The 72,089-nt window shown below is 44.5% G+C and overlaps 1 pseudogene; it reads right to left on the bottom strand.

Annotated features, from left to right (window-relative positions):
• Positions 1 to 23,865: 23,865 nt before the first annotated feature.
• On the bottom strand, positions 23,866 to 38,981 carry LOC140454344 (beta-1,3-galactosyl-O-glycosyl-glycoprotein beta-1,6-N-acetylglucosaminyltransferase 3-like; annotated as a pseudogene).
• Positions 38,982 to 72,089: the final 33,108 nt, after the last annotated feature.

The following is a 72,089-nucleotide window of genomic DNA, read 5'->3' as shown; positions in this document are numbered from 1 at the left end:
AACACCAGGTTTATTTGGAAGCACTAGCTTTTGGAGTGCTGCTCCTTCATCAGGTGGTTGTGGAGTATAAGATTATAAGACACAGGTCTTTTTTAATATATCATTTCAGTTACATTGCACTGTAAACTTTTGCTATAAATTCTGTGTCTTACGATCTTATATTCTATGACCATCGAAAGCACTGCGAAGGCTAGTGCTTCTAAGTAAACCTGTTGGACTATAACCTGGTGTTGTGTGATTTTTAACTTCAAACCGAATGCAATATTCTAAGTATGCTTAACCAACATAATATAAAGCTGCAACATGACTTCCTGACTCTTGGACTCAATGTCCTGACCAATACTGGAAGTACGACACACACCTTCTTAACACGCTATCTACATGCGTGGCCACTTTCAGGGAGCTACAAACTTGAACCCTAATATCCCGCTATATATTGATATGTTCAGGGTTCTGCCCTTAACTATATACTTTTCCATAACATTTGATGTCCTAAAGAGTAGCACCTCACACTTCGACAGATTAAACGCCATCTGCCATTTCTCCGCCCATATCTGCAACTGATCTATATGCCGCTGCATCCTCTCACAACCTTCTACAATATCCACAACTCTACTGATCTTTGCATCATCTACAAACTCACTAACCCACCCATCTACAACTTCATCCAAGTCATTTATATCTGTTACAAAAGCAGAGGTCCCAGTATGATTCCCTGCGGAACACCAGTAGTCACCATTCTCCAGCCAGAAAAACACCCTTCCACAACTACTCTCTGCCTTCTATGGGCAAACCAATTCTGAATCCATGTGGCCACGTTACTGTGGATCCCATGCATTATACTCTTCTGGATGAGCCGACCATAAGGGACCTTGTCAAAAACCTTATTAAAATCCATGGAGACAATATCCACCTGCTCTACCCTCATCGATCACCTCCTCAAACAATTCAACCAAGTTAGTACGACATGACCTGCCCTACACAAAGCCATGCTCACTGCCCCTAATTAGGCAGTGCTTTTCCAAATGTGCTTAAATCCGATCCTGGAGAATTCTGTCAATAGCTTCCCAACAACTGATGAAAGACTCACCAGTTTATTACTTCCTGGATTATCCCTAATTGCAGTCTTGAACAGAGGAACAACATTAGGTTCTTGCCAGTCCTCCAGTACCTCTCCAGTGGCTAGTGAAGATACAAATGTCTTGCTCTACTAATTCCCTGCTTGAATTCTTTCTTGCTTTCTTTATATTCTTTACAGTCCTTGTCCAATTTTAGCTTCCTAAACCCTCCATTTGCTTTTTTTCTTTTTGAGTAAATTCACAACCTTCCTCTTTATCCAAGGTTCCCTTACCTTGCTATCCTTATCCTTTCTCCTTACTGGAACATGCCGGTCCCAATATTGACCCATTGGGAACTCCACTCCAAATCTTCCTCCAGCCAGAAAAATATCCACTGACCATTCCCTCTCTCTTTCCTATCACTCAGTTAATGTTGTATCCATGTTGCCCGTGCCTATTGTACCAGGACTTATAATCTTCCGCACAATTTCTTGTATGCTATCTTCTGGAAATCCATGTTAATCACATCAGTAACATTGCCCTCATCGATTCTTTCTGTTAAGTCATCAGAAAACTTCAGCAAGATAGTTCTACACAATTTCCCCTTGACATTTTTTAACCAACTCTCCTTTTTTGATGTGTGAGAAACAGAGCTCACAATATAATAAATTTCAGTCGGAGTCAAATTCTGAAGCAGTGAATTTTATTGAAACATTCTTGCAAGAAGGGGTGACTAGCAGATAGCCACCCCGATCCAGAAATTACTCCACAATTTATACAGTTTAATTCTCGGTCCTTCCCCGTTTACCTCATTGGCCTTCAAACCTATCAATATTCCTTACTGTGTTCTGCCCCTGCCCAGCTGCGTTCTGCCCTTGTTTACTTCTCCCCCTACTCCAAGCCAGGCGACCCTCCACCCTATAAGTGACTTGGCTCGCCTCAGTGCTGGCATGAGGGAAATTTGCTATGCTTAGAATATCTTGATGTTCTTTTTCAACTTATCTACTTGTCTGTAACCTCTTCCAGTGTTTGCATGCATGTTCCATTCTTGTATGCACATTTTAGCTCACTCAGCTCTTTGCTGAAAACATTATACACTGGTGTAGGTTAGTTCATTCACATTGTATAAGCAATTATGCTTGCAGAAGTAACACTACTTTACCTATATCCCACACATGTGATTATCAGTTTTATCACAATAGTTGTTTCCAGAAGCTCTCCCAACAGCAGTGTTAAACTGACAAGGCTGTTAATTCCAGGATTAATTTACAAATCTTCACAGAACAAGGTCATAATGTTGATAACCCTCCAGTCTCCTGACACCTCCTCTCAGTCCAGAGGAGACTGTAATGTTGTGTCCAGTGCCCCTCTCACTTCAATCAGGATCCTTGGATGGATCTCATCCTGATCTGGTGTCCTGTTAACCCCGAGTGCCAACATCATTTGGACAGGTAATTGGATAGAAAAACTTTCCTCCTCAGTGTATCCGCACATTAACAGTTTACTGATTAGTATCATAGATGTTTTCTCACCTTCACTGGAAAGACTTAAAAATAAACTCTTATTTCTCTCCAGCGCGAGGCCCCAGTCCGCGAGCTCGCGCAGAGTCGGTTAAACGGCAGCGCCTCGAGACCCCGCGTGAGCCCTCAGGGCGGGCCTTTACTCTCATCCAGCTCTGATTGATCAGAACATCTGTCAATCTCGTGCTTATAGCCAATAGAAGTGCGGTCCCGCGTTGGGAACGTCATCTGGAAGTGAATGTGGATGAAAAGAGAAATCGCTGGAGAAACTCGGCAGGTTTGGCAGCTTCTGTGGAGTTAAAACAAAGGTAACGTTTCAGATTCAGTGACCCTTCATCAGTACTGAAAGTAGCTCAGAAAAGAAGTGCAGTTATTGGCTCTCACTCCTGTAATAGGTGGAGATGGAGCCCAGAAAGAGAGAGAAGAGACGCAGATAAAGGGGATGGATAATTGTGAGGCAGGGAGAAATAAAAGCTGATACTGGGGAAAATGTAGGAGCAGATTACTGCAGATACTGGAATCTATTGAAAACAAGTCACATTCCTGATGAAGGGCTTATTTCCGAAATGTGGACGGCACAGCATTTCTGCGTTTTTGAGGTTTCGCTTGAGGGAAGGATAGGATTGATAAATCAATGGCTGAAAAGGTGGTGCAATGTGCAGGGATTCAGTTTCTTGGATCATCGGGATCTCTTCTGGGACATAAAAGATCTGTTCAAAAAGGATGGGTTTAACCTGAACTGGAAAGGGACCAATATCCGACTGGGGAGATTTGCTCGTTCTAGTTTCGGATCCTGTCAACATTTTTAGAGTGATGAGTTGGGAGCTTCTAAGTAACAGTGCATAGACAGAAATCTGAGGATGGTTCTGAATCAGAAAAGAGCAAGTTAATTCGAAAAGACAGACATGAGCGGTCAGAGAATGATTTAACTCTCAGGTAAGGCTGATGAGCTCAGCGCATGTATGGGAATGTGGGTTTGGGATGTCAAAGCTACTACAGGAGCTTGGCTGAGGAATTGACAAGAAAGGCAGCTCAACATTTCAGGCTTTAGGTGTTATAGGAGGGATAGTAAGAGAGTAATTAATTCCTTAATTAAATGGCATATTTAATTAAGGAATACATTACCACTGCAATTAGAATAGATATTTCTGAGGCACTGTCGTAGTGTTAAAGTTTTGGTTGGTGAAGAATTTGTTAAATGTGTTCAAGAAAATTTTCTTTATCAATATATAAATGTTCCTGTAGAGAACGAGCAAAACTTGAATATTTTTTGCAAAATAAGGCAGAGCAAGTGACTGAAACTAGTGATTGTAATGCTGTTAGTTTTAAAATAGCTATGGAAAAGGATAAATCTTCCAAAAAAGTTAAAGCTCTTAATTGGAATAAGGCAAAATTTAAGGGAATGATGCAATAACTTTCAAAATTTGATTAGAGCAGACCGTTTACAGGTAAAAGTATGACTGATAAGTGGGAGTCTTTAAAAGTGTGATAATGAGAGTTCAGAAGCATTGGTCCTGTTGGTTGAAGGGTATAAAGAGGGTATGAACATGCTTAAAAAGGAAATCAGAAAGGCAAACATGGAAAATTAGATAGCCTGGCAAGTAAGATTTAAGATAACCCAAAAAAGATTCTATAAACACTTCAAGAGCAGGAGAGCAATGGGAGAGAGAGAGAGAGAGAGAGAGAGTAGGACCCTTTAAAGATCAACAATGTTGTCGTTGTGTTGAACCTCAGGAGGTGGGAGAGATGGTAACTGAATATTTCACATCAATTTTTACTGTTGAAAAAGAAATGGGGGCTCGATAACTCCGGGAAATAAATATTGATTTTTAAAAAACAGTTTATGAGGAAGAACTGGAGGTCATAGAAAATGTAAAGATAGGTAACCCTCCAGTGCCTGATTATATGTGTTCCAGGATGTTGTGGGAAGTTGGGTAGGAAATTGTGGGGAACCTAGTAGAAATATTTGTATATCTATGAACATGGGTGAAGAACGAAAGGACTGGAGTTTGGCTAATGTTGTGCTATTGTTTAAGAAAGAATGTGAGGAGAATCTTGGGAACTATAGACCTGTGGGTCTAACTTTAGTGGTGGGTAAGTTGTTGGCGATGATTCTGAAAGATAGGCTTTATATGCTTTTAGAGAGGCAAGGATTGAGTAGAGATAGCATGGATTATTTGCAAGGAAAATTGAACCTCACAAACTTGCTTGAGTTTTTTGAGGAAGTAATCAGTAAGATTAAGGGCAGAGCAGAAGTTGTTGACTTGGATTTTAGTGCAGCCTTTAACAAGGTTCTGCATGGTTGACTGGCTAGTAAAGTTAGATCACACGGGATTCAGGGTGGGTTTGCCAATTCGTTACAAAATTGGCTTTGGAAGAGGAGACAGAGGATGGTGGTGGAGGGTTGTTTAGCAGACTGGAGGCCTCTGACCAGCAGTGCTCCACAGAATTTGGTGCTAGGTCCACTACTTTTTATCATTTTACATAAATGATTTGGATGTAAATATAGGAGGTATGGTTAGTAAGATTGCAACAAGTTTGCTTCGTCCTAAGATGGCAGCACCATATGGCAGAACGGCTCTTGTGCCAGAACTCATTTGCTCCGACCGCTTTTCTCTTTCTTTCTTTTGCTTCTCTGTTTGATATTTCTCTTCTTGACCTTGTCCTGAGCTTGGACAGTATCATGGCAGCAAGCGTCCAACACAGGGAAGAGTGGGCCCAGGACACACCTCGAGTGTGCCGCTACTTACTTTTCCAGAGCATGCACAGGACCTAAAATCAGTGTCTGTCATATTGGAGACGACATCAGCGAGATCAACCCAGAGGCAAAAGATCGTGCCTGAGGTTTGGCGACTTTATTGTAGGTTGGGTCCAGCACTAGCACCAGTGCAGTGGTGGAAAGGCACGATGGCAACATCGACGAGGTGGGTCTACCGGTGAGTTATACAGCTCTGACGTTGGTAGGTTTGGCACAGCCATTGGCTCGCAATGGTCGAGCAGTACATGTCTAAGGATCAGCAACTTCAATGTTGGTTGGGTCCACTGCAGATGATGGTGAAGTGGTGGTGGAAAAAGGATGATGGCGTAGGCATTGATTACCGTGTTTAGCTGGCTCATCTTCAGCCATATCTTTCCATTTTTTCTTATTCTTAAATTATTCAAAATAGTGCTATGTCATGGTGACAAATGAAATGTTTTCACTGTATTTTATTGTATTTTTATGTAAAATGCACATGACAATAAAATAATAATCAAAATCAAATCACACCAAAATTGGTGGTGTAGTGGACAGTACAGATGGTTATGTCAGAGTACAATGGAATCGTCATCATATGGGCCAATGTGCCAAGGAGTGGCAGATGGAGTTTAATTTAGATAAGTGTGTGGTGTTGCATTTTGGTATGGCAAATCAGGAAAGGACCAATACACTTAATGGGAAGTGTTGTCAAATAAAGAGACCTTGGGGTGCAGGTTCATTGTTCCTTGAAAGTGAAGTCGCAGGTAGACAGGGTAGTGAAGTAGGCTTTTGGTGTGCTTGCCTTTATTGTTCAGTGTGTTGAGTATGAGAGTTAGAAAGTCATGTTGCGGCTATACAGGACATTGGTTAGACCTTTTGGAATGCTGTGCGCAATCTGGTCTCCCTATTGTAGGAAAGATGTTGTTAAACTTGAAAAGTTTCAGGAAAGATTTACGAGGATGTTGCCAGGGTTGGAAGGCTTGAGCTGTAGGGGGAAGTTGAATAGGATGAGACTATTTTTCCTGGAGTATGGGAGGCTGAGGGGTGACCTTATAGAGGTTAATAAAATCATGAGGGGCATGGATTGGGTGAATCACCAAGGTCTTTTTCCCAGGGGAGAGGAGTGCAAAACTAGAGGGTATAGGTTTAGGAGACGGAGTTGGATAATCAGAAGGACTGAGAGAGGAATCGAGAAGTTTGGGCAGCGCAGTGACACAGGATTGTTCCCAATTGTCAAACTTAGTGTTGTTTCTGGCATTCTTACCTGCATTTCATTTCACTTAATTCTATGAAATCGGTCATTTCTTTCACGATCACAGCAGCTGGTAACATTTACATCACAACAGAACAGCTAACACTTTCATAGAGATTTTACAAAACGTGATTCACACCTGTCTAAGAAAGCAAATAAATTAATGATGAACATGGAAGATTTTGAATACAGGTAAACAGGTGAGAATTGGGTGGCACGGTGGCACAGTGGTTAGCACTGCTGCCTCATAGCGCTGGAGACCTGGGTTCAATTCCCTCCTCAGGCGACTGACTGTGTGGAATTTGCACATTCTCCCTGTGTCTGCGTGGGTTTCCTCCGGATGCTCTGGTTTCCTCCCACAGTCCAAAGATGTGCAGGTCAGGTGAATTGGCCATGCCAAATTGCCTGTAGTGTTAGGTAAGGGGTAAATGTAGGGGTATGGGTGGGTTGCGCTTTGGCGGGTTGGTGTGGACTTGTTGGGCCAAAGGGCCTGTTTCCACACTGTAATGTAATCTGACTTTGAGAATTTAGAGGACAACATGCTCCATTATAAAGATTAAATCACATACTTTTTAAAAATCTGTGTCTTTTGATCGCAAATGTATTTTCAGCAATACTTTACTTGGTCTGTTTCCATTCAGTTCATCCTGGCCTGATGCCGATGTCACCCACTTTTATCATGACAAATTAAATGAAGTTAATTTTGACCCATCAAGCATGCAGGTACAGCAGGCAGTGAAGGAAGCTAATATCTTGCTGGCCTTCATAACAAGAGGAATTGAGTATAGAAGCAAAGAGGTTCTTCTGCAGCTGTGCAGGGCCCTGGTGAGACTGCAAATGGAATATTGTGTGCAGTTTTGGTCTCCAAATTTGAGGAAGGACATTCTGGCTATTGCGGGGGTGCAGCTTGGATTCACGCGGTCAATTCCCGGAATGGCAGGACTATCTTACTTGAAAGATTGGAGCGACTGGGCTTGTATACCCTTGAGTTTAGAAGGCTGAGAGGGGATCTGATTGAGCCGCATAAGATTATTAAAGGATTGGACACTCTGGAGGCAGGAAGCATGTTTCCGCTGATGGGTGAGTCCCAAACCAGAGGACACAGTTTAAAAATAAGGGGTAGGACATTTAGAAAAGAGTTGAGGAGAAACGTCTTCACCCAGAGAGTGGTGGGTGTGTGGAATGCTCTGCCCCAGAAGGCTGTGGAGGCCAAGTCTCTGGATACTTTCAAGAAAGAGTTGGATAGAGCTCTTAAGGATAGTGGAATCAAGGGTTTTGGGGATAAGGCAGGAACAGGATACTGATTGAGGATAATCAGCCATGATCATAATGAATGGTGGCGCTGGCTCGAAGGGCAGAATGGCGTACTCCTGCACCTATTGTCTATATTATGTCAGATGACAATAACTCATTCAAGGACATGAATTTTAAGGGGTATCTTAAACAGGGGAAGGACCTGTTTACTCGGAATTATGAGGCTGGCCGAAGGAAAGTGCAGCCTCTCAACCTGCACCAGCCGTTACCTCATGGCTGTGGTGACAGCAGATCTATTTATTATAATCACAGAGGTTATTCTGTGGCAGATTAAATGTATTAATTTCCCCTGTCTTTCCTGGATCTCACCACTGTGTAGTGTTCACAATGTTCTGATTCATTCAGCCAAAAATTGTTTTGTCTGGTTGACAGTTACCTCCTCCTTTGATCGATTTAATTGTCATCTGTTTCCAGAACGTGGATACACAGTAATGCACCAAGAAAAATGCAGTTGTCGTCCTCTGAATAACATGCATTCTGGTCTATTTTTAAAAACATCCCCTTCTACTATAGATATGAACCGACAGAGGTAATTGCCAATTGTTTCTGTTATCCAAAGCAGAATTATTTTTCTGTGCCGGTTGGGTGGGATTTGACTGTTTTGGTTGGGTTTTAATGCCCTTGGTTCCATACACTTTAATTCTGTCACTCAGTACTGACAGCGAGACATATTTCTGTGACAAGTCGGGCCCATCAGAGACTGAAGGGCCAGAGCAAGGAGAGAATCCCAGTGACCCAGAGATGGAAAGCAGAAGAAAGTCTGTGATTTTACTTTTGTCGTTATCCGACACTTTCATCATTCTGTGGTCGGTGCAAGAATTATAGAATTCTTTTATTATAACATTCAGGGAACATACCTGAGATATTACAACATTTCAGAATTTATATTTGCAATGGTTGGCGTTTCACTGGTGAATTTAAATTGCTGCATAAACACTCAGTTCAAGTTCAGACTGCAAGTCAAAGAAATGATGAAGTATCCTGTCATATTAATTATCCAATTAATAAATAAACAACATATCTGAGAGTAGTCTCGAGAACCCAGTATATACATCGCATGAATGAAAAAAAAACTCACGAAGGCTATTGCGAATAACTGGAACCCAAGCATTGATCTTTATCCTACCCAGTGTCATTACTTTCCACTCCAAACAATACATATTCTGTTTGCTATGAATTCTCAATTCAAGTCAGTATATTATCCTGATCCCATTTGCTTTGATGTTGCAAACTAACTTTTTATGTGGGACTTTGTCAAAAGATTTCTGAAAATCCAAATACCCACGTCCACTAGATCTCCCTTATCTGTTCTCTGAGATAATACCAACTTAATAGAATTATTTGAGGAAGTGACAAAATTGATTGATGAGAGAAGGGCTGTAGATGTCATTTACGTGGACTTCAATAAGGCGTTTGATAAGATTCCCCAAGGCAGGCTGATGGAGAAAGTGAAGTTGCATGGGATCCAGGCTGGACGAGCTAGATGACTAGAGAATTGGCTGGACAGCAGGAGACTGTGAGTAATAGTGGAACGGAGTTTCTCAAAATGAAGAACTGTGACCAGTGGTGGAGTTGCAGTTAGTGAAGTGGACTGTCCGAGAATGCAGCAGAATATGGATAGATTGGAGAGTTGGGCAGAGAAATGGCAGATGGAGTTCAGTCTAGGCAAATGCGAGGTGATGCATTTTGGAAGACCCAGTTCTCAAGCAAACTATACAGTAAATTAGAATCCCAACAGTGTAGAAACAGGCCATTTGGCCCAACATGTCCACACCAACCCAGTCCCCTACACCAATTAGTCTAGACTTCCCCTATCTAATGCACCTTGCTTACATATTCCCGAACGCAATGGATAATTTAGAAAGGTAAATTCACCTAATCTGTATATCTTTGGACTTAAGCCCTGGGGAAATTGACATACGGAGAGATCTGCGTGTTCAGGCTCATATTTCCCTGAAGGTGGCAATGCAGGTCAATAGAGTGGTCAAGAAGGCATATAACATGCTTTCCTACGTCGGACGGGGGATTGAGTACACGATTTGTCAGGTCATGTTACAGTTGTATAGGACTTTGGTTTGGCCACATTTGGAATACAGCAGACAGTTTTGGTTGCTACATTACCAGAAGGATGTAGATGCTTTGGAGAGGGTGCAGAGGAGATTCACCAGGATGTTGCCTGGTATGGAGGGTGCTAACCATTAAGAGAGGTTGAGTAGAATAAGATTATTTTCATTAAAAAGGTGGAGTTTGAGCGGGGTTTCCTGACTGAGGTCAAAACCATGCGAGGTATAGACAGGGTGGATAGCAAGAAGCTTTTTTTTTTACCAGGGTGGGGGACTTAATTACTAGGCGTCACAAGTTCAAGGTGAGATGGGAAAGGGTTAAGTGAAATATGCGTGGAAAGTTCTTTACACAGGGAGGAGGTAGAGATGGATATGATAGCGTTGCTTAAGATGTATCTAGACAGCTACATGAATGGCCAGGGGACAGAGGGATACAGATCATTGGAAAATAGGCAACGGGTTTTAATTGAGGATCCGGATCAGCAGAGGCATGGAGGGCTGAAAGGCCTGTTCCTGTGCTGTAATTTTCTTTGTTCTTTTTTGTTAGCGTGGTTTTGTCAGAGGGACAAAATGCATCACAAGTGTGGTGAAATTTTTCGAGGAAGTGACCAGGTCTTTGAATGAGAGTAGGGCAATTGTTGTAGTTTATATGGATTTTAGCAAAGCCTTTGACAAGATGATATTCAATTCCCTACAGTATAGAAACAGGCCATGCAGGCCAACAAATCCACACTCACCCTCCAAAGGTTAATCCATCCGAACCCATTCCCCCACCTTAACCCCTGCCTAATGCACCTATCTCTATGGGCAATTTAGCACGGCCAATTCACCTAACCTGCACACCTTCGGACTGTGGGAGTAAAACAAGCACCCAGAGGAAACCTGCACAGACACAGGGAGAATGTGTAAACTCCACACAGACAGTCACCCAAGTCTGGAATCAAACCCAGGGCCCTGGTGCTGTGAGGCAGCAGTGCTAAGCACTGAGTCACTGAACTGTCCCAAAGCCACATTGAGGAGATTAACAACAAATGTAAAAACACATGGAATTCTGAATAAATTAGCAAATTGACTCAGTCAGAGGAAGCAGAGGCAAAGCTGAAAGAAGGCTGTTAGTGTAATTGGAGACTGGTATCCAGTGGGATCAATTTTGGAGCGTTTATTGTTTGTGATATTCGTAAATGATAATAAAGAGTGTATATGTGTGTGTGTGTGGTGTATGTGAGTGAGTGTGTGTATGTCTGCATATGTGTGTTCATGTATGTGGGTGAATGTGTGTGTCGTTGGGGGGTGGGAGTGGGGGTGGTTGGGGATACTAAGTAAGTTAGTGATGACACAAATATTGACTGGGTGGTTGGCAAGTGCTGGAAAGTGGGACTGTTGTAGATTTAGTGTCATTTTGGTGGGATAAACATGATGGTCCAAAGGGTCTCTTCTGTTCGATGTGATTCTGTCATTTGAGAATTCTGAGGATAAGGATCTGAATTTGTTCCTGTTTTTCTTTGTATTTGTTTTCAGAAAGTATTACCTAATGTGAGTTCTAGCAGTTGTTGTGGTCCGCATCAGCTTTTGGTTCTAAACCAGAGTGCTCATTCACAGATAGAATTTCCTAAATGGGTTGCAAAACTGAATTTAAAAATGTGTTGCTGGAAAAGCACAGTAGGTCAGGCAGCATCAAAGGAGAAGAAGATTCGACGTTTCGGGCATAAGCACTTCTTCAGGAATGAGGAGGGTGTGCCAAGCAGGCTAAGATAAAAGGTAGGGAGGAGGGAATTGGGGGAGGGAGCGTTTGGGAATGCGATAGGTGGAAGGAGGTTAAGGTGAGGGTGATAGGCTGGAGAGGGGGTGTGGGCGAAGAGGTTGGGAAGAAGATTGCAGGTCAAGAAGGCGGTGCTGAGTCTGAGGGTTGGGACTGAGAAAAGGTGGGGGGGAGGGGAAATGAGGAAGCTGGAGAAATCTGCATTCATCCCTGGTGGTTGGAGGGTTTCTCCAGCTTCCTCATTTCCCCTCCCCCTTTTCTCACCGTGGGGCGGCATGGTGGCACAGTGGTTAGCACTGCTGCCTCACAGCGCCAGAGACCCGGGTTCAATTCCAGCCTCGGGCGACTGACTGTGTGGAGATTGCACGTTCTCCCTGTGTCTGCGTGGGTTTCCTCCGGGTGCTCTGGTTTCCTCCCACAGTCCAAAGATGTGCAGGTCAGGTGAATTGGCTATGCTAAATTGCCCGTAGTGTTACGTAAGGGGCAAATGTATGGGTGGGTTGTGCTTCGGCGGGTCGGTGTGGACATGTTGGGCCGAAGGGCCTGTTTCCACACTGTAATCTAATCTTATGCCCGAAACGTCGATTCTCCTTCTCCTTTTGATGCTGCCTGACCTGCTGCGCTTTTCCAGCAACACGTTTTTAAGCTCTGATCTCCAGCACCTGCAGTCCTCACTTTCTCCTCGTGCAAAATTGAATTAACAAGAAAAGCAGTGGGATAACAGTACTTAGTAAAACAGCTTTCAGGATGTTCTACAACATGAGGTATTGATTGCCTGACTAGCCTCAGCAAAATGAAGGTTATTGCTGAAAAGAATATTGAAAGATATTTCAATATTGATGGGACTGAGAGTGCGTGACATCTGCAAGTCTTATTGTTTGAATACAAGTTGGAATTAGCATTTGAGACCTAATAGGATCAGATTAATCCAGTCTTTGGAGTATTGAAGTACAAACAAAAATCTCAATGATATCACATCATTGTGGGTTTCTCTATCCTGTTCAGAATGTGTATACACTGAGGCTACATTGATGGAATTTGGCTGAGCACTGACCCGATCTGGTTCAGAAAGTGTTCAGCAAGACAGTCTTTCCTGTAGTAGTTTAAAGCCTGCTATTTCTCAGATGGGTTTTGTAATGACCCACTTCTCAGTGACACCTGGTGTTCCCCATTCCTTGATGGAAAGAGCTGTTGTTAGTGGATCTTGCTCAGGCAGCTTGCTCCAAATGGGAGCCCAGCTACAATATTAGCAAAAGGTGAGTTGAGCAAGTCATTATGGAGTGATAATTGATGGTGAGCATGGATGGCATTGACTATCTGCGTGTTTTCATCAATCAGTGGATGTGTGGGGACATGATATTTGTGAGGACAGCTCACTGGGAGCGGTGTTAAGCACAGGTTTCTATTTATGATGTGTATTGTTGAATTATTTGTTTGTCAAAAGACATGTGAGTTATGCTATTTGTAGAAAGAGGCATAATGCTGTGGTGCACGGTTTAACAGGACAAACACTGAGATCTGGAGTGTTATGGTAGAAGCTGTCCCACAGAGGATCAAACAACTTTGTCAAACAGGACGTTTCCCATCTTGCCCTTTGTTGCTGTTATCCTTTGATGTTCCCCAAACGATAATGGTCTATGTGAAGATACTCCCCATGTACATTTGCTTGGGATTGTTATTTCATTTTAGGCTATTAATTTGCATAAGTATTTATTATTGCTTTTATTATTTTGTTGGTACTGACATTTTAGAGATAAATGCCCGGATATATTTTTAGACCAATTCATTGTGAGGCCATAGTGTTCCACCTTGATGCAGTACTCCATCAACTTTGTGAAATCTCAGTTATTGGACCTGGTCCAGAGGCCTCACCACTGTGGAAATTGGTTGGCCCAAAAGGATTTTTCACAGATGAAAGCCAAGTTGGTTTGTGGTGACTGACGTGTGATTTAGGATATTTGATATTTTTGTGCTGCTCCAAGGCTCCAATTAGGATCAAGAACATTTGGCCAGACAGAGTGAAAGTAGGTGCTGCTATTGTGTATTCCTGATGAAGAGCTTATGCTCAAAATGTCGATTCTCCTGCTCCTCGGATGCTGCCTGATTTGCTGTGCTTTTCCAGCACCACACTCTTTCATTTTAATCTCCAGCATCTGCAGTGCTTTCTGTCTGTTGTGCCCTCCAGTTGAACTGAAATTCAACATTGAGAGACTCGTGGGTTGGAAACTGTAAATGAATCACCAGTTGATTCATAGTCCATCAGCAGCACACTGCTAAAAGAATATGAATCATCTGTCAACTGTGATTTACAAGATGCTCTTTGCATTATGGTGTGGGACATCATTGCACCGATTGTCACATGGGATGTCTGTCCAAGCAGTGATGGTGATTCACACCACAGAGGCAGATTTATATAGACATATAAATTCCAACCGTTATAATTGCCGTATTACAAGTCAGTTCAAGATCTTGCTGGGCAATTTTAGCCAATCTGCTTCTTAGAATTTTTATTGCATCTTTCTTGCATTCTGGATGATTGGAAAGGAGGTGAGTGGGAATGACTACTCGCCTGTGTTCACTTTATGGGTAGTTGTTCGTGAGGAGAACTTTTGCTGGTTGGGGATGGCTATTCAGGGAACTGACCTCACATAGGGCAGTTTAGTATGTTCAGCTCCTGTTTGGATGACAGTTCTGAGGTAGGGCCACGTAAATTGAAATATTACCTCTGATTTCTCTCCGCCAATGCTGCCAGACCTGCTGAGCTTCTCCAGCAACTTTTGTTTTTGTTTTTGATTTACAACATCCGCAGTTCTTCCAGTTTTTATTTGTCATTTTTTCATGTTGTTTGAATCATTGTGTGAAAGTGAGGTGATTTATTGAAGATCACATTTAGGTGCTGAATAATCCCAGACTGCTTTGTGGTTATTGATGGTTGGAAAGTATATCAGGGTGGGAGTAAGGTAATATTGAAGGGACTTGTTATTGCCAGCTAACAATTGAAAGTTTATAAATGTTTGCAGTAACAACAACACTGAGCTGAACATTCCCCCAGTACATTGTATATGTCAGGGTAGCTGCTGGCACAGCATGTTTTACATCAAGGGAGTAATGCAGTGGATCAGACTTTTTGATGGAATAACAACCTGTTACTTCAATTCCAAAAAGGTTCACTTGAAGGAAATGCTGTTGATGCTTGTGCAGTGGCACGGGGTGTTCAGCAGAGGGGATCATTTTAAACACAAGAGAGAGAGGGAATTAACCCCCAAAACAAAAGATACTCCATTGGACAGAGACACAGACACCGAGATTACTCACAAATATACAACACACTGATACATTCCCAGGCTGAAGCAAACCCCATGGGAGAGAGGGAATATGAGACACCACCAAGAGAGCTGGGACTAACTGGAATATGAGTATCACCACTTCAGTCTGTCCATGTCTTAACTTCTGTTTGTCCCTGTCTGATCTTTTCTCTTCTCTCTCTGTCTGTCCTTTTGTCTGCCTCCCTCTTTCTATCTCCCTCTCACTGTCCTTCTCTTTCTCTCTGTCTCCATCTTTCTCTTTCTCTCTCTCTTCCCTATCTCTCCCTCTGCCCTTCTCTCTCTCCCTCTCTGAGATTCTCTAGCTCTCTCTGTCTCTGTTCTTCGCTTGCTTTCCTCCTCCTCGATCTCTCTGTTCTCTCTCTGTTCCTGTTTCTTCATCCCCACTCTTCCTCTCTTCTCTCTGTCACTTACTCCCTCTGTCTCTTTCTCTCATTTTCTCTTTCACCCTGTCTTTTTCTCTTCGATCTGAAAGTGCCCACACAATATTGCATCCCCCTATTCTGTTCCCATTTTACTCCCCTCCCAAATGTTTGCCCTTCCCCAATTATTTTGCCCTCACAAATATATTTCTAACCAAATGTGTACCCTCACAAATATTTTGCTGTCCCCCATATCATGCTGAGCCCCACTCCCTGGCGCAGAGATTAATGAGTTTGCCTGGACTAACTGGCCTGTAGCTGACTGCTTTCGTGCACAGCAAGATCCCAGTTCCAGAATTATGGGAGCTTCACATCACACAGATAATCCTTTCAGCCCATTATGCCTCCCTACCAACACAACCACCAACAACCCCCCATTCTCCTCCCACACCCCCCATTAAATGATCCTGGTGCTGTCCAGCTACTCAGGCATTGCCCCGAATGGCATTGTTACTCCCCTACGTGGGGAGACCACTCTTCCACCCTGTCTCATAATCTGCCTCTTTGTCCTCTCACCCCTCCATCTCTCTTTCTCCTAAAACAGCACCCCCCCCCCCCCCTCAAGCCCCATCAAACACTCCCCCTCTCCCTGGCTCTCTCCCACCACCTCCTTGCTTCCCATTCCTCCGCTAAAGAACTCAGGGGCATGGCTACTCCGCCTCCCCTCACAGACTCACAACCCCTGGGCTGAAGGACATGGTGAGTATGTTCAGAGACTAACTGGTCTTTTGACTGACTGCTGTAATGCACAGCAAGATTCCAGTCTGCAGCCAACCGATCACACACTCAATGAGAAAGGTACTTTATGCCCCTTCCTCTCATCCTTCCACCCCCTGGCCCAGTTTGGACAGCTGTGAGGGTAAAACCAGGGAGAGACAGGGGAAATGTGTATCCTACTGCATTAACTGTACAGCAACTTTTGGCACTAAGTCCAAACCTTCCCAATCCCCCTTCCCCGCCGCTGGGACAGAGCAGAGGGCCCAGGGAGAAAGAGGGAGAGAAAATGCATTGAGAGAAAAAGAGAAGAACCAACAGACAGAGAATGAGATAGTGACAGTCAGAGGGAGGGAATGAGAGAAAGAGAGTTCAAGAGAGGAAGAGATCGCAAGTGAAAATCCCAAGGACAGAAACAAGATGTCAGGCTAATAAAAGCAAGTATATTATCTCCATTCTTTATCTACCTTCAGAGACTGGTGTACATTCCCCCAAATCTCTCTAATTGTCAATGCTTCCCAGGGTCCTATTGTTCATCGTGTATTTCCTTGTCTTGTTTGTCCTCCACATGTGCATTACATCACCTCACCTCATTACTGCTCTTTCCTCGACATGAAGGATTACTTTCTGGAAAGAGACTTATTGTTAAGTTTCACCATTTTATCATGAAATTCAGTGGCATTGCTATTACTGAGTCCCCTTTATCCATATTCTCTGGGGGTGGGGTGGGGGGAGGGTATATGGGCCAAACACAGCCAAATGGGACTATTTAACAGTGAAAACTGAGTGGCATCGTCAAATTGGGCTGAAAAGCCTGTTTCCATGCTGTAGACCTCTAGGATTCTATAAAACCTTCACAATCACAGCTCCATGTCCCTCTGCTTGAGGCTGTCACCCACACCCCAACGCTTACCAGCTGCTACTGAAATTTTCCATTGAGTCTTGTTGAAACAAGGAAGACTCAACATCGCTCCCATTTTATTTCAGAATTCCAGGAGTTGCTTTTCTTGAGTCAATGTAATGTCTCATGTGTTTTGCTTTATCCTTTATAGAGGTGAGAGAAATGCACCAGACTGTAATATAGAGTCCAAATAGTTGGCAACTTCTTGATCCTTTGATCACACAAATACTCAGATGCCAGCCCTGCATTATCTCAGTGATCAGAGCTACCTCTTTCCATCTGAAATGAACTGATTAATCCATAATCTAAGAATGAAATAAATGATTAATAACCAACCAATTAATAAAGTTAAAATTACAGAATCATTTGTATTTTTCCAACTGAAATGCACACATTTTGAAATCAAACTGTAGTAGCTACACAGTAATAAATGGGTGTAAGTGGTGGGGAAGAAGAATCAAATGAGCTGCTGCACAGACAGTGCTGTAGGAAACTAAGGTGTTGCTATTTGGGGAATAATGTAAATTGTGATGTAGTTGGACTGGGGGAACCTCATTGGACTTGTGCTGCAGTGACCCAGGATATAAATACCAGCAATTGGCAGAATTTAATCTCAAATAATTAATCCATCTGGAATTGAAAGTTAGTTTCATAGTCCCATTGCAGAACCAAACACCAATTGCTGTAAATACACATCTGCTTCACTCATGTCCTTCACCAAAGGGAATCTGGGAATCTTATCTGGTCTGGCCCAGAAGTGTTTTCAGAAGACATTAAATAGTTCTGACTGATATATAATGTAGGGTTAAAGATGTATGTTTCAGACATGAGTGAGGAATGAAAACAGGAATACTATTCGGTTTCAGTTTCGACATTGAAATTGGCAACACAGTAAAGTACTTCTTCCTAACAACTGGTAGCAAGACAGACATGGTCTAGGTTGTTTTTGCTGATTATTACATCACTTCACTCCTAAATGTTGATTGCCCTTTAAACACCACCTCAAAGACGTGCTTCAAATGGCAAGGATGGAGAACAGATTCTGACTGGGGAGCATCAGATTTGCAGTAGCAGCACTGGGGACCAAATTCGTCACTTCGTGAAGGACATTGTCAACCAGATTAGACCTGAAACTCGCATGAAGGGAACCAGTAAGAGAGAACAACTTACTTGTGTCCAGTCCTCCAATAGATGGAGCCCAGAAAGAGAGAGAGAAGAGCAATCTGGCAGACAAAGGGATGAATAATTGTGAGGGAGGGAGAAAGACAAGCTGAAAATGGAGTTGGCTGTGCCTGAAGCAGCCCGTGTCATGACCAGGGCCTGGGTTGTGGAGGGTTGATGCAAACTCAATGGGCCAAATGGTCTCTTTCTGCAGTGTCGGGATTCTATGATCTTCGACAAGTTGAGTGACGATCACAGATAAGTACCTAATGCAATTAATCATTAAAGCAAACATTAAAATTAGAGCTACACAAACCCTGTTAGTTGAGCTAAACGTTGAACTGGGAACTGAACTGAACTGAACTGAACTGCATTGCCAAAGAATTCATCAATTTTGGAGAGTTGGCACAGGAGGGTACCAGAGCTGGAGAACTTTATTTAAATTTGTTCACAAATGGGAACATAATTGGTTGGGCCGGCATTATTTTCCATCCCCAATTGCCTAGAAGGTAGTTAAAGGTCAAGCACATTGCTGTGGGTCTGGAGTCACATATACGCCAGACCAGGTCAAATGGCAAATTTCCTTACATAAAGCACATTCATGTATCAGACGGGTTTTCACAACAATGTTTTAATGGGGAAGACTCCTTCCTTTTCCCCTGAAATTGAATTCAATTCCCACCATCTGCCACGATAGGATTCAAACTCATGTCCCCAGAACATTGACTCGATTTTTTCTGCCCTTGCCCAGTCCCTTCCCACTTCCATCTGTGATTCCTCTGATGCCTTACTTTGGTTCTGGATGCTGCCAGGTTTATAGTGTTGTCAATCACAGGGACCCTGTTTCCAAAACTCATTCACCTTCCACGACAGAATAATCATCTCAATCCTTGTGTTCCTCATGTTGTGGCTCAGACTGGGAACACTTCACAGTTCCCATCTTCATATCCCGCAGTTTGACCTACACTGCTGTCCCACAGGGACAAATCACCTTTGGGTGTAGAAGGATGGACTGGGCAAGGAATGGGAATTTTAATCAGTCACTAAGTTAGCTTGGAAATATCTGCTGCACATTATATTCCATCTGCTAATTCCTTCCTCACTCAATGAAGTTGCCCATATCTTTGGTCGTCCCCACAGCTTTCTCTCCCACCCACTGTAGGTCTTTTCAGTGAACCTGGAAACATTGTTCCCTTCAGCTACTCATTGCTGTCAATTGAAAGTGTCTGTGTCTTTAGCAGTGACCCTTCAGGCAGCCCCACTGGGTACTAACTCGGAGAAAGTGAGGACTGCAGATGCTGGAGAGCAGAGTTGAAAAGTGTGGTGTTGGAAAAGCGCAGCAGGCCAGGCAGCATCTGAGGAGCAGAAGAATCGACGTTTCGGTCATAAGCCCTTCTTCAGGAATGAGGCTAGTGTGCCAAGCGGGCTGAGATAAAAGGTGGGGGGGAATTTGGTGGAAGGGAGCTGGGATACGATAGGTGGAAGGAGGTGAGGGTGAGGGTGATAGGCCAGAGAGGGGGTGGGGGCGGAGAGGTCGGGAAGAAGATTGCAGGTCAAGAGGGCGGTGCTGAATCCGGGGGTTGGGACTGAGATAAGGTGCGGGGAGGGAAATGAAGAAGCTGGAGAAATCTACATTCATCCCATGTGGTTGGAGGGTTCCTAGGTGGAAGATGAGGCGCTCTTCCTCCAGGCATCGTGTGGCCAAGGTCTGGCGATGGAGGAGGCCAAGGACCTGCATGAACTTCGTGGAGTGGGAGGGGGTGTCAAAGTGTTCAGTCACGGGGTGGTTGGGTTGGTTGGTGCGGGTGTCCCAGAGGTGTTCTCTGAAACGTTCCGCAAGTAGGCGGCCTATCTCCCCAATGTAGAGGAGACCACATCGGGTGCAGCGGATACAGTAAATGATGTGTGTGGAGGTGCAGGTGAATTTGCAATGGATATGGAAGGATCCATTGAGGTCTTGGAGGGAAGTGAGGGGGCAGATATGGGCGCGAGTTTTGCACTTCTTGCGGTTGCAGGGGAAAGTGCCGGGAGTGGAGGTTGGGTTGGTGGGGGGTGTGGACCTGACGAGGGAGTTGTGGAGGGAGTGATCTCTCCAGAACGCTGATAGGGGTGGGAGGGAAATATATCCCTGGTGGTGGGGTCTGTTTGGAGGTGGCGGAAATGACGATGTATCCGGAGGTTGGTGGGGTGGAAGGTGAGGACCAGTGGGGTTCTGTCTTGGTGGCGATTGGAGGGACAGGGTTCAAGGGAGGACGTGCGGGAAGTGGAGGAGATGCGATGTAGAGCATCGTCGACCACGTCGGAGGGGAAATTGCGGCCTTTGAAGAAGGAGGCCATTTGGGCTGTTCGGTAGTGGAATTGGTCCTCCTGGGAGCAGATGAAGCGGAGGCGAAGGAATGTCGAATATGGGATGGCGTTTTTACAGGGGGCAGGGTGGGAGGAGGTGTAGTCTAGGTAGCTGTGGGAGTCAGTCGGTTTGTAGTAAATGTCTGTGTTGAGTCGGTCCCCCGAGATAGAAATGGAGAGGTCGAGGAAGGGGAGGAAGGATTCTGAGACGGTCCAGGTAAAGTTGAGGCTGGGGTGGTACTAGCTCACCAAGCTGGAAATGACCTTGTTTACTGCCCACCAGCTAGTCCTCCACCCTCCAGGGCACAGCAAACACTGTGACATTCATAGTACAGTCTCTCTTAACATCGCAATGGTGTCACGAACCCACTGAAAAACCACAGAAAGCAGAGATGAGGGAGGGAGGCAGAGAAGTGAGAGGCAAAGAGAGAGAGAGACACACACAGGGAGAGAAATAGGGAGACAGAAGAGGAGAGACAGACACACTGTCTATGCCTATGAGGGAGAGGGAGCTGTGAGGGCTCACCTGGCTGAATAAATCTTAAATGATGAAACAAAATTCAGAGACAGATCTATAGTCATTGACAGTGTGGGGATGGCATTTCAAACCCATAGCCAAAGGAACAATGATGGGAACAATGTCATGGTGAGTTCTTCCTCTGTACCTAACACCATTCTGTCCCTGTCCTGGGAGTGTTTGATGAGGATGGAGTGGAGGGAGATTTACTCTTATCAATCCCAGGATTGTTCCTGCCCTGGATGTATACAGATGGCATTACATGTGGCATTACAGAGACAACATTTCTCTTTGTATAGCTTCTGCTGTCATTGCCCTGTCAATTTTGGTGGGAGACGGATACAATGGAGATGTCTGAGTCGTTGAAGTATGAAGCAAGCTCCATTAAACAATCCCTGGATGTTAGACTAACTCAGGACATTCACACACATAGGTCAGCTTCCGTCATTTGTACAGAAACCACCCTGAACCCCTCGATTAGATTCCAGTCTGAAACGCACTCCTCCATATCTGATATTCTTTATACAATCCACGCCGAGACCCTCAATTAAATGTGGACATCATTGCAGTGTTCTGATTTCTGTTCATTAAACAGCCATAATCATTCTCACTCAGTCCCATTTAGTTCCCATTTCTCCAAGTAGATTCTATCTCATTTGTTTTCTTTTTGACTGTTTTCCTTTTTTATCTGCATCCAAATGATATCCAGTGTCACTATTTCCAGTGTTAGTGTCTATAGTTAAAACATCTGACATCGCAATGTCCAGCATTACACTGTCCAATGTCACAGTCCGATCTCAAAGTATCTAGTGATAGTGTCCAGAGTGACAGTGTTGTAACCAGAGTGACAGTGTCCAGAGTTATTGTGCCTGGAGGTATGGTGTCCGGAGTGATACAGAAAAATGAAGCTGAACCAAAACCAACCTCCCGATCACTGGATTTGCAACACAGTGACATTCAACCATTCAATGACCCACAAAATCGTTCAATTGTTCCTGACCAGAATTTACAAATAACAGATCTTGGATGTCAAGTTTATAACTTAATAAATTGTTAATTTCTGTTTATGTCACTATGCAGAACACAGATGATCATAAACCCATGCACCCCCCCCCCCCCAATTCGCACACCAGCAGACAGTTAAGAGATAAACTTGTTTAAAATTTTAATTTGCCAGTTGATAACAGTTTCAATGATAAATAATAGGCCATCATGAAATCCTTTGATGCTGGGTTGTATTACAGGCACAAGAACTGTACACCATGTTTGAACGTAAAGTCACCAGTCAATGCGAACAAATTCTGCAGAACTGTGGAGACTAATACTCATTCCCGAAGACTCACATTCTCATCTCAGATCTTTTAACAAGTTAACAACTGGGGAAATAACTAGACAAAGTCAAACCAAAAAGAAGATCAGACCAGTCCAGCAACTTCCAAAGAAGCACTTCCTCCAAGCCCAAAATCCAGTCAGAGCGAGGTCACTCATGGTTTTTTCTTTCTTTCTCACCATTCTCTGTGATTACCTGCCTGGCAGCATTCCTCTTACTGACTGACCCATTCAATATCCATCCAGCTGTCAGTCCCTGAGCAGAACTACATCTCGGTGCTGAAGCGTCTGCTGTGTTCAGAGAGCAGTAATTCATCTGCATTATCTTTCCTGGCCAGATCCTAACAGCAAACATCAGTCTTTTGTCTGTCCAGTTTTTTTTTTAAAGAAGAACTAGTCACTGTTCAAATTTCAATTCTCAATTTGGACTCAGTTCCAAACCAAAATGAGAAAAATAAAAAAAATAGTGATGGTCACAACACTGGTCTTGCAGTGTCCAGCTGTACAGTGCCCACTCGTGCAGTGTTCCAGTAATGCAGTGTCCACTCGTGCAGTGTTCCAGTAATGCAGTGCCCACTAGTACAGTGTTCCAGTAATGCAGTGTCCACTCGTGCAGTGTTCCAGTAATGCAGTGTCCACTCGTGCAGTGTTGAGTATTATTGGTGGATGTGTCCCTGTGAGACTGGGCACAAGTAACCCCATCGACCTGTGACCAACCGCTTCAACTCCCCCTCCCACTCCACAATGACACTTCCTGCACCACCAAATCCAAGTTATCTGACGACTGGAGGAAGAACACCTCATCTTCTGCCTTGGGACCCTCAACCACATGGCATCAACATTGACATCACTAGTTTCCAAATCTCTCCTCTCCCCCAACCTCATCCCAGATCCAACCCTCCAAGTCGGCTCTCCCCTTTTGACCTGTCCATCTTCCTTCCAAACTATATGTTCGACCTTCCCCACCGACCAATCACAATCACCCCCCCCCCCAGCTGGATTTACTGAGCACCTTCCCAGCTACCTTTCCCAAAAGCCACACCCTCACTCTATTTATCTCTCAACCCCCTTACTCCCCCACATTCCTGATGAAGGGCTTATACCTGAAATATCGGTTCTCCTGCTCCTCGGATGCTGCCTAACCTGCCGTGCTTTTCCAGCACCACACATTTTGACTCTTACAGTGACGAATGTTACAGTGCTAAGTCTCACAGCACCCAGTGTTACAGTGGATAGTATTAAGGTATCCAATCTCCACAGTGCCCAACACTATCGTGCCCAGCCTCACACTGTCTTGTGTTCCAGTAGCCATGTTATAGCATGCAGTCTCACTGTGCCTGGCCTCCACAGCAGCCAGTGTTATACTATACAGTCTCACAGTGCCCAGTTTCACAGTGCCCAGTCTCTCAGTGTTTCCAATGTCTCACCCACCACCCCTACCACCATCACCGAGGTTTACTCTGTCCCAACCTCTAACCCAGCCCCAGTTTTACCAAGTGTCCTGTTTCGGAGATATTCCTCCATGCACTGTACTGCCGTGTTGTCCATGTTGGGGTCAAACTTATTTGCAAAGAAACATCTCTGACGGACCACCCAATGTAGATCTCCTGCCCCATACACACAGACCAAGTGGCGATACCTTCCCGTGCAGGGAGGGTATAGGGCACCCCTCGCAACGTCACCAGCCTCAAAGGACCACTTTACTGCCCGGCCAAGTGTCCTGGTGGCTGCTTGGGTGTACGGGATGGAGCCTGGTACATTGGGCATTCTGTGCAGGGTAGCCCACACATGCTCGTCCGGGCTGTAGGTATCCTCCGACCACTTGAGGAAGGCCTGGATCTCGGCACTGTCAAACACATGGCCAGCAAACTCTCTGGAGGCCATGAAGTAGGCACTGCCCATGAAGATGGAGGGGCTGATGTTCGGCTGGTCTTTCAGTTGCGCCGTCAAGATGACTTGGTCGAGGGTATCGTGGTGGTATTGCCAACATTTCTAAAAGGCAAGTGCAAGAGAGAGTGAGAGAGATGAGAAAGCAGAAATGATAGCTTTTCAACTTCACCTATGGCTTTTTCCCTCCCCGACTCCTCTGCACTCTCCTCGCCCCCAGCTCCAGCAATATCCATGCACACTCCTTCTCTCAGTTACTCACCTTACAGTGGAGAACAAGGCCATTCAGCCCCTCAGGCCTTTCTCACTCCTATTGCCTAGTGCCAGTCACCTGCCAATTTCCCCATATCCCTGCCTCCCAAACCATCTCCCAATGCTCATTCGCTGAGTAAACATAAAACTCATCCTCAAGCTCTCCCACTGGATCTGGCTTCAAGCTGTGCCCTCTGGTTATAAAGGTTGAGAGCACCAGAAAAATAGATCCTTCAGCCCACCGTGTCTGCGCTGGCAAAACAGGCTCCTTGCTACTCCAGTCTCATTTTCCAGCACTGGGAACATTGCCTTTCATGCCTCACCAGTGCAATGGAGACACTTTCCTGTGGTCATCAACTCCTGGAGTGGGACTTGAACACAGAGCTTTTGCCTTAGAGAGAAGGACATGGTGTGCAGGGATATAGTTCTTTGAAAGTTGCATTGCAGATAGACAGGGTGGTGAAGTAGGTGTTTGATACCTTTACCTTCATTGGTCAGGGCATTGAGTATAGGAGTTGGGATGTAATGTTGCAGCTGTAACAGAGATGGATAGAGCTCTGAAAGATAGTGGAATCAAGGGTTATTGGGATAAGGCAGGAACAGGATACTGATTGTGGATGATTAGCCATGATCATAATGAATGGTGATACTGGCTCGAAGGGCAGAATGGCCTACTCCTGCACCTATTGTCTCTAAGTAGGAGTATCTTTGATTATCTCTGATATGCCTTTGCCATTACCAAGTGTGATCTATTGTCTGTAGAGGACATTGGTGAGGCCACTTTTAAAATACTGCATACAATTCTGGTCGCCCTTCGAAAGAAAGGATGTTGTTAAACATGAGAGGGTGCTGAAAAGATTTACCAGGATGTTGCCGAGATTGGAGGGCTTGAGCTACAGTAAGAGGTTGAATAGGCTAGGGCTATTTTCCCTGGAGGGTCAGACGCTGAGGGGTATCCTTACAGAAGTTCATAAAATCAGGAGAAGCATGGATAGATGTTGAAATAATCAGCCAGATGATAGTACACTTCACACAGCTTCCTTTATCACATACATGCAAGAAGACTCAACCAGCCGGGTCAAAGCCCACCCTTGCCTGGAGAGTCTGAATCAGGCAGTTGCAATCATACTTTTACACACAAATCAGCGTTCCCCTTTCACGAATTACATTTTGATTTCAAGCCTTAGCAACACAAATGATCAATCAGATCCTGATCTAGGTACGTGACGTTTAGCATTAGATCATTGACCTTAAACTTCTACAACACCTATTGAGTGTTGTTTCGGTCTTCCTGCCTTCTCACTTAATGGGAGCCAGTTTCAGTAAGCGAGCTAGCTTGCTTACGTGCTGGCTGCACTTTTCTGTTGCTGCTCAGAATTGTTTAGCTGACCTCCTTTTCTGTTCTTGCCCCATTTTGATTCCTTCCAGGTCGGCTCTATAGCCAAAGGTCTTTTCCCAACGGTGGGGGAGTCCAAAACTAGAAGCATAGGTTTAAGTTGAGAGGGGAAAGACCTGAGGGATTACTTTTTCACGCAGTGGGTGATGTGTGCCTGGAATGAGCTACCAAGAGGTGGTGGATGCGGCTGGTACAATGACAATATTTAAAAGGCATCTAGATGTGGACATGAATAGGAATAGGTTAGAGAGATATGTGCTAAAGGCTGGCAAATGGGACTAGGTCAGATTAGGATGCCTGGTCAGCGCAGACAGGTTGAACTGAAGGGTCTGTTCCATACTGTATGATGCTGTGACTCCATGCTCTCTGGTTATTGAGGTTTAGAGCACCAAAATAATAAGTTGCCCTTCAGCCCATCGTGTCTGCACTGGTCAAAAAGACCACCTTCGAACTATTCTCATCCCATTTTGTAGCACTTGGCCCATACCCTTGAGTGTCTCACAAAAGCAATGAAGACACCTTCCTATGGCCATCAGCTCCTGGAGTAGGATTTGAATCCAAAGCTCTTCTCTCAGAGTGAAGGACACCACACATTAGGTTCTCTACAGTATGAAAACAGGCCATTTGGCCCAACAAGTGCACACCAATCCTCTGAAGAGCAACCCATCCACACCCATTATCCTACTCAATATTTACCCTTGACTAATGTACCCGAACACTATGGGCAATTTAGCACGACAAATCTACCTGGCCTGCACATCTTTGTGGATTGTGGCAGGAAACCAGAGCACCCGGAGGAAACCCACGCAGACATGGGGAGAATGTGCAAACTCCACACAGACAGTCGCCCAAGGCTGGAATCGAACCCAGGTCTTTGGCGCTGTGAGGCAACAGTGCTAACCACTGAGCCACCGTGCCACCCCTTCCGCAAGACACAAGGCACTTTATTTACATTGTGTCAAAAGATATCTTTTATCCTCGGTCCTCGTGGCATCATGCATGGTAGATATGGATCCTTGGTTACCAAGGGGATGATAGATAGTATGCAGGAATGTGGATGGTGGAACAGGATCAAAAGGGCCAATGGCCTACTCTTGTTCCTTGTATATATGGGAGCAGATTTTCTTTTTCCAACTTACATCGGAACTTGCCATCATCTCATACAAATGTAGTTTAGGCTTCATTTGCATTTCAATTCCTCAGATCTCCCCACCATGCCTCTAACCCAAAATCTTACATCTGCATTCCATTGCACTTGTACAATCGGTGAACAGTGAAGTATATTTCCTTGTCTTCATTACCGAGTGCTCACCCTGTACCCATTGAATAAACCTCACCCCAATCTCCTTTGTTCCAATGGGAGCATCGTTGACCTTTCCAACTGTGCCATCCAACTTAAATCCTGGCACCATTCTGCGAAATCTCCTCCCTGTCCTGAGGGCCCTCACATCGTTTTATAGTCACCGGAAATGACCACAACAATCCAACTGGGGCTAAACCAATTCGACATGCAGCATAACTCAACCATTTATTGGCATCAATGCCTCTATTTATGAAGCCTTCTGCTTTTCTACGCTCTTATGGCCTCCCCCATCTTCTAATGTCGATGAATGTTTATTGCCAGATCCCTCTAATCCTGCGCACTCTTTACGATTGTGCCATTACATTTCTATTACCTCTCCACATCCTTCTCCCAAAACACATCCTTCTCTTCTGTATTCACCTCTGACTGGATGCTGTCTGTTCACTGTGGTGACTCTGGACAATTCACATCATCCTCACCATTTGCCAATCCTCCAGGTTTATCATTGCCCCAAATATGGGCATTCTGCCACATACTCCAAGATTGATATCACTGACATATTGAATAAAAGCAGTCGTCTATTTAGGGCTGAGAAACGGAAACATTTAACTTACAGGATAGTGAAGTTATGGAATTCTGTACCACAGAAAGCTGTAGAGTTTGAGTCATTGAATATTTCCAAGAATGCGATTCACAAATATTTAGGTTTCAAAAGCATCAAAGGCATGGGGAGAAAGCGGTAGTATGGCATTGAGATAGAGGATTAGCCACGATCATATAGTATGGTGGGCCTCATTAAGGGCCAAATCATCTTCTCCTGCTCCGGGTCTTGATGTTTATATGTCCCAGCTGTGTGGATCATTCCCACCTACCAACCTACCAACCTCTCGTCCAAAACAAGATCCATGAATCAGGGCTTGTGTTGTCAATTTTGTTGTTCAGCTGTTTTTATCTAGTGCCTAGTGAAACATTTCATTGAATTCAGTTCAGACAACATTCTCTGCATTCAAATTCTCAGCTACTTCATCAATGCATGATGCGAGGTTGGAGACTTACCTTTTGAAAACCTGCACTGGCTTTGCTTCATTAATTTGATCTAAAGCAGGTTGGTGCGAATTGCAGCCGTAACTACCAGCATGAATGTCAAGTGCATGATATAAAGTAAACTAGGATCCATGTGGTGTGAGCCTCGGAGACCCAGGTTCAAGTCGCTTCTGTTCCAGAGTTGTGCGATAACATCTTTGAACAGGTTCATCAGTAAATGTAAGAGCATTAACAAGTCGGGACAGGAGTCGGACATTTGGTCCCTCAAGCCAGCTTCACTCGGATCGTGGCTGATTCAACATTCCTCAAGTCCATGTTCTTGCCCTATCCCCGTAACGTTTAATTCCCCAACTGAGCAAGAATCTATCCATCTGAGCCTTAAATATATACAAGGACAGCTCTCTGTGGCAAGGAATTCCAAAGATTCACAACCTTCTGAGAGAGGAAATTCCACCTCATCTCAGTCTCAAACTGGTGCCCCTTTATTCTGAGACAATACCCTCCCCCCCCGGACCTGGACTCTCCCATGAGGAGAAACATCCTTTCAGCATTTACCCAGTCAAGCCCCTTAATCCTGTCCATTTCAATGGGGTCACCTCTCATTCTTCGAAACTCCAGTGAGTAGAATCCCGTTTAGCCTTTTGTTTTTTAAGATAATCCCTCCATAATGGGGCCATCCCACTGAACATTCTCTTAACTTCCTCCAATGAAACAACATGTTTTCTGAAATAAGGTGAACAGAAGTGCTCACAGTATTCCAGATGTGCTCTCACAAGCACGTTGCACATTTGCAGTAAGACTTCCTGACTTTTATACTCCAACCCCCCTTCAAATAAGGGCAAACATTCCACTTCAGTTCTAAAGAAAGGTCACCAGACTCGAAACATTGACTCTGTTTTCTCTCTATGAATGCTACCCGACCTGCTGAGTCTCTCCAGAAATTTCTGTTTTCGTCCAACATTCCATTAGTCTTCCCAATTACCTGCTGCCCTCGTGTGCAAGCTTTCCATGTTTCATTCACTACTTCCCCCAAGTCCCTTTGTGTTGCAGCTTTCTGAAGCTTTCTCCATTTAAATAATATTCTATTCTTTTGATTTCCCTTCCAAATGAACAATTTCACATTTTCCCACATTGCACTCCATTTGCCAACATTTTTGCCAACTTAACCTATCGATATCTGACTGTAAAGCACATAAGACAACATTTTTTACTGTAACTCGATTATACATGACAGTAATATATCAGCAAGGTTTGAGAAGGTTTGTAGTTCAGGTTGAGGTTCTAGATGTAGGTTTTGCTCACTGAGTTGGAAGGTTCGCTGAAGATGTTGCCTAGTATGGTGACAAAACATCTGAAAATGAACCTTCCAGCTCAACGAGCAAACCTACATCCAGAGTAATATTTCAAGTCAACCTCAGAGTACAACGGGATCTTGATCAGATGGGCTAATAGGCCGAGGAGTGCCAGATGGAGTTTAATGTCGATAAATGTGAGGTGCTCCATTTTGGAAAGGCAAATCAGGGCAGGAATAATACACTTCATGGAAAAGTCTGGGGAGTGATGATGAAACAAGGGATCGTGGAATGCAGATTCATAGTTTCTTGAAAAAGGAGTCGCTGATAGACAGGGTAGTGAAGAAGTCGTTTGCTACACTTGCCATTATTGGTTAGTGCGTTGTGTGTAGGAGTTGGGAGGTCATGCTGTGGCTGAACAGGACATTGGTTTGGCAATTTCTGGAATACAGCATGCAATTCTGGTCTCCCTGCTATAGGAAGGATGTTGTGAAACTTGAAAAGGTTCAGAAAAGATTTACAAGATGTTGCCAGAGCTGAATGTGGAAATGCAGGAGATTGGTACTAGATGTGGAATAATTGCAGACACAATGGGCTGAATGGCATCCTTCCACAAGAATTCTTTAATTCTGTGACTGGTGCAGAGGGAGATTAACTTCAAGGTTCATGTTATCAGGAGGGACACCAAAGCCCTTAGCTGAGTGGTCAGAAAACTCCCTACTCTTTATTTGAACTAAGGCATAACCTGTCTCCACCACTATCATAGCATAAGTCAGCCATTCGTCCCTTCAAGTCTGCTCCACCATTCAAGAAGATCACTGCTCTTCTGGTTGCAATTTCAATTCCACATTTCTATCGTTTGTTCCGGGGTCCTTATCTTTTTTTTAAAACAAGGTCACCTTGCTCACCCTTTTATAACTTCATCAACTCAGCCTTCACAACTTCGTACAGAAGAGATTTACACAGTGCAACAGCCCTCACAGGGGAAAATAATTCTGCAAGGCAATGGTGAGGCCACTTTTGGAGTATTGGATAAATTTGTGATCGCCCTGCTGTTAGAAGGGTGTTGTTAAACTGCAAAGGATGCAGAATAGATTTACAAAGATGTTGCCAGGACTGCAGTTATAAGGAGAGGCTAGATAGGCTAGGACTTTTCTCACTGGAGTATTGGAGGGTGAAGGGTGACCATATAGAAGTTTATAAAATTGTGGGGGAAATCAATAAAAGTGAATAGCCCCAGGATGGGGGAGTCCAAACCCAGAGGGCATAGGTTTAAGGTGAGACCTGAGGGTGGTGCAAATACGGAGCAAGTTGCCAAAAAGAATTGTTTTGGTGGGTACAATTACAAGATTTAACAGACGACATAAATAGGACAAGTTTAGAGGGATATGGACCAAAGACAGGATAAGGGGACTAGTTCCAATTAGGATACCTGGTTGGCAGAGATGAGTTGGACGAAAGGGTATGTTTCGGTGCTGTAGGACTCTGACGATATCTTATTCTACAGAACATCTTGTCAAACCTACAAGAGAAAGCAATGTCCCATCAACTACCTTATCATGTCCCCTCAGAGAAATTTATACATTTCAAAATGATCTCTCAGATTTCCAAACTTAAATGTGTAAAAGCCAATTTGTTCAACCTTCATCCCTGGGAAAAAGGCAGGTGAAACTTGCTGTCAATGTAATTATTTTATGTTTTAAATGAGAGAAAAATGTACAGACTGATTCTGATGTGGTCTCATCAAGGCCTTGTATGGCATTCTCTCCACCCCTCAGGTCTGGAAGTGGACTCTACATTTTGAAGAAAAATGTCTGTACTAATGGACTCTGGACTAGAAAGGACTCTGTTTGTTGGTAATTAACTATCATATGGTTTGTTGGGCTTATCACCTGCACTGTCTTGCATGTCCCTGGGTCTGGCAGGTCTTACTGTGAGCTGGGAGGCTCGTGGGTCGTCCTGAAAGCTGTCACCCTGAGAGCCGGAGGGTGGGTAGGCCATCCTGTGAACCTGAAGGTTGGTAGGCTGTCCCGAAAGCCGGAGGGTGGGTAGGCCACCCTGATGACAGTCTTCCCGAGAGCTAGATGGTGGGTAGACCATTCTGAGCACCGTCATCCTGAAAAGGGGTAATCGGGATGGGCTGTCCTAGAGGTGGTCGAAAGCTGTATCAGAGCAGCCAAGAGCCAGAAAGCGTGTAGGGGCGGGCTGAGATCCAGAAGGCTTGTGGGCTGCCCTGCACGCTGTCATCCCAGGGAAGGGGACAGGCTGTCCTAGAGGTGGCCGAAAGGTGTGCCAGGATAGCCATTGGCCAGATGGCGCATCGGGGTGGGTGAGAGCACAATGGTACGTAGGGGCAGACCGAGAGCGAGAAGGTGGGTAGCCGTCCTCAGTGCTGTCACCCCAGGTGGGTAGTGGGGCGGGCAGTCTTAGAGGTGGTCGAAAGGTGTGTCAGGGCGGACCGAGAGCCGGAAGGCGCTTGGTGGGGGCTGCTATAGAGTGGTCGGAAGTTGGGAGGGACGGGGGCTTGCTGGGTCTGCATTGTCTGCACTTTTTAACGTAACAGGATTCTCTTATGCATAAATGTCATTGTTGCTGTCTTTTCATATTTGAAACTGGGATTTGTGGTTTGTCCTCAATTCCCTGTAAACTGGTTGAACGGTAGGGTTTGGGGCCGAGCTTTGCTGCTCCTCTCCCTTGTAAAATTGCTGTTGTATACAGCTGTAAATGTTAACTGTTGTGCTGTATCCTCTTTTTTGGTACTTGTTTAATAAAATAAAAAAAACAGGGGAATGCTCCTCTCCCTTGTAAAATTGCTGTCTCTTGTATACAGTTGTAAATGTTAACTGTTTTTGTAAACTGTTTCATAAAATTTATAAACAGGAGATTCAGAGGTCTTCTTGATTTCGGGGACTGACTCTGTGCTGGCTGGGTCACAGTCAGTGTGTTACTGTTGGTTTCTGCTTGTTTTTTGTGTGGGGGAAACCTGATTCCTGAACTGGCTGAATTATTTAGCCAGTTTGTTAACTGGCATTCCTTTACTGAGGACTGATTGTTAAACTCCTGATGCACAGACCGTGTTTCAGGTGTAACTCTGTTCTCATTAGGGGATTGTTGTTTCACTGACTGGTTATAGTCTGTGTGTTACTCTTCTTCACTTTTGAGAAAAGGACAATGTTAATTTTGTGGTAGGGCTTAGCCCTTGGACTCTAGTTTTGTTTTTTGTATGTGTCCTCACTGTTTGGACTGAGCCCTTGTAGAAGACATACATTTTACCAGAGGAGCTGTTCCTGTGGGGAGGTCTAGCTCTGAGACTGGGCCTCTGAAGATTGAACACCTGTGTGTGTGCTGGGAGGTGAGCATTTGCTGTATCCTGGAGTTTGGGAGAAGACCTTCCTTTCAGGAGTGGACCAAAACCCCTGTGAGTTAACCACCTTTACAATGTACTGTGTTCCTGTGAGTGGGCCTGGCTCTCCAAGGATGTGCCAGGACTCCATGGAGACTGAACACCTGTGTGCTGTGGGGTGTGCATTTGCTGCCTTTGGGAGTGGACTCTTACCTTGGTTGTAGACCTTGTTTTTAGCAGTGGACTCTATTTCTGACAACACATGTAAACTGGAGTGGACTCTGTTCCTGAGAACTCTAATTTTTTTGAAGACTCACTATTTGGACTCTGTGTACCAGAAAGGACTCCATTTTTTCACAATTAACTCTATTGTGTTTCTTGTTGGGCTTATCACCTGCACTGTCTTGTGTGTCCCTGGGTCTGGCAGTCCTTACTGTGAGCTGGGACGTTCATGGGTCGTCCTGAAAGCTGTCACCCCGAGAACCAGAGGGTGGGTAGGCCACCCTGATGCCAGTTGCCCCTAGAGCCAGTAGATGGGGAGGCCATTCTGAGCGCAGTCGTCCTTAGAAGGGGTAATCTGGATGGGCTGTCCTACAGGTGGTCGAAAGGTGTGTCAGGCCGGACTGAGAGTCGGAAGGCGCGTAGGGGCGGGCTGCCTTAGAGCGGCCAGAAGGTGGGAGGGATTTAGGTGGGGGGTGGGGGGTGGAGGCTTGCTGGTTTTTTGGGGGTCTGTATTGTATGCTCTGTTTCTTACACAGTTGGACTGTCTTATATGTACGGAATGTCATTGTTACAGTTTGTAATGATTGAAACTGGGATTTGAGGTTTGTCCTCCTTTCCCTGAAAACCGGTTGAATGTCAGGGTTTGGGGCTTGGCTTTGTAATTCCCCTCCCTTGTAAAATTGCTGTTTCTCTGTATACAGCTGTAAATGTAATTGTTTGTATAAACTGTGAATTGTTTAATAAAATATAAATAAACAGGACTGTCTGTTTCCTTTCTTCCTGGTGATGGAATATAAATTGTGAGGAGCAATTATAAATGTTGTCTGCGAAAATCACAAAGCTGAATCATGAAAGAGGAAGGGGAGTGTAGGTTAAGCTAGATATACTTGTACAAACAGTTATAAGCATCTGTTTCCCACTTCTGCAAAAACAAAAACCACAATCAAGAGGTCATAAGGCTCAGTGTGGACGAAGACTGAGAGGAAATGTTGCTTTTGCAAGCAAGGAAGCAGATGGCAGTGAAGGAGGATATATACGCCAACAATAGACCACAGAGGGATGTGGTGAAATGGCCAAGCAAAACCTGTACTGTTACGCACAAGGCCAGATAAGGCAAGAGATAAACAAGAGGAATGGGCACTGGGTTTAGAGTAGTGGGAGGAGGGAAAGGGAAATGAATTGTTTCAAGGTTTTGTACTGTGTGCCTACCTTGTAGATACCACTCTTGCAAGAGTATATCAGATGATACTGCTGCTGCAGATCTTGTCTTGGACTGAAATTATTGAAGTGAGTGGGTTCTATTTCCCACATAAATTAAGATTTACACACTTGTTGTTTTTCACTGCATCTGACACCTACACACATGACATGGGTACAAGGGAAAAATAAGCATGACTGCTGTCGGGTGGTAGTGGAAGAAAAATAAACAGGCATGTCAAGGGATCTGCTCACTGAGAGCTGGCTCGAGGGGAGCTGGATCAGCATATGAAGGACTCTTCAATCCTCTTGAGGAGAGGAGACTGACTTCGAAACAGCTTCAGTGTGTCTTATGTGCTGCTGTTGGTGTCCTCCTACTGAAAAGGAGTTTCAAATTTTTTTTCATGGTTTGTTGTGATTGTTTTCTGGGGTTTCTTTCTGCTTATTTCTGTTCATTTGAAGCTGTGCTCAGCTGTACAGGCAGCTACTACCACCACTGCTGCTATAGTCTGGGCCTGCTCCTCCGACTGAAGCCTGGACCTCGCCTGCACCCCTGCTGCTGCTGCCTGGGCCTACCTACACCTGGAGAATACTTTGACTGCTACTCCTGAGGCTGCTTCTGAAAAAAAATAAACAGGATGATCAGATGTTCTGTTCACTCTGAGCTGGCTCTGAGGAAGCTGGATCCGTGTCAAGGACTCCATGTGTAAACAAAATGGTGAGTTGGTGACTGGATAATGGCCTCTGTGAAGTTATTCCTGATGTAGGGGTTTCCTGCTCCTCTGATGCTGCCTGACCTGCTGTGCTTTTTCAACACTGCTCTAATCTTGACTGTAATCTCCAGCATCTGCAGTACCCACTTACAGTCATAGAGATGTACAGCATGGAAACAGATCACCGGTCCAAATTGTCCAGGCTGACCAGATATCCCGACCCAATCTAGTTCCACCTGCCAGCACCCGGCCTATATCCCTCCAAACCCTTCCTATTCATATACCCATCCAAATGCCTCTTAAATGTTGCAATTGTACCAGTCTCCACCACATCCTCTGGCAGCTCATTCCATACACGTACCACATTCTCCATGAAAATGTTGCCCCTCAGGTCTCTTTTATATCTTTTCCCTCTCAACCGAAACCTATGTCCTCCAGTTCTGGATTCCCCGACCCCAGGGAAAAGACTTTGGCTATTTATCCTATCCATGCCCCTCATAATTTTGTTAACCTCCTATAAGGTCACCCCTCAGCCTCTGATGCTCCAGGGAAAACAGCCTCAGCCTGTTCAGCGTCTCCCTTTAGCTCCAATCTCCAACCCTGGCAACATCCTTGTAAATCATTTTGGAATCCTTTCAACATCTTTCCAATAGGAAGGAGACCAGAATTGCATGCAATATTACAACAGGGCCTAACCAATGTCCTGTACAGCCACAAATGACCTCCCAACTCCTGTACTCCATACTCTGATCAATAAAGGAGCATATACCAAACGCTGCCTTCACTATCCTATCTACCTGCAACTCTGCTTCAAGGAGCTAGGAACCTGCACTCCAAGGTTTCTTTGTTCAGCAACACTCCCAAGGACCATTAAATGTTTAAGTCCTGCTAAGATTTGCTTTCCCAAAATGCAGCACCGCACATTTATCTGAATTAAACTCCATCTGCCATGTCTCAGCCCATTCGCCCATCTGGTCCAGATCTTGTTGTAATCTGAGGTAACCCTCTTCACTGTCCACTACACCTTCAATTTTGGTGTCATCTGCAAACTTACTAACTGTACCTCTTATGCTCGCATCCAAATCATTTATGTAAATGACAAAAAAATAGAGGGCCCAGCACCGATCCTTGTGGCACTCCACTGGTCACAGGCCTCCAGTCTGAAAAACAACCCTCCACCACCACCGTCTGTCTTCTACCTTTTGAGCCAGTTCTGTATCCAAATGGCTAGTGCTCCCTGTATTCCATGAGATCTAACCTTGCTAATCAGTCTCCCATGGGGAACCTTGTTGAATACCTTACTGAAGTCCATATAGATGACATCTACTACTCTGCCTTCATTAATCCTCTTTGTTACTTCTTCAAAATTCACCCAGACAATCTCTGACACCTTTCCCCTTCCTGGACCTCTCCATCTATGGCAACCGACTAACCGCAGACATCTACTACAAACCCACCACCTCCCACAGCTACCTGAAATACACCTCCTCCCACCATGCCCCTGTAAAAACATTATCCCTTATTCTCTGCCTCTGCTGCATTTGTTCCCAGGAGGACCACTTCCATCACAGAACATCTCAGATGGTGTCCTACCTCCAAAAACTACAACTTCCTCTCCCACATGGTTGACAATGCTCTCCAGTGCATCTGCTCCATTTCCTGTACCTTCATCCTTAAACCACACCCCTCCCAACACAACAGAGACAGTACCCCTTGGTCCTCACCTTCTACCCCACCAACATCCAGATACATTGCATTATCCTTCACCACTTCTGCCACTTACAAACAGACCGCACCATTAGGGACATATTTTCCTCTGCACTCCATCTGCATTTCAGAGACCATTCCCTCTGCAACTACCTTGTCAGATTCACACCCCCTACCAACCCACCCTCCCCTCCTGGCACCTTCCCTGTCCTCTGGAAGAAGTGCAAAACCTGTACCCACACCTTCCCCCTCACCTCAGTCCAAGGCTCCAAAGGATCCTTCCACATCTGACAGAAGTGTACTTGTACCTCCACCAATGTTATCTACTGCATCCATTGCACCTTATGTGGTCTCCTCTACATCGGGGAGACAGAACTCTGACTTGTGAATTGTTTCAGAGAACATCTCTGGGACACCCACACTCACCAACCAACCCCACCGCCTCTGGCTGAATACTTTAACTTTCCCCGTCTGGATTGATGGTGCTGGAAGAGCACAGCAGTTCAGGCAGCATCCAAGGAGCTTCGAAATCGACGTTTCGGGCAAAAGTCCACTAATCCAGAATCTGGTTTCCAGCATCTGCAGTCATTGTTTTTACCACTTTAACTCCCCCTCCCACCAAGGGCATGCAGGTTCTGGGCCTCCTCCATCACCAAACCCTTACCAGCTGACGCCTGGATATTCCACCTTGGAACCCTGCAACCAGGCAGATCATTGTTGATTTCACTAGTTTCCTCATTTCCCCACCCCAACTTATCACAGTCCCAAGCCTCCAACACAGCACCACCCTCCTGACCGGTCCACCTTCCTTCCCACCTGTCCACTCCACCTTCCACAAACCCCCCCCCCCACATACCTTCATCTGTCTATCACTTTTCCAGCTTCCTTCCACCCCCAGCCCCACACCCTTCCCACTCATCTCTCAGCCTCCTGGCCCACAAGCCTCATTCCTGATGAAGGGCTTATATCCGAAACATTGATTCTTCTGCTCTTCAGATACTGCCTGAGCTGCTGTGCTTTTCCAGTGCCACATTCTTGTCTCTGATCTCCAGCATCTGTAGTCCTCACTTTCTCCTCCACTCTTAACCTACCTACATTCCTGTACACTCTCGTAATCAGTCTATATCCCTCCTTATCCCAGGCCCAGCCCTCTCTTTTTACGCCATCCCTTTCACCTGACCGTCTTCCTTTCCACCCATCTGCTCCCCCCCCCACCCACTGTCCAATCACAGCCACCTCCTCCCTGCATCCACCAATCGCCATCCCACCCACCTTTCCCCAGCCCCACACCCCCATTTTGTCTGCAGCCCCTTCCTCTCCCTGGGTTCTGATGAAAGTTTCCGACCTGAAACATCAATTGCCCTTCTACTCTGTTTGCAGCTGAACTCTCTAATTCCTCTCTATTCCTTTGTACGTTCTGAACCTCCCTCCATGCAGTTGAACAATTTTAACAACCTTGTCTCTCTTTGTACAGTCGGGAGTGAAGGACTGGAAGAGAGAGAGAGGGATGATGGAGGGAGGGAGGATGGAAAACACTTGGATGGAGAGAGGCCCAGCAGACAGGAATGCGGTTACATTTTTGAACCCTGGTGCAGGATCCGACTCAATCACGTTGGAGCCGTTCAGAGCTCTGAGGCTGCGGACTATCTCCCGGTTGGTCTTCAGGGGGAAGTCTTGGACACACACGTTGATGAAGTACCTCCAGGGGACAGGGCTCTCCAGCAGCTCCTTCATGCAGTTGAGATCTGCCTGAACTCTGCTCCAGCCAGATTAGGTGACCCACTCCAGCTTGGCTGCGACAAAGACATTGTGGAAACACGAAGCGATGGCCCGAACGGCCGCATGAAATTGACTCAGGGATTTGCGGTCCACGTGGATACAGTAGACATTCTGTGGGGCGTAAATGCTCCGTAGAAGCCTCTCGAACATCTCAATGCTCTGGTGGATAGCCATGGAGTAAGCCAAGGGGAAGTGTTCCTCCTCAGGGCTCAGGGGGACAGTGATATACTTACGGGCCCTCACAAACGATCTGCAATTTCGGGTCATGTTCAGATAATCTCCCTCAGTGACGGCCTGGTGCTTGAGGGGGATAGTAATGGAGTTGAGGAGGGCCCTTTCCACCTCCTGCCTGTCCCCCTGGATGATCTGCCAGCAGGTGGAGTTCTCTTCGACCAGCAGGAGGTGTTCCTGCATTGGACTGGCGCCTGGTTTCACCAGCCTGAGGGTCAGCCGGCTCCCTCCTCTCTGGACCAGCAGCCATTGCACAACAAGACCACACTGAGCACACACAGCGCTGATCTGAGGCACGACCAGTGGGCACAACGCTGGCTCAGCTTGGGCACAGCGCTTTCCAGAGGGCAGTGTCCCCAGCCTACAGGCGAGAGGCAAACGCAGAATGGATGCTCTCTGTGCTGGGCAGCACTGCCTTCACTAGACCGTGCGGAAGGAGTGACTGCAATTTGCTGGAGAGGTCGCCCCAGCCAGTCCCCTCTCCTTGTTAGACTCTTGTCTTTCCTTTTCCTCAAGATTCAACGAAAAACTCCGACTTTCACTCCCTCTCCCCCCAGAACTGCTCTCCCTCTGGAATTCCTCTCCCACTTTAACACCTCTCCCTCTATCTGTGACCCCTTTGTAAGCCCTCTCCCTCTATAATCCTTCTCCCTTTGTAATCCCTCTCCTCCACTAACTCATCCCTCTCCCTCAGTAACTCCTCTCTTGTTCCTCCTCTCTTTCTGTCCCTCTGTAACTCCTCGTTCTCTCTCTCTGTCTCACTAACTCCTCTCCCTCTCCCTGTCTCTCTCAGTAACTCCTCCCGCCCTCCTCTGGATGATACCCAGCCAATGTTCCGTTGTTTCTCTCTCGGAGTCCGGGCTCCCCTCGCTCCTGTCTGCCTGCTTGGCTACAGGCGTTTCCTTTCCCGGTCTCTGCTTCTCTCCAGCCGTTCCTGGACCGGTGTCGCCCGGGTGAAGTGAACGAGAGGATCGCGATTGGAGAATCTACAACCAGAGAGAACACAGAGCCAGCCAAGTCCAATAACCCACGCCCCAGCCTGGGCTGAGATGCTCTTTCAGGAAGGAACCTTCCATCGAGCCCACAACAATGTGGGAGGGGTAACCCTTGGATGAAGAGAGGACCAGGAGACGGGCAGGACCTGTTTGTACTGTGACTCTTAACTGCCCTCTGGTCTATTAGGGATGGGCAATAAACACTGGCCTGGCCAACGGTGCCCCCATCCCATGGATTTATTTGTAAAAAAGTGACAATAGTAAATCAAATTGAATCAAACTTCACCACCCGTCATCTCTCTCTCTCTCTGATGCGAAATTGGAGTTATGGTGATTTGACCGTTCATAATAAAGCTGTGAATCTGAGCACAGCAAGTTGATATGGATCCAAAAAAAATTCCCCTGGCCGAGAGTGGCTCAGAGGTTAGCATTGCTGGAGCACAGTGCCAGGAACCAGAGTTTGATTCCAGCCTTGGGTGGCTGTGTGGAGTTTTTGCATGTTGTCTGCTTGGGTACCCTTTGGGTGCTCTGATTTCAAAGATGTTCAAGTTAGATGGATTGGCCATGCTGAATTGCCCATAATGTCCAGGGATGTGCAGGCTAGGTGGGTTACCACAGCCACACACACACACACACACACACACACACACACACACACACACTCCTTCAGGTTTAGGCAATGCTCAATCTAATGCAACATCCTGGTGGTTCTCCTTTGCACCCCCTCCAGTACAATCACATCCTTCCTATAATGCGGTGACCAGAACTGCACACAGTATTCCAGCTGTGGTCTCACCAAAATCCTGTAAAGCTCCAACATGACACCTCCCTGCTCATGTATTCAGTGGCTTTGATCCTTCTTAATTCCCTTACCTGCCTATCCTGCTGCCTTCACGGATGGCTGGACACACAAACCAGAATCCGTCTAATCTTCTGTGCTTGCCAGGGTCCTCCTATTTAACATGTACTCCCTTGACATGTTAGTCCTCTGGAAATGCATGTCACAGAAATTTGGGCATTCAGTAGCACAGAATGGAGAAAAAAAACGACTAGCAACAAGAGATGGCATCTTTTAAACATTGTAACTGTGCCCACATACATTACTTCATCTGGAAGTTCATTCCATCACAAACCACTCTGGGGAAAAAAGAGTTGCTCCTCAATCTTTAAATCTTTTTCCTCTGACCTTACAAACATGGCCCTGAGTCTGAACCCCCCCACACTAGGGAAAAGATCCTTGTCATTCACCTTATCAATCACTGTCATGATTTTATAAACCTCAGCAAGGTCACCCCTCAATTTCCTATGCTGCAGTGAAAAACACATACAGTTCTGATGTGGATCCTTCAGAGAGGGGACAAAAAATGTTTACCAGGATGTTGTCTGGAATGGGGGATTTTACCTGTGAAGAAAGATTGGATAGACTGGGTTTGTGTTCACTGGAATGCAGGAGGTTGAGGGGCGACCTTATAGAAGTTTATAAGATTGTGAATGGCATGGATAGGGTGGAAAGTATGAGGCCTTTTCTCAGGGTGGAAGAGTCAGTTACTCAGGGACACAGGTTCAAGGTGGAGGGGTCAGGGGGGTGTTTAAAAGGGATATGTGAGGCATGTTTATCATGGAAAGGGTGGTGAGTTCATGGAACACACTGCCAGAACAGACAATGGAAGCAGACACAATTGGAGTTTTCAAGAAGCATCCAGCAGCAGGCATGAATAGGAAGGAAACAGGGGAATACGGATCCTGTAAGTGAAGACAGTTTTAATATGGAAGGCAAAATGTGTCAGTGCAGGCTTGGAGGGTTGAAGGGCCTGTTCCTGTGCTGTAATGTTCTTTGTAAAATGTCCCCAGCCTCTCCAGTCTATTTTTATATCTCAAACCCTGTACTCCTGGCATCATCCTGGTCAATCTTTTCTGAACCGTCTCCATTTTAATAATATCCTTCCTACAGCAGAGTGAGCAGAACAGGACACAGTCTTCCAGAACTGGTCTTACCAACTTCCTGTCCAACCTCAGCACACCATCCCAACTCCAATATTCAGAGAGCTGAACAATGAAGGTCATCACACTCCAGCAGGTATTGTTTCACCCTGACTCACCTAGTAACTGTCCACATCTCGCTGGGACACTGATGTGAAACATCTTGGCTCTTTGACTGATTCGACCAAGTCTCATTTCCTACTGTTCCTGTGTATCCCTCAGAACAGGAATGTAATGTGCATTCCCATGGCAACATCACAATGACATACTTGTTTGTGGATTCACATAAGGTGGGCATCACTGACTGGGACAGCCTTGTTACCCATCCCCCGAATCTTTCCGGCATAAATGATAACGAACTCTCCTCTTTAACTCCACTGTCCTTGTGTTTTAAGAATCCTGACTACAAATGCAAAGTCACTTGGGAGAGAGTTCCAGGATTCTGTCCCAGAAAAACTGAAGGAAGGATGATTATTTTCAAAGTTGGGATTAAGGGTGAAGTGGAGAGTAACTGCAGAAGGAGTAGTGTTGCGTCATATTGCTGGCTTTGTCTTCAAGGTGATATTGATGTTGGGTTTGCAAGGTGCTGTTCAGGGACCTCTAGTAAATCTACAACAGGTATAACATTGTTTCCTGGGAAAAATGGACAGGATTCATCAGAGAAGGGAAAGGCAAATTGCTCAAAGTCTCATGAGATGATAACATGGAGGGCCCAAGCAGCTGAAGGCCGGTGGAGTGATGGAATCAGGGGATGGTCAAGAGGCTGGAATCGCAGGAGGGCTGACATCATGGAGTGATAATGAGCATTGATGTGACAGCTAAGAGAGGGTTATTGGGACTGGCGAAGGTTTCAGAGATAGGGTGGGGTGTAGGGGGCGGAGGAGGTTCAGGAGATAGAGAAGGTGTCAGGGCTGGATGAGGTTACAGAGATAGGGAGGAGTGTACTGGGTGGAGGGGGTGACAGAGTCATAGAGATATACAACGCAGAAACAGTCCCATCAATCCAACACGTCCATGCCAACCAGTTCTCCTAACCTAATCTTGACTCAATTGAGGAGAAAGTGAGGACTGCAGATGCTGGAGATCAGAGCTGAAAATGTGTTGCTCGAAAAGCGCAGCAGGTCAGGCAGCATCCAAGGAGCAGGAGAATCGACGATCAGGCATGAGCCCTTCTTCAGGAATGAGGAAAGTGTGTCCAGCAGGCTAAGATAAAAGGTAGGGAGGAGGGACTTGGGGGAGGGGTGTTGGAAATGCGATAGGTGGAGGGAGGTCAAAGTGAGGGTGATAGGCTGGAGTGGGAGTGGGGGTGGGGGCGGAGAGGTCAGGAAGAAGATTGGAGGCTAGGAAGGCGGTGCTGAGTTTGAGGGTTTTGACTGAGACAAGGTGGGGGAAGGGGAAATGAGGAAACTGGAGAAATCTGAATTCATCCCTTCTGGTTGGAGGGTTCCTAGGCGGAAGATAAGGTGTTCTTCCTCCAACCGTCATGTTGCTATGGTCTGGCGATGGAGGAGTCCAAGGACCTGCATGTCCTTGGTGGAGTGGGAGGGGGAGTTGAAGTGTTGAGCCACGGGGTGGTTGGGTTGGTTGGTCCGGGTGTCCCAGAGGTGTTCTCTGAAATGTTCCGCAAGTAGGCAGCCTGTCTCTCCAATATAGAGGAGGCCACATCGGGTGCAGCGGATGCAATAAATGATGTGTGTGGGGGTGCAGGTGAATTTGTGGCAGATATGGAAGGATCCCTTGAGGCCTTAGAGGGAAGTAAGGGGGGAGGTGTGGGCGCAAGTTTGCATTTCTTGCAGTTGCAGGGGAAGGTGCCGGGAGTGGAGGTTGGGTTGGTGGGGGGTGTGGACCTGACGAAGGAGTCACGGAGGGAGTGGTCTTTTCGGAACGCTGATAGGGGAGGGGAGGGAAATATATCCCTGGTGGTGGGGTCCGTTTGGAGGTGGCGGAAATGACGGCGGATGATATGCTGTATATGGAGGTTGGTGGGGTGATAGGTGAGGACCAGTGGGGTTCTGTCCTGGTGGCGATTGGAGGAGCGGGGCTCAAGGGCAGAAGAGCGGGAAGTGGAGGAGATGCGGTGGAGGGCATCGTCGATCATGTTCGGGTGGAAAATTGCAGTCTTTGAAGAAGGAGGCCATCTGGGTTGAACGTTATTGGAACTGGTCCTCCTAGGAGCAGATGTGCCGGAGACGAAGGAATTGGGAATATGGAGTGGCGTTTTTATAGAGGGCAGGGTGGGAGATGTAGTCTAGGAAGCTGTGGGAGTCGGTTGGTTCATAGTAAATGTCCGTGTTGATTCGGTCGCCCAAGATAGAAATGAAATGGTCTAGGAAGGGGAGGGAGGAGTCTCAGACGGTCCAGGTGAATTTGAGGTCGGGGTGGAAGGTGTTGGTAAAGTGGATGAATTGTTCAACCTCCTCGTGGGAGCACGAGCCAGTGCCGATACAGTCATCGATGTAATGGAGGAAAAGGTGGGGGGTGGTGCCAGTGTAGCTGTGGAAGATGGACTGTTCCACATATCCTACGAAGAGGCAGGCATAGCTGGGGCCCATGGGCACCCACATAGGCACCCAAGTAGCCACCAATGTCAGGCTTACCGGTCTATAGCTTCTCTCAGCTTTAAAGCATCACCTTTTCATTCTGAGGCTATGTCCTCTGGTTCTAGTCTCTCCTACTCGTGGAAACACCTTTCCATATCCAGTCTACCATGGGGTCTCAGTATTCTGTCAGTTTCAATCAGATCTCCCTCACTCTTTTGAACTCCATTGAGTCCAGACCCAGAGTCCTCAGCCACTCCTCATGTGACAAGCCTTTCATTCCTGGGATCATTCTTATAAAATGCTTCAGGAATGCTCTTAACTTACTATTGTGAGAGATGACATTACACTGAATTACATATTTTGACTGCAGGCTATAAAACTACTGAACTTTAGCAGCAAACTATGTTAGTGTCCCTTTCTCACTGACTGCTGCTGCTATCTTCTCAACAGTTTGAAGGGTCTATGATGTGTAGATACTAAACAGTACAAACTGAGTATACACATCTCTCTGTAATGAGAACAACCCATGGTCTACTCAGACTATGTGGACTTTACCTTTACCTTCACCAAGCATACATTAATATGATTAAGAAAACATTTACTCAACAACAGGAATGTTGGATGATTACAAAAATAACTTGGTCCACATATATTTTGCCTAAACCATGGTTGTTAGCATATAACCAAAAACAATTATACATGAGGAAGTCTAAACCTAGTTTATTCATCCTAGAAGTGTGTTGCAATTCGGTTCTTTCTGTTTTCTTGTCTTTGACAGTGCATTACCCTATAATGTAGGTATGCCTGCGCTCATGTATGTTCACCCTGTTCAATGTCCTTGTCTTTATCTTCATCTTCACTCTCAGAAGATTACTGCTGATCCCCTATTTCCTCTGCCTACAGTCCACACCCTGTTTGTCGACTGCACTTGAGAAAGGCATAGTGCCCCATTTCTGATCGATACTGCAATGCCCCACTGGAGCTTCCAACTCATCTTGAAGTGGTTGAGTTATGATTGTTCAACTATGGCCCTGGTGGAAGCATGGGCAGTGTTGTATTTTAATTTTGCCATTGCCTCAGGGATGCACTGGCACCTTGATAACATTCAGAGACCCTTATTTCAAGGAGATTGGAGTGTAAGAGCAGGGAATACTTACAGGTGAGACCACATAGAGCCATACAACATGGAAACAGACCGTCCGGTCCAACAAAGCCTTGCCGAACATTATCCCAAACTAAACACGTTCCACCTGCCCGCTCATGGCCCAGAGCCCTCCAACCCTTTCCCACTCATGTACTTATCCAAATGTCTTTTAAACCTTATAATTGTACCCACATCCTCCCTTTCCTCAGGAAATTCATTCCACATGCGAACCACCCTATGCATAAAGAAAGTTCCTCATCTTTTTAAAATCTCTTTCCTCTCACTTTAAAAATGTGCCCCCTCGTCTTGAAATGCCCACCCTTGGGAAAAGACAACTCTTGGGAAATGCCCACCCTTGGGAAAGCATTAACTCTATCCATACCCATCATTCTTTTATAAACTTCTATCAGTCTTGAATAATGTGGGCAGTTTTGGTCACTTTGTTTGGGGAAATTTCATTGGAGGCAGTTGAGAGAAGGTCAACTAGGCTAATCCCCAGAGAGCAGGGATTGTCTAAATAGCAAATGCTAAACAGGTTGGGAGTCTACTCACTGGAACTTCGAAGAATGATCTAATTGAAAAATATGGAATTCTTGAGGGGTTTTATAGGGAAAATGCTGGGAGGAGGTTTCTCATCATGGGGGAGTCGAGGACCAGAAAGCATGGTCTCAGATCAAGGGTTGCCAGTTTAAGACTGAAACGAGGAAGAATTTCTTCTCTTTGTGTCTTTGGAAGTCCTTGTCACAGTGCCCCCTGTGGGGGCAGAGTCCTTGTGTATATTTTAGGCTGAGATGGATAGATTCTTGATCAGTCAGGGAATCAAGGCTTCCAGGGAAAGCACAGGAAGGTGAAAGTGAGGAATGTTGGATCAGTCACGATCCTATTGAATGGTGGAGCAGGATCAAGAGCTTAAGGGCCGACTCCTGTTCCTGTTTCTTATGGCATTATTGTCATGTGGTCATCCTGAGCACTAACCCACTGTTCTGGAAATCATGGTGTCGAATACTGCACAGCTGATGGTGAAATATGAAATCAATAAAATCTGGATTTAAAAACTAGCCTATGACGACCATATAACCATGTTGATTCTCAGATTACAGGTTTATTAGTGAAACTCCAGATCCATGGCAATTATGTTGGCTCTTAACTGACATCTGAAATAGTCAAGTTAGACACTCAGTTCAAAGGTAATAATGGATGGAAAACAAATGGCAGCCTTACCAAAAAAGCCATATCCCTGGAGAGAATAATTAGAAAAGAAAAACATGTTATGAATCAAATTTAGAGAATTTTTCATTTAATTCCCTGCAGCTCTTCTTCTGTGGCCCAAAGTCTTTGGAAGGAGGCAAGATCTCAGGACTTGTCTTCTACATCAACATCACGGCAGCTCCAAGACAGTCTGAAACAATCCTCCAAACTCTGGCATCGATGGTTCCATATAAGTTAAACATTGTTAAAGTGACAAAACCTTTCCACTCTCCAGCTCTGCAGGTTGGTGATAGGGCAGTCTGAAAGCAACATGGGTACAGGCTATGGCACCCTACAGCTGGGGGAAGGTAGTGATGGCAGAGAATCCCACTGCCCAGGTTGCTTGGCTCTCCTTGTTATGGGTGAATGATATAAACAAGTCTAATCTGGAGAAAGAGGCATCAGTGACAGCTTGGATGTATTTGCAGGTTGCCTCAACTGGGAGATGCTACAAAAGACCCGATGTAAAATATCTGTGTGTGTAAAATGTATGGGATTTCGAACTAATGACAAATATATTTTGTCCTAATTATTTGAAAGCACTTAATAATTATCCAGGTATGTCTTTCTGGAACCTTGACTTAAAGGTGGAATGTGCCTCCTGGAATATTAATGGTTATTTGTTATATTGTGCTCGTTTGTCAGAAAAATCATTGACAGATTTTGTTCTGAGCAAGGATCACTGGACCCAAAACATTAACTCCTGATTTCTCTCCTCAGATGCTGCCAGACCTGCTGAGTTTTTTTTTGTTTTTGGAATGACTGCAGTTTTTGAATAGGAAATGGGACTTTATTTTGTGTTTTGAAATATTTTATAATATATTGCAAATAGAAAGGAAAACAAAGAACTGCAGATAGAACTGGAGATCTGAAAGAACCAAATTCAAAACATGCCTGAGAAATTCAGAGGCTCTGGTAACATCTGAGGCAAGAGAAACACAGTTAACACTGAGTCTAGTGTGACTGTTCCTCAGAACTCTGTTTCTCTTTCCACGGATGCTGTCAGACCTGCTGAGTTTCTCCAGCATTTTGGATGTTTGTTTTGATTTCCAACATCACCAGTTTTTGCCTTTAGTCAGATCTGAAGATAAAGCCGTTCATATCTGTGTCTTAGGGCACACTGTTCGCAAGTAATCCATGGCTGATACATTAAACAATAAAGACATTTGAGAGTGCAGGTGGGAGACAATTTAAAACAAGGAAAAAGAGAAAGTGCTGAGGGAATGCAGCAAGTTTGCAGCGTCTGTGGAAAAAGAGACAGACAGACAGACACAGTTAACATTTTGAGTTCAATGTTCAGTTTTCATGACAATTTAAGGTCTCCTCTGAATGACAGAACCTCCCCCTAGTTCTGTTCTGGAAGCTCAGGACTGATGTTCATGTTCAAGTTTTGTACAAGGGCCAGATCCTATTCAAATGGCTACAGTTTAAGCAGTTAAAGCCTGTGTAAATTTTGGGAATGAATATGAGGGTTTTGCAATTAAAGCCCAGCTACCAAGCCAAATCAAGCTACAATTGAAAATAATACATTTCCATTGGCTCAGAACAAGGCAAACAAACAAAATAAATTGATTGCCAGAATGTTTCATTATTGAGGTTAGTCTGCCCTTCCCTCTGAACATAATAAACTGCAATGAACAATGCACCTGCTTCTAGAATTGGTTTTATTTCAACAATAAATACTTTGTACAGTGAGCAATAAAATCTTGCTGAGGACACAGGACAGTGAATATTTTCTCTGTGCTGACATTTGAAACACAGATGGAAGTGATATGGGATATTTTGGAACTATCATGGTCCCTGGATCACTAAAGATTAGATATGTAAGTAAGATACATATGGAAATCCTGATGATATGACTTGCACGTTTCAAATTCCCATGACCCTCTGTCGACCTTCTCCCTGACCATCAAGAACACCCAAGGCTTAACTCCCAGCCTACCTATGTACCAGCTCCCCAGCCTGTGATATCTTACCTTGGTTTATTTAAACATTCACATCTATCAGTCTGTTCCTTTGCCCATGTGATTACTATCCAAACCCACACATTACCTTCCGAATACTCAGTGACCAAGTGAGTAAGCTAACCTCCAGATCCAGCCCCACAAACCTCCAGACCCTCCGAACCCTGTCAGCTGAAATTACAAACATACATCATGGATCATTCGATTTCAGCTCCACCCCTTACCCTCCCCTTATCTGACCTGTCAAACACTTGACTGTTAGAACCATCCTCCAAACCAGAACTGACCAGAAAATACCACCACCCACACATTCTAATTACTCCCACCAACTGGATTCTGCAATTCAACTTCAACCATCCAGCTTTTGCCCCCAAACAGACACAATTACCCCCATTGAAATGCATTGACACAATAGACTCAGGCCTGAATATACAGCTCCTTTTCCCAACGACCCGGATACACTCAAGGCAGAATGACCAGCTCATCCTTGTACCAGCTCAGCAATCTGCATTATCCAATCTTCATTTATTTATCAAAGCCATCTTCTGAAATGTGAAGGAAGGATGTGACTCAGGAAACACATAGATTTGACAAAAATCTTCTGTGAAAATTGCAGCTCTGTATCAGCTGAGCGACAGAATTCCATGATTATGTACGATGAATCTGTCACAGTCACATTCCATCAAGTTGCTCTGGAGAGTTTCAGAGATCGGAACTCTGGGTCGGAGACAGAATTGTCACATTCGATGGATTTCCAACCAGAATTCTTGAGACCAAAGTTTGGTTTCAGGTCACTGGATTCAAAACGTTAACTCTGATTTCTCTGCACAGATGCTGCCAGACCTGCTGAGCTTTTCCAACAATTTCTGTTTTTGTTTCTGATTTACAGTATCTGCAGTTCCTTCCATTTTATTTAATTTCAAGGACCTGAATGCTCAGCATTTGTCCAATATAAAATTTTCAAATAGCCAATCACTACGAGACAGAGACGAACAGTTAATAAGTCTGTTGTCCACCTGTAAACTTGTGAAATACTGACTCTCTTTGTCCCTGTGCTGCGTAACTGACTTACTTAAGGACTAATGCAACAGGCCAGACAGACAGTAAGTCAGGAGCCATGTGAGACAGTATTGAATGCCCATTGAATGCTCATTGGCATTTGGTGCTAAAAGTTTGGATTAAGACGCAGTCTGGATAAATTAGATATTGCAAACAGGAGATAATCAAATGGACAGTCACTATTTTCAATAATATAAAAGAAAGAACGGTGAATGTTGGAAATCTGAAACACAAATAGAAATTGCTGGATATTTCTCTCTGCAATCTCTCTACCGATGCTGCCAGACCCGTGGAGTTAATATTTTGACCCTTTTGCAGAATTGGACTTGAAATGTTAACTCTACTTTCTCTCCACTGGCTTCAATAAGCAGCTCTGCCACCCCCATTTTGGAGCAGATATTTTAATCTTCATTTGCTGAGTAACATCAACTCAGACAGCTCAGTTTCCAGACATGAAAGTTTGTGTTTTGGAAATGCACATGCAAGTTAAATCCCTATCATTTGCCCTGTTAACAAGGCTTTGGCTTCTTTTGATGGGCAACATAAAGACAGACCGTTTTCCCATGATACAAATATAAATGGTTTCTGTTCATATGAGCCTATCCAATATGTTTGTATTTAAACAAATCAAAATAATAGCTCTATATCTGAACGTGGGCAGCTTTTGTGTCAACTTAAACAAATCCATAGCACACATTGATGTAAATAAATACAACGTGAGGACAGTTAAGGGATAGCAGCCACTCAAGGGGCTGATCGATAGGCCCCCTGATGGTAGACATGAAGAGATATTGGCTGCTTGTGATAGTGAGATGGCAATCATCACTGCTGACTTGAATCTACACAAAGACTGTGTAAATCAGGTTGGCAGCAGTAACGTGGATGAGAGGTTATTGATGACCTTCGAGAAAGTATCTTAGAGCTGCGTGTTCTGGAGCAACCAGACAGAAGGTTATGTTATTATCATCTTATTAATACTGTGTAATGTGACAGGATTTATGAAACAATCTCAGTGTAAAGGCACTCCTACGTAGCAGCCATCACAATATAATTCAATTTTCCATCCAATTTGAATTGAAGAAGATTGACTCTGAGGTAAGTGTTTCAAACTTAAACAAGGTCCACTCTGCGGGCATGTAAACTAAGCCAGCTGAAGTGAATGGCATAACTGTCTCGGAGAGAGATCAGTAGAGACAGTAATGGCAGAGAGTTAAGAGGATACCTCAGAATATTCAGAAGAAGTATATTCTGACTGAAACAAGAGACTTTAAAGGGAGGACTCACTTTCTGTGGTTGACTGAAAAGTTGAAGAAACCGTCCAACTTGAGGATGGGTGGCAGGTCAGATGATTGATTAAAAAATAAAGCATGGTACAGAAAAAGGTTAATTTGAAGGAGGAAATTGGAATCTCAGAACCCAACTCAAAATCTTAAAAACAACAAAGCAAGAGTTTCCATGGGTATTTAAAAACAAAACATGTACGCAATGTGAGTGTCACTCCTCTGGGGAGTGAGAATATTAAGTTATTGGTAGATGATAGGGGGCAAAAAGCGCAGAGCTGGAAAAGCACATCAGGTCAGACAGCACCCAAGGAGCAGGAGAATCGATGTTTCAGGCATAAACCCTTCAACCATAGATGTTAAGGAAATGGCGAATTAAATGAATAAGTACTTTGCTTCTATCTTCACTATAGAAGATACAAAAAGCATTTCAGTAATAGTGGTAAGACACTGTTTTGCTGACATTGAAACTTCAGGCCAACTGTGTCTGCATGCTGACTCAGAACTGAGCACATGCACAGTCCCAGATTGTCTGCATCATCATCCCAATCTCCCTCACCCTCTCCCCTCCTCTCTGAATCTGAACATCACCACCATTCTCCGCACCACCTCCACCAGCCCCAACCACCATCAGACTGGATGTCAATCTGTCTCTTCTCCAGGTCACAATCTCTCTCTCACCCTCAGACTTTCTCTCCCACCCCCACTCTATCCCTCCAAATCTCAACATCCAGTGAAACTGAGCAGACATGGAAAGAAGATGCATGATTGAAACACTTCAACCAATCGCATTCACCCATGAATGAGCAAGTATCTCCCTAGAGAATACTGCATGTGCTCCTCAGTGTCAACTGTAAGTCAGGAAGTAGGAGGGAGGGATGAACACAATGTAATTACAGTCACTAAGGAGGCTGGACTCAGCAAACTGATAATAGGTCTCATCACCTTCTGTCTTCATCCCAGAGTCTTAAAAGAGGTTGTTAATTCGGTTGTAGATGCATTAATGCAAATTCTTTGAATTTCCCAAGATTCATTAGACTTCACTCAGTCAGAGATCATTTAGTCTGTCAATGTTTTGCCCCATCCCTTGTCAGTGACCATCACCTCCCTGCCTCTAAACCTCTTCTGGCCCCAAGGCCTATCTGGAATGACTTGATGGCACTAACTGCTGTTTGTAGACTCCCGCAGACACTAACCTCTAGGATGCATAAGGTTCACTTGGTACAAGGTTCATTAATTGAAACCTGCTGTTTTCTATTACTACGGTATAATAATTCTATTTAACCCTGACCGTAAATTCATTTCAACAGTCCCTTATTTTGAAAGAGGATGTAAATGCATTAAAGACAGTTCAGATAAGGTTTACTCGATGAATATTTTGAATGAGTGGCTTGTGCAATCGGGATAGGTGCTCAGACTGGGTTTGTTCTGCTGGAGTTTAGACGAGTTAAGAGTGATCTGATCAAACTGTATAGATGCTCTTCATGATGTTGACACAGTGAATATGGAATGGATGTTTCTTCTTGTGGGTGAGTTCAGAATTAGGGACCATGTTTATAAAATTAGTGAGGGGTCACACTTTTTGGACAGAGATGAAGAGAATTCCTTTTTCGGGTGTGTAACTTTGGAATTGTCTGTCCCAGAAAGTGGATATTTTTAAGTCACAGGTAGATTTATTCCCTTGCATAACAAGAATCTAAGGTTAAACTGGGAAGATGGGAACTCAAAACGTAGACTTATCAGCCATAAACTTATGAAAGAGTGGAATAGGTTCAAGAGAGCAAATGAATTTGTTAAATGCATTCATGAAAGTTTCCTCAAGCAGTGGTGATCTCTTGGTCCAGCCTGTTGATCTCTCAGCCCAATCTGATGATCTCTCAGTCCAGTGTGGTGATCTCTCGGTCCAGTGTGGTGATCTCTCGGTCCAGTGTGGTGATCTCTCAGCCCAGCATGTGCAGTCTCTTGGCCAGCTGTCGCCTTAGCACGGACCTCTGATCTCAAGGTGATTCTTTGAAGTGCGGTCCAACTGAGATTAAGCACTTAAGAAAGACTGTAATGTTTGAACCTGCATCTTTATTCCTTTATTTTCCACTTAAAAGTAAGAATGTCTGCAACGTGTAACTTTTAAACTTACATCATGTGTTTTATGTTATAGTATATTTACTTTAAAAATAAAAAGTGTTGAATTTTTAATATCGTTCTTTCTTCATACCTTCTTCTTAAGATTCTGTGCCGAGGTATTTGTCCCTAAGATGGTGCATTGTGTGGTGACATTATACACTTCTCACTGTATTCCTGTACCTTTGTACTGAGTACACGTGACAATAAAATCAAAATCAAATTACAGACAAAAGAGAGAAGAGTTGGAATAACTATTGGAAAACTTAGCAGGATAATGGGTTATTTATCTCATAAACAGCAACTGCTCCAATAGCGTAACATCCCATAAATACATCCTTGGCACTGGCAAACTCAGTAAAATGGATTGTCTCACATGCAATTCTGGACAAGGACTGTAATAGAGTTGTTCAAGATTACATTTACTTTCAGTATTCTGGAAATAGTTCAATATTTATTTATCTCTTTAAATCTTTCCTATTCATGTCCCTGTCCAATGTCTTCGAAATGTTGTAATTGTACCTGCCCGGACCACTTTCTCTGGCAGCTCATTCCATACACACACCCCCCTCTGCATGAAAATGTTACCTCTCAGGGAGGGAGTAGTGTATAAAAGGAGGGAGGTCTTGTTACAACTGCACGGTCACTGTTTAGACCACACATCGAGTATTGCGCTCAGTTTTGATTTCCTTTATGAAAATGATATACTTGCATTGGAAGCAGTTCAGAGAAGTCTCAGTTCCTGGGAGGAAGGGATCCTTGTTTCAAAACTCCAATTAACCTGGATTAGAAACATTAACTCTCCTATCCCTCCACACATGCTGCCAGACCTGCTACGGTTCTCCAGTGATTTCTTTTTGGTGTGTTCCAAGAGGTTTATATCTAGAATAATAAATACCTCGGAGTGAGTTACAGACTGGAATCTAATCGAGGGATTCGAAGTAGTGATCTGACTGGAAAGCCACTGGAATTCTGAAAATGTGATTGCACTGATATTTTTGTCTCAATAGTATCCAGCGGAGGTGTCTTTTTAAAAGTAAAACTCAATATTCAAACTTCCAAGTGCACTAGTCTGGGAAAGCCACATCTGGGACTGTATCCTCCAAGGTGGGTCTGTATCTCAGTGACCTGGAGTTGTTTCATAGCATCCCTGTTGCAGTGTTTTAAATGCAGGAAGAGCTCACTGAACAGAGAAGAACAAAGAACAATGCAGCACAGGAACAGGCCCTTTGGCCCTCCAAGCCTGCGCTGACACATGTTACCCTTCCATACTAAAACCGTCTTCATTTCCAGGATCCGTTTCCCTCTATTCCCTTCCTATTTGTGTATTTGTCCAGGTATTCCTTGAATGCTACTAATGTGTCTGCTTCCACCACCTCCTCTGGCTGTACATTCCAGGCATTCACCATCCTTGGTGTGAAAAATGGGCCTTGCACATCTCTTTTAAACTTCCCTCCTTGTGGTTTGAACCTGTGCCCCTCGTAATTGACGCCCCAACCAGTGAAAAAGCCTCATATTTCCACTTCATCCAATGTCATTCACAATCTTATAAACTTCTACATTCCAATGTAAACAAATCCAGTCTATCCAAACTTTCTTCATTGCTAAAACCACTCATACTAAGGCAACACCCTGGCAAACCTTTTCTGTACCCTGTCTAAAGTATCAACGTCCTTCTAGTAGTGTGGTGATCAAAACTAGACACAATATTCCAAGTGCAGCCAAACTAAAGTTCTACAAAGATGAAGCATAACTTGCCTATCATAGAAATCATAGAATCCTTACAGTGTGGACGCAGGCCATTTGGCCCAACAAGTCCACACCTACCCTCTGAAGATATCCCACGCAGACCCATTTCCCCTCCCCTATTATTCCGCATTTCCCCTGAATAGTGCACCTACCTTACACATCCCTGAACGCTATGGGCAATCTACCTTGGCCAATTCACCTAAGCCACACATCTTTGGACTACTGTTATACTCAATGCCCATTCCAATGAAGGCAAGCATGCCATAGGCCTTTTTACTCCCTTATCCACCAGCAAGAAAGGAAGCACATGTCAGGTAGAGACAGGATAGATCGAGTGAATCCTTAGAAGAGTATACGTAAGAAAGAAATCAGGAGGGCAAAAAGGGGACATGAGATAGTTTTGGCAAATAGAATTAAGGAGAATCCAAAGGGTTTTACAAATACATTAAAGGACAAAAGGGTAACTGGGGAGAGAATAGAGCCCCTCAAAGATCAGCAAGGTGGCCATTGTGTGGAGCTGCAGGAGATGGGGCAGATGCTAAACGAGTATTTTGCATCAGTATTTACTATGGAAAAGGACATGGAAGATATAGAATGTAGGGAAATAAATGGTGACATCTTGAAAAATTACAGAGGAGGAAGTGCTGGATGTCTTGAAATGCATAAAAGTGGATAAATCCCCAGGACCTGATCAGGTATACCTGAGAAATCTGTGGGAAGTGATTGCTGGGCCTCTTACTGAGATATTTGTATCAGCGATAGTCACTGGTGAGGTGCTGGAAGACTGGAGGTTGACTAACATGGTGCCACTGTTTAAGAAGGGTAGTAAGGACAAGCCAGGTAACTGTAGACCAGTGAGCCTGATGTCGGTGGTGGGCAAGGTGTTGGAGGGAATCCTGAGGGACAGGATGTACATGTATTTGGAAAGGCAAGGACTGATTAAGGATAGTCAATATGGCTTTGTGCATGGGAAATCTTGTCTTACAAACTTGTTTATCATTTTTGAAGAAGTAACAGAGGATTGATGAGGGCAGAGCGGTAGATGTGATCTGTATGGACTTCAGTAAGGTGTTCGACAAGGTTCCCCATGGGAGATTGGTGACCAAGGTTAGATCTCATGGAATGCAGGGAGAACTAGCCATTTGGATACAGAACTGGCTCAAAGGTAGAAGACAGAGGATGGTGGATGAGGGTTATTTTTCAGACTGGAGGCCTGTGACCAGTGGAGTGCCACAAGGATCAGTGCTGGGTCCACTACTTTTCAACATTTATATAAATGATTTGGATGTGAGCATAAGAGGTATAGTTAGTAAGTTTGCTGAAGACACCAAAATTGGAGGTGTAGTGGACAGTGAAGATTACAATGGGATTTTGATCAGTTAGGCTAATGGCCCAAGGAATGGCAGATGGAGTTTAATTTAGATAAATGTGAGGTGCAGCATTTTGGGAAAACAAATCTTAGCCGGACATACAGATTCATGGTAAGGTCCTAGGGAGTCTGGCTGAACAAAGAGACCTTGGAGTGCAGGTTCATAGTTCTATGAAAGGGTAATCTCAAGTAGATAGGTTAGTGAAGAAGGCATTTGTTATGCTTTCCTTTATTGGTTAGAGTATTAAGTATAGGAGTTGGGAGGTCATGTTGTGGCAGTACAGGACATTGGTTAAGGCACTGCTGGAATATTGTGTGCAATTCCAGTCTCCTTCCTATTGGAAAGATGTTGTGAAACTTGAAAGGATTAAGTTAAGATTTGAAGGGATGTTGCCAGGGTTGGAGAATTTGAGCTATAGGGAGAGGTTGAATAGGCTGGGACTTCTTTCCCTGGAGCATCGAAGGCTGAGGGGTGATCTTATGAAGGTTTATAAAATCATGAGGGGCATAGATAGGATAAATAAACAAAGTCTTATCCCTGGGGTGTGGGAGTACAGAACTAGAGGGCATGGGTTTAGGGTGAGAAGGGAAAGATATAAAAGAGACTTAGGGGGCAACTTTTTTATTCAGAGGGTTTTATGTAAATGGAATGAGCTGCCAGAGTAAGTGGTGGTGGCCAGTACAATTGCAACATTAAAAAGGCATCTGGATGGGTATGTGAATAGGAAGGGTTTGGAGGGATATGAGGAGAAAGTGAGGACTGCAGATGCTGGAGATCAGAGCTGAAAATGTGTTGCTGGAAAAACGCAGCAGGTCAGGCAGCATCCAAGGAGCAGGAGAATCGACGTTTCGGGCATGAGCCCTTCTTCAGGAATGAAGGGATATGGGCCATGTGCTGGCAGGTGGGACGAGACTGTTTTGGGATGGCATGGATGAGTTGGATGGAAGGGACTGTTTCCATGCTGCATATCTCTACGACTCTATGACACTGTGACACTGCCACCTTTAGTGATCTGTTGATGTGTACACCCAGATCCCACTGCACGTTAATGCTCTGAAGGGTTCTGCCATTCACTATATAATTGCCAGCTGTATTTGACCTTTCAAAATGCATCACCTCACATTTGTTGAGATTAAACTCCATCTGTCATTTTTATGCCCAACTGATCTACGTTCCTCTGACAATCTTCCTCGTTATCCGCAACTCCACCAATCTTTGTATCGTCCAAATCTTTGTATCATCCACAAATGTACCAATTAGACTGATCACGTTTTCCTCCAAATTATTTATAAAGACCATGAACAGTAGAGGTCCCAGCTCTGATCCCTATGAACACCACTAGTCACAGCCCTCCATTCTGAAAAGCTTCCTCCACCACTCCCCTCTGTCTCCTATGATTGAGTCAGTTCTAAATAGGAAAATCCATCTTACCAGCTCATCCCCGATACCATGTGACTTCACCTTTTGTACCAGTCTGCCATGAGGGACCTTGTTTTACTGAAGTCAATGTAGACAATATCAACTGGTTTTCCCTCATCAATCATCTTCATCATCTCCTCAAAAAACGTGGTCAAGTTAGGAAGGCACGACCTCTCCTGCACAAAACTATGCTGTCTGTCACTAATCCACTTTCTTCTAAATGCGAATAGATCTTGTCCATGTGAATGTTTTCCAATCATTTCCCTAACACTGACATAAGGCTCACAGGTCTGTAATTCCCAGGATTATCCCTGCTACCCTTCTTAAACAATGGGACATCATCAGCTAGTCTCCAGGCCTCTGGGACCTCACCTGTGGCCAGAGAGAATACAGAGATGTCTGTCAATGCTGCAGCAATTTGTTCTCTTGTCTCCCTCAATATTCTGGATCGATCCCATTAGGACCCAGGGACTTATTTACCTGAATACTTTTTAAGACACACAGAATGTTTCGGTGTCCATGTTTAACCTGATGTCATGAGGCTTCATGGGGTCTGGCATCAATGCTGAGCACTTCCAGAGCACAGCCTCTTGACTGTATCCCACGGAGCTGTTCCCTCTGCTGGCTCTTTCCTGCCAGTGGGACAGGACCTGCCCTGAGATGGTCACTGTGTTGTCTGGGACATTGTCTGTAAAGTGGGATTCTGTGAGTGTGACCATGTTCGATTGTTGCTCGATTAGTCTGTGAGGAATATGCTGCAGGGCGATTTTATGTTTTATACAATAAAAAGTTAACATGTCTTGATTTCTTTCAATTTTAAAATCAAGCCAGACCAAACTATCTTTTTCAGTTGAAGACAATTTAACTATTTTTCACTTCAATAAGCCGAGTACACAACTCAATTCAATAACTGCAGTAACCAGCTGGGTCACCTTCCCAACACACTGCCCGACCAAATACATTGAAAACGGCTTCAGAAAGGCCTGAATTCAAATATAGCGCTGCTGCACCTCACTGTCCCTCCAATAAAGACTGAGTCAATGATGGGATCTGAAATCTGTCCAGAGAGCTTCCAAACTGAATCCAGGCAGTTATTCAAGTATCCCCTTACTCCAGACAATTCAGAACTATCTCAGAGAGGGTACAGAATATTCCCAAAGGGGAGAGGGACCAGCAGGATGTTGCTGTACACATTGGAACCCATGATACAGGATGGGAAAAGGACCAGGTTCTGGGGAGAGAAAATAGGAATTTAGGCAGGAACTTAAAAAGTGGATCCCCAAGGGTAGTTGTAGGAGGGGGATGAGGGTGTGAGTCCTTTTAGGGTAGAGAGTATGAGAGAGAATATCAGGCTTATATGATTTAACCAAATCAGAAATTATAGATGTCCTTAATAAAAGCAGAGGGGTGAGTAAACGGATTCCCGAGGCTGGGTTTTGAGATTTCACTCCCTATTGTCGGTCTCCTCCCTCATTCATTCCATTTCACGGAGGCGCGATTTGACAGTAACTTTCTTAAAGGGGACAGAGACCCCATTCAATCTGTATCTAACAGGTCCGTGCTGATGGAGACAACTTGTTTGGTGTCCTGCAAGCTGTTCAAGTCCCGGTAGATGGTTCTGAGGGGGATTAGTATTCTCATCTTTTCATAGTTTCAGGTGAGATAGTGCGCTGGGGAGTGGGGAGACCACAGTTTGATGAATGACTGAATGAAATGCGGAAGGAGTAAATACCGAGCGATTGTGAGTGGGTTGGTAAATAAAGGGCCTTAATATAAAAATAAAGAAACATATAGTACAATATCTCACAAAACCATAGAATAAGATGTTTGAAGGTGATTGACTCTCTGTATCAGTAAAGACACGCCAGCGAGCCCATGGAGACATTGGTAATGATTAATTGATATGGGGGAGCAGGGCAGAACCTCAGCAGATCACAGGGTATTCAGGGACAAAGGTTACAAGATAAACAAGTGACCACATCAGCGAACAGGCCCCGTGTGTTTGACCCTGACTGGGAGATATGTAATAGACACTGACCTGATGTCATCAAAATGCCCAGTTAATTGGATTATTAATTGGATGGAATTAATTTACAGACCTGATGGAATTAACTGCCCGGCCAACTGATTTACAGACCTGATGGAATCATCGCCCAGTTGATTGACTTGTGGACTTGATATGATCAACTGCGCAATAACAGTTAGTTTGTAGACTGACATAACTTTGATGTCAGAAAGTGTAAGAATGGTATTGTGCTGGTGTTTGACAGAGAGAGCTCGATTGTCCTGTGTGATGGTCTGGAGTTCCTCTCCTGGCTGTAATCGATTCCCGCTGGAATAAACTGCTGTTCCTGCTGAATTGCCCAGGCCTTCAGAGTCTTTTTGCCTCAGAGACAGCGGTCACTCCTACAGCAGTAATATCTGGATTACTCCCAGTGCCGTGTCCCAATGGGACTAGGAATAGCAATAGGAGGCTAGAGGAATGTCTTCTGGGGTAGAAGAGACCTGTATCAGAAGGAGAGATTGCACCTGAATTGCAAGGGGACAAATATACTGGTGGGGAGAGTTGGGAGCTGCTTGGGTTGGGGGAGATGGGGATGGAATTGACACCCAGGGAGATAGTGAGGAAGGGGCTCAGTCTGAGACTGGTATAGTTGGGAAAAGGTGCAAGTCAATTACACCAGGGCAGGCAGGAAAAAAGCAGACAGAGAGGTAAGACTGATAGATTAAACTGTATTTAGTTCAATGCAAATGGTCTAATAGGTAAGGCAGGTGAACTCAGGGCATGGTTGGGAACATGGGACTGGGATATCATTGCAATTACAGAGCTGTGGCTCAGGGATGGACACGACTGGCAGCTTAATGTTCCAGGGAATAGATACTCGAGGAAGGATTGAAATGAGCGTGGGGGGTGGGGGGTGCAAGAGAGGAGAGAGAGGCATATTTTGATTAGGGATAATATTACAGCTGTACTTTGGGATGATATTCCTGTGAGTATATCCAGGGAAATTATTCGGTTGGAACCAAGAAATAAGAAAGGGAAAATTACCTGATTAGAATTGTACTCTAGATTCCAAACAGTCAGGGGAAATTGAAAAGCAAATTTGTAAGGTGATCTCAATTATCTGTCATAGGCTGGTAATGTTAGGGAATTTTAACTTTCCAAAGCATAGACTGAGACTGCCATATAGTGTTAATGACTTGGTTGGAGAGGCATTTGTTAAGTGTGTACAAGAAAATGTTCTGATTCAGTATGTGGATGTACATTCTAAAGAAGGAGCAAAACTTGATCTACTCTTTGGAGATAAGGCAAGGCAGGTGACTGAGGTGTCAGTGGGGGAGCACTTTGGGGCCAGGAACCATAATTCTACTTGTTTTAAAATAATGATGGAAAAGGTAGAACGGATCTAAAAGCTAAAGTTCTAAATTTATAGGAAGGTCAATTTGCATGATATTAGGCAAGAACTTTCAAAGGTTGATTGGGGACAAATGTTCGCAGGTAAAGGGACAGCTTTCAAAAATGAGACAAGAGTCCAGAGACAGTATGTTCCCATATGGGTGAAGTGCAAGGCTAGTAGCTTTAGGGAATGCTGAGTGACAAGAGAAAATGAGATTTCGCTCAAGAATAAGCAAGAAGCATATGTCAGATGTAGACAGCACGGAACGAGAGAATAAACCCTAGACAGCACGGAACCCTAGAAGAGTATAAAGTCAGTAGAAGTATACATAAGAGGGAAATCAGAAAGTCAAAAAATGGGACATAAGATAGAGTTGGCAAACAGGGTTAAGGAGAATCCAAAGGGATTACATTAAGGAGAAAAAGGTAATTCAGGAGAGAATAGGTCCCTTTAAAGATCAGCAAGACCGCCTGTGGAACTACAGGAGATATGGGTGATGCTAAACAAATGTTTTACATAAGTGTTTATTGTGAAGAAGATGATGGAATCAAGAGAATTTGGGGAAATAAGTAGTGACATCTTGATAAATGTCCACATTACAGAGGAGGAGGTGCAGGACATCTTAAAACATATAAAGGTTGGTAAATCCACAGGAACTGTTCAGGTGTACCTTGAACTCTGTGGGAATCTAGAGAAGTGATTGCTCTGCCCCTTGCTGAGATATTTGTATCATCTGTAGTCACAGGTGAGGTTCCAGAAGACTGGAGGTTGGCTCATGTGGTGCCATTATTCAAGAAACGTGGTAAGGAGAGACAAGGGAACTATAGACCGATGAGTCTGACATTGCTGGTGGGCAGCATGTTGAGAGGGGATCCTGAGGGACTGGATTTACATATATTTGGAAAGGCAAGGGCAGATTAGGGATAGTCAACATGGGCATTGTGTGTGGGAAATCATGTTTCACTAACTTAATTGAGTTTTTTGAAGAAGTAACAAAGAGGATTGATGAAGGCAGAGTGGTGAACATAATCTATAAGTACTTCGGTAAGGCATTCAACAAAGTTCTGCATGGTAGATTGGTGAGCAAGATTAGGTCACATGGAACATAAGGAGAACTAGCCAGTTGGATACAGAAGGTTGGAGACTAAGGGTGGTGATAGAAGGTTGCTTCTCCAAAAGACTGGAGACCTGTGACCACCACTGTGACACAGCGATTGAAGCTGGGTCCACCATGTTTTGTCATTTATAAAAATGATTTGGATGTGAACATGGGAGGGATAATTAGTAAGTTTGCGATGACACCAAAATTGAAGGTGTAGTGGACTGCGGAGAAGATTCCCTCAGAGTACAACAGGACCTTGATCAGATGGTTGCTGGGCTGGGGAGTGGCAGATAGAGTTAAATTTAGATAAATGTGTGGTGTTGCATTTTGGAAAGGCAAGTCAGGGTGGGACATATGCAGTTAATGGTAAAGTACTGGGGAGTGTTGCTAAACAGAGACCTTGGAGCGCTGGTTCATAGATGTTTGAAAATGGAGTCACAGGTAGACAGGGTAATGAAGAAGGTGTTTGGTATTTAGATATAGACTTAAGCTTTATTGTCACGTACTCAAGTACAGGAGTACAGTGAAATGTGTACAATCTGATCAAGCATGGTGCCATCTCAGGTATGAAGGTACCTTACTACAAGACGTAGGTGCACGTAGAAAAGCAAAAACTGAGAAGGAAAGCATTCCTGTGTTTCTTTTATTGGTCAGTGCATTGAGTATGGGAGTTGGGACATCATGTTGTGGCTGTGAAGGACATTGGTTAGCACACTATTGGAATGCTGCTTTCGAATCTAGTCTTCCTCCTATAGAAAGGATGTTGTGAAACGTAAAATGGTTCAGAAAACATTTACAAGGATGTTGCCAGGGTTGCAGGGTTTGAGTTATAGGGAGAGGCTGAATAGGCTGGGGCTATTTTCCCTGAAATGTCAGAGGCTGAGGGGTGATCTTATAGGGATTTATAAAATCAGGTGTGGCAGGGATAGAGTAAATAGACTGTCTATATTCCAGGTGATAGGAGTCCAAAACTAGAGGTCATAGGTTCAAGGTTAGAGGGGAAAGATTTAAAAGGGACGGTACAGTTTTCTTCTTGCAGAGAGTGATGTGTGTATGGAATGAGCTGCCAGAGGAAGTGGTGAAAGCAAGCTTTATTACAACATTTAAAAGGCACCTGAATGGGTATATTAATAGGAAGGGTTTAGAGGGATGTGGGCCAAGTGCTGGCGAATGGGACAAGATTAATTTCGGATATTTGTTCAGCATGAATGAGTTGAACTGTAGGGTCTTTTTCCATGCTGTACATCTCTATGATTTGATAACAACTGGGAAGTACATGGGGCAGACTGACTAAGTACTGGCACAGGGCTGACCTAAACATTTTTCAACATTTAGTCAAATGACCTGCCAATAACCATGCCTCATGGTTTTCTCTATACTGATGACTTAGAGTCATAAACGTGTACAACGCCGAAACAGACCTTTCCATTAAAGCCATCCTCCCTGAACAGATCTGGTCCCATTTGCCAACATTTGGGCCTTATCACTCTAAACACTCCATATTCAAATATCCATCCAGATGCTTTCCAAATGTTATAATTGGGGAAGTGTTCCCTGGAGGACGAATGCGTCATATTCTGCCTTGGGAGCCTGCAGCCACTCGGGTTAAAGGTGGATTTCAACAGTTTCCTCATTTACCCTCCCCCAATATTATCCCAGTCCCAAGCCTCCAACCCAGCACCGCCCTCCTGACCTGTCCATCACCTTTCCCATCTGTCTGCTCCACCCCACAGCCCCCTGACCTTTACACCTTCTCCCTCACCTTCACCAACCTATCGCTTTCCCAGGTCAGGCAGCATCTGAGGAGTCAGAGAATGTTGATTCTCCTACTCCTCAGATGCTGCGTGACCTGCTGTGCTTTTCTAGCACCCCACTCTCAACTCTGATCTCCAGCATCTGCAGTCTTCACTTTCTCCATGCTGTTAGGCAGAGTCATGCTACTGTGTACCACAGGAGAGTCATGGCTGGTCGAGTCCCATAGAGACAAATGTAACCCATTGGGTCATTGTTTCTGGAAGGTTTATTCTTCTCGAACAATTCTGCAGGGTTAGTGGTTTGACCAGACCCTCCCACCTACCATTTTCTGTTGTCTCCATGATGTCGGTTAGAAGTGGATGGAAGGCAGACTGTTTGTTGACTTCACATCACACATTCTGGAATAAAATGATGCTGTGATTTTGTAAAATGTCAGACTGCGAGGGAGTTGGGGAACAGATAGCTGGGCCTTTCACTGAGATATTCGTATAATTAACAGCCAAGGCTGAGGTGCTAGAAGACTGGACAGTGGCTACCATCGTGCTATTATTTAAGAAAGGTGGTAGGGTAAAGCTGGGGAACTATAGATCTGTGAGTCTGCTGTCAGTGGTGGGTAAGTTTTGAGAAAAAAGAAGTTAAAAAGGTATATGAAGAGGGACAGGTTGTTTATACATGGAGCTTAAGGAGAGGCCTGGATATGGATGGCTCTGGAGAGTTTTTTTTGTATCTGGACAGTGAAAACTGAATGGGTGGATTATTTGAGAAGGAATTGTCTTTTTCATTTGTTCAGTTAAGTTTTTGATTTCTTTTTAGTGTTTTTACTTTTTTTGCATGCTTCATTTTAAATCTCTGGGTAAGGAAAGGTATTTAATTTTATATATAAGGTGCTACTGAGAGCTTCTTCTTTTTAGGATTAATGTTCCTGAGGGCCTGCAAGAGACATTGAGGTGTGATGACTACTAGATTTCGAGGGGTATAATCACAGCACGATCATTCAGATCGATAACTGCCCGTCAGGAAGGGTATGAAGGTGGTTTCGAAATCTCCTGTGGCTATTCCTCTCTCAAACAGATATTCTGTTTTGGGTATCATTCAATGGGAAAAATAGGAGGGGTTGTCAGATCTTGGGCACTAAAAATGAATTTTATGTTAAATAGGTTTGTCAAGATTTAAAAGATTAATATTTTTTGGGAACTCACCTGCGAGGGGCACAGACAGGAGATTCTGCGGTAGTGAGTGTGAATCTAGGATAGTACGTTGCTTTTCTGGTGCCAGGGTGAAGGATGTCTCAAAATGTTTGACGCAGATTGTCAAAGGGAAGAGTGAGAAGCCGGAAGTTGTTGTGCACATTGGTAAGAATGACATTGTTCAAGAAAGGTTGAAGCATTACAGAGTGAGTGTAAGAGGTTAGGTAGATGGTTAATAAACAGAATATGAAAAGTAGTAATCTCTAGTTTACTTCTGGTGCCAAGTTCTAACGAGGGAAGGAATAAGGGGATAGGGCAGATAAATCAGTGGTTGAAGAGGTGCTGCAATGTGCAGGGATTCAGTTACTTGGATCGTTAGGATCTCTTCTCAGACAGAAGAGATTTAAAAAGGATGGGGTTCGCCTGAACTATAAGGGGACCAATGTCCTGGTGCGGAGATTTGCCAGTTCAATATTAGGAGCTTGTAAACATTTAGAGAGGTGGGTGGGGGCTTCCTAAGTAACATTGAAAATGGAAAGAAAGATGGCAATGGTTCTGAATCAGAAAACAGCAAGATATTTAGAAAAGACAAACAAGAACAAGTCAGAACAGAGAAACTCAGAACACTTAAACTGCATCTATTTCAATGTAAGAGGCCTTATTGATAAGGCTGACGGACTCAGGGCATGTAAGGGAACTTGGGACTGGGATGTCATCGCTATTACAGAACTTGACTGAGGAATGGAGAAGAGTTGACAAGTGTGGTGCTGGAAAAGCACTGCCGGGCAGGCAGCATCCAAGGAGCAGGAGAGTAGCTCTTCACCAGAAATGAGGGGATGACCCAAGGGAAAGATAAATGGGAGGGATCTCGGTCTGGGAGCAAAGTAGCTGGGAATGTGATAGGGCGATGGAGGAGGGGGGTAATGGTGATAGGTCAGAAAGGAGGGTAGAGTGGGATAGGTGGGAAGGTAGATGGATAGGTAGGACAGTTCAAGAGGGGTGTGCCAAGTTGGAATGTTGGATCTTGGATAAGGTGGCGGGGGGAATGAAGAAACCGAGGGAATCTACATTGATCCCGTGTGGTTTGAGGGGCCCAAGGTAGAAGATGAGGCTTTCTACCTCCAGGTGGTTAGAGTTTGGCAAACACATTAACTCCCCCCCACCCCCACCCCGACTCCTACTCTGCCAAGGATATACCAGTACTGGACCTCCTCCACCGCCAAACTCCAGCCACCCGAAATCTGGAGGAAGAATACATTATCTTCCGCCTTGGGACCATCCAACCACATGGGATCAATGTAGATTCCACCAGCTTCTTTATTTCACCTCCCCCCTCCTTATCATCGAGCCAATCATCCAACCAAGCACCACCCTCTGGAACTGTCCAACCAGTCCATCTTCGAATGGTAAGGGATTTAAATTTTCTAAACATTGATTCAGATTGCCAGAGTGTTAAACAGTTTTGATTGTGAAGGATTTGTTAAATTGCAAGAAAATTTCATTTGTCAAGATATAAATGTTCCTACTAGAGAAGGATCAAAACTGAACTTCTCTTGGGAAATAAGACAGACCAAGTGACTGAGTGTTAGTCAGGGAACACTTTGGGACCAGTGATCATAAAACTATCAGTTTTAAAATTGTTATGGAAAGGAACAGGTCTTCCATAAAAGTTAAAGTTCTTAATTAGAGTAAGGCAAATTTTAAAAATATGAAACAAGAACTTTCAAAAGTTGATTGGAGTAGACTGGTCACAGGTAAAAGGAACCAGGAGGAAGTGAGGATGGTAATGCTGGAGATCAGAGTCGCGAGTGTGGTGTTGGAAAAACACAGCAGGTTTCCTACTCGTGGGATGCTGCCTGACTTGCTGTGCTTTTCCAGCACCACACTCTCGACTCTGTTTGCAGGTAAAAGGATGACTGACAAGTGGGAGGCCTTCAAAAGTATGATCACAAGAGTCCAGAAACATTCTGTTCCTGTTAGAGTGAAAGGCAAGGCTGGTAAGATTAGGGAACAATGGATAAATAAAGATGTTGAAGTTCAAGTCAAGAATGAAAAAAAAACTATCAGAGAGATAATTGGGATGAACTGAATGTCTTGAAGAATATAAAGAGTGAAGAGACATCCTTAAGAAGGAAATGAGGAAGGCAACGAGGGGACAGGAGATAGTCTTGGCAGATAAGGTAAAGATAATCCAAAGAGATTCTGGAAATACATTAAGAATGAGGGAGCAACTGGAGAGAGATAGAACCCCTTAAAGATCAACAAGGTTGTCTTTGTGTTGAACCTCAAGAGATGGGAGGGATATAAATGAATAATTCTGTTTTACTGTTGGGAAGTAATTGGATGCGAAAGAAATCAGGGAAACAAATACTGATGTTTTGGAAACAGTTTACAGTACAGAAGAGGAAGTGCTGGAGATCTTAAAAAACATAAAGGCAGATAAACCTCCAGAACCTGATCAAGTGTGTCCCAGGACACTGTGGGAAGTTAGAGAGAAAATTGCAGGGCCCCTAACAGAAATATTTGTACCATCAATAAACACAGATGAAGAATTGGAGGACTGGGGTGTGGCTAATATGCCATTGTTTATGATGGGATGTGAGGAGAAGCCTGGGAATGATCGACCCGTGAGTCTCACTTCGGTGGTGGGCACATTTTTGGAGATGATTCTGAAAGATAGGATTTACACAGGGTGGAGAGGAAAGGATTGATTTGAGATGATCAATATGGTTTTGTGTGAGGAAAATCATTTTTGACACACTTAGTTAGGTTTGTTTTTGGAAGTAACAAAAAACAATGAGGAAAGAGTGATTGATGGTGTTTGCTTGGCCTTTAGCAAAGACTTTGACAAGGTTAGACTAATTAGTAAAGTTAGATCACATGGGATTCAGGGTGGGCTTGCCAATTGGATATGTAGAACGTAGAACATAGAACAATACAGCACAGAACAGGCCCTTCGGCCCACGGTGTTGTGCCGAACATTTGTCCTAGCTTAAGCACCTATCCATGTACCTATCCAATTGCCGCTTAAAGGTCACCGATGATTCTGACTCTGCCACTCCCATAAGCAGTGCTATCATGCCCCCACCACTCTCTGGGTAAAGAACCTACCCCTGATATCGCCCCATACCTTCCACCCTTCATCTTAAGTTTATGTCCCCTTGTAACACTCTGTTGTACCCGGGGTAAAAGTCTCTGACTGTCTACTCTATCTATTCCCCTGATCATCTTATAAACCTCTATCAAGTCACCCCTCATCCTTCGCCGTTCCAATGAGAAAAGGCCTAGCACTGTCAACCTATCCTCGTACGACCTATTCTCCATTCCAGGCAACATCCTGGTAAATCTCCTCTGCACCCTCTCCAAACCTTCCACATCTTTTCTAAAATGAGGTGACCAGAACTGCACACAGTACTCTAAATGTGGCCTGACCAAGGTCCTGTACAGCTGCAACATCACCTCACGACTCTTGAATTCAATCCCTCTGCTGATGAACGCTAATACACCATAGACCTTCTTAAAAGCTCTATCCACCTGAGTGGCAACTTTCAAAGATCTATGAACATAGACCCCAAGATCCCTCTGCTCCTTCACCTTACTAAGAACCCTACCATTCACCCTGTATTCCGCATTCTTATTTGTCCTTCCAAAGTGGACAACCTCACACTTCACAGGGTTGAACTCCATCTGCCACTCCTCAGCCCAGCTCTGCATCATATCTAAGTCCCTTTGCAGCCGACAACAGCCCTCCTCACTATCCACAACTCCACCAATCTTCGTATCATCTGCAAATTTACAGACCCACCCTTCGACTTCCTCTTCCAAGTCATTAATAAAAATTTAGAAACAGCAGAGGAACTCCACTTGTAACTGGGCTCCAGGCTGAATATTTAACATCTACCACCACTCTCTGACTTCGACCGGTTAGCCAGTTCTCTATCCAACTGGCCAAACTTCCTACTATCCCATGCCTCCTGACTTTCTGCATAAGCCTACCATGGGGAACCTTATCAAATGCCTTACTAAAATCCATATAACTGGCTTTACGGTAGGAGACAGCAGGTGATGGTGGATCATTGTTTTTCAGTCCGGAGGACTGTGACCAACGGTATTCCACAGGGAGCGGTACTGGCTCCACTTCTGTTTGTCATTGAAATGAATGATTTAAATGAGAATATCCGAGGCATGGTTAGTAAGTTTGTGGATGACACCAAAATTGGTGAAACAGACAGTGAAGAATGCTACCTGAGATTACAAGGAGATCTTGATCAATTGGGCTAAAGGGCTGAGGGATGGCAGATGGAATTTAATTTGGATGAACATGAGGAATTCCTTGTGGTAATACAACCAAGAACAGGACTTATTGGTAGGGCCCTGGGTAGTGTTGCAGAGCGGAAAGAGCTCGGGGTTCAGGGACATATTTCTTTGAAGTTTGCATCATAGGTAGACAGGGTAGTTAAGGAGGTATTTAGCACACTTGCCTTCATTACTCCTATACTCAAAGGTCTGTGCAATGTCAGAACTGACATTATATTGAAGTTCTACAGGGCATTGGTGAGGCCTCTTCTGGTTTAATATATGCAATTCTCATTATTTTGTGATAGGAAGGATATTTTGAAACTGGAGAGGGTTCAGTAAAGATTTACCAAGATGTTGCCAGGAATGGAGGGTTTCAGATAAAAACATGGACTGGAAAGGTGAGGACTTTTTTCCACTGTTGTATTGGAGGTTGAGGAGTGACCTTATTGATGTTTAAAAAACCTTGAGGTACATAGATAAGGTGAATGACAAGGGTCTTTTCCCTCGGGTGGGGAGATCAAACCAAAGGGGTATATTTTTAAGGTGAGAGGAGAAAGATTGAAAAACGACATGAGGGGCAAAATCTTTAGTAGTTTTCGGTTTAGAATGAACTGCCAGAGGAAGTGATGGATGCAGATACAGTTACAATGTTTAAAATACATTTGGATAAGTTCATGAATAGGAAAGGTTTGGAGGGATATGGGACAAGCGCAGGCAGGTGGGAATAATTTAGTTTTGGAACATGGTCGGTGTGGCCTGGTTGGTCCGAAGGGTCTGTCTCCGTGTTGGATGACTCTATGACTCCATAATATTACAGTAGGCAGTCAAAAGACACATTAGTCTCTGCACACGCTCACTTTGTCGTCCGACCAGGGGCTGGGACACAACACGGGGGAAGGGTATTGTTTACGAATGGAGATACTGAGGGGCTTTTATCTGCAGTGGGTGTATAATGGAGGAACAACAGAGGGACAGTTCAGGATAAATGGAGCTGCACAAGGGAGAGCAATTAAACAGCGGCCATGGAGGGGGACAGCTAAATTTGCAGTGGGGGGGGGGGGGGGGTTGTCCAAAATTGAAGGGGGGTGGGGTGGGGCGCAGATTCAGGATTGAAAGACAGAAATCAAGAAGAGAGAGGAAGACAGAGAGAGAGTGAGAGAAGAAGAAAGAGAGCAAGAGAGTGGGAAAGAACATAGACAAAGGAAGAAGGAAGAGAGAAAAAGACAAAAGGAGAGTCTGTCAGGAGAGAGAGAGAGAAAGATAATGTGAGAGAGAAAGGTTGAGAGGGAGAGAGATATATGAAGTGATACAGACAGTGAGTGAGAATCAGAGGCAAAGAGAGAGACAGAGAGAGGGAAAAGAGGAAATATCAGACAGGTACAAACAGGAGATAAGGAAAGATGTGGCGAGATTAAAGAGTTGATATTCACCATTCTGGTTGGTCTGAGCTCTCTTGATGGTCTCTCATACTTCCTCCCTCCCATTTGAGACAGACTCTGCTCCAGGGGCTGGCTTTAGGAGGGGCTGGTTCAGGGAGGGGGTGAGGTTAAAGGATCAAAACTGGGATTGAGATTCAAATACTCCCCACACTCTCTCACACACAGACAGACAGAAACACACCGATACTCACCCCCTGCTTAGTGCACACGGTGAAAGTGACAATGACTGCCAGAACCTGTTTGAAATATCCGCAGCTCTCTCACTCAGAGCCCCTTCTCTGCCCTAGTCCCAGCTTCCTGTACCCAAGGCATACCTCCCCCAGGGATGGAGCACAGTCAGAGCCATCTCAGTGGTTTAGAGGGGGGAGGGAGGGAGGAGGTGTGAGAGAATGCAGCAGGTAAACAGTTTCATCCAGTCTGCCTTTGTCTGCTCCTGCTTTGCATTTTATTATCTTGGAATGAAAGCCAAATGTATTTTCAAAATGATCCAATTCCTTTTGTCTTTGGGGTTTCCTATTGATTATTGTAAAAAATCCCAACTTGCGATTGCCAGGAATCTAACCCAGGTCACCTGCTTGGAAGACAGCTACACTAACCACGATAGCACCATCACCGTGCACTTTACCACAACACAGTCCCCAAACATAGTTAAAACGACCTTTATCATGACAAATTAAACAGAGGTAATGTTGATTCACTGAATGTGATATTGGGTCAGGTGACAATAACTTATATGAAGAGGTAGATTTGAAGAAGCATCTGGAATCGGAGAGGGAGCTGGCTCATTGGGTGGGTGCAGGGAGGGAGTCCAGAAATCCCTCTGGTTGGGCTTCGATTCCCCTGGCAACGCTTCAGCTGGTTCATCGAAAGGAACAAATAAAGAACCGGGATGATATCAGAGAAATAGTTTAGTACAGACTGCCTTTGACTTCCTCTGCTTCCAGAGATGGTAATGTGGGATATAGGTAAAGTAGTGTTACTTCTGCACTCATAATTACTTATGCAAGGTAAATGAACTCACACCAGTGTGTAATTGTTTCAACCAAGAGCTGAGTCAACAAGAATGAAAACTATGTGAAGGAAATAGATAATTGTTTTTATATTAGCTAAAATGTGCATACAAGAATGAAATGTGCCTGCAAACAATGGTAGATGTTCCAGACAAATAGATAAGGTGCTGTGAGGGGAGGGGGTTAAGCTTGATATACCTGTACAAACAGTAGTTATAATCATCTATTTCCCGCTTCTGCAAAAACAAGAA

This window comes from Chiloscyllium punctatum, chromosome 29 (assembly GCF_047496795.1).
Source record: "Chiloscyllium punctatum isolate Juve2018m chromosome 29, sChiPun1.3, whole genome shotgun sequence".
In the NCBI taxonomy this organism is placed as follows: Eukaryota; Metazoa; Chordata; class Chondrichthyes; order Orectolobiformes; family Hemiscylliidae; genus Chiloscyllium; species Chiloscyllium punctatum.
The sequence above is the reverse complement of the archived record's forward strand: the minus strand, read 5'-3'. Positions and strand labels throughout refer to the sequence as shown.